General features: G+C 33.8%; 2 protein-coding genes across 2 annotated transcripts; both read left to right on the top strand.

Annotated features, from left to right (window-relative positions):
- The first annotated feature begins 41642 nt into the window (after window positions 1-41642).
- On the top strand, window positions 41643-46109 carry LOC139841710 (uncharacterized). Its single transcript, XM_071831915.1, has 3 exons — window positions 41643-42456; window positions 42597-43692; window positions 44032-46109. The coding sequence occupies exons 1-2, from the start codon at window positions 41643-41645 to the stop codon at window positions 43637-43639; spliced, it is 1857 nt and encodes a 618-aa protein (XP_071688016.1). The 3' UTR covers window positions 43640-43692; window positions 44032-46109.
- A 363-nt stretch (window positions 46110-46472) lies between these two features.
- Window positions 46473-47348, top strand: LOC139841709 (uncharacterized). Its single transcript, XM_071831914.1, has one exon. The coding sequence runs from the start codon at window positions 46473-46475 to the stop codon at window positions 47346-47348; it is 876 nt and encodes a 291-aa protein (XP_071688015.1).
- The last annotated feature ends 24741 nt before the right edge of the window (window positions 47349-72089 follow it).

Here is a 72089-nt window from a genome sequence, read left to right as displayed (position 1 = left end):
GCCCATCTTTCTCTTGCTGATGCTGACTGGAACAACTTGCATTTTCAATTCCTGAGTCAGATAGTGACCTTGATGCCCAGGTTTTCCCTGATCACCCTTCTCCCCCTGGTGATGACAAAAAGGGGGAGAAGAAGTCTAAAAAGAAGTCTAAAAAGAGAAAACAATCTGAGGGGGAGCATGAGCATGATAAGGCTCCTAAACAGCAAAGGAGAGATGGTGATGATGATGGTACTGGTACAGGTCAAGGTACTGGCACTAAGCCCAGCAACGCTCATACTGAAGCTGGTGTACAGGCAGCTGGTGAATCTCAACCCAGTGTGTCTGCTACATCAGTGGATGATATTAGTTCTGGCAGTAAGCCCAGTGATGTTTCTGAGCTGGCTGTTACTGAATCTTTTGTTGTCTCTCGGACGATGGAAAGGAAAATGAAAAGAAAACTAGAGAGACATCAAAAGAGATAGCAAGATTTAAATGATGCCTTTAATGCCAAATGGGATGCTTATGTTGCTCGTAAACAACACAGAATTGAACATAGAAGAAGCCTGGATGTAGAAAAGTTAGATATTAATGATGAACTAATTAGCATTAAAAAGTACAAAAGATATGCTCGTAAAAGAAATGCTAAGTTCATGGTTAAGTATGACAAGAAAAGGGTAAAGCTGAATGCTGAGCGAGCAGACAGGATCAAACGAATGACTCTTAAAGAAATGAAAGATTATCTGCAATCTACTGGGTCAGGAGGAGTAAGAGCTGACGTGTTCATGAAATGGCTAGATGAAATGTTAGAAACTAGCTCATCTTCTCGACCAGCATCTTCTGCTCAGCCAGCTACATAACGACAGCCAGCAGTAATAATAGACCTTGATGTTGATGATGTTAAGGTGGAGGATCTTACTATTGTTCCCTATCTGCCTCCACAAGAACCAGTATCAACACATAAAACATCAGCTGAACCCATGCCAATCGATAAACAAATGGTGAACTCTGCTCCTAGGGACAACCAGCCCCTAAGAAAAGGACCCCTATTTAAGGCAGCTGATGAAGATACTATGGTAGTTGTGCCAGCTGATACTAATTAGTCAGCTGGTACTGAAGACACAGCAAGGAGTGCTGTGATAGAAGACCCAGCCAGTAATGTGATGCTGGGTGAAACAAGTGTTGAAGACCCAGCCAAGGGGGTTGATCTGGGTGTTAAACAAGATACTGATACTGTTGATCCTACTGATTTTACAGTCTGGGGCAGAGGAGATCATCTGTTTGTTCAATCACCTATCTCTCCCTGGACTCTTGCTTATTTTAATAGAACATTGGATGAACCTATTAATCAGTTTTCAGTGAGTTCTTTAGGCATATCAGAATCAATCATGTATCCTCCATCTTCCCCAAAACCACATGATAAACACACAACTTGGGAAGATGATTCAGTTGCCCGTGGTGAGTCAGATCTAAGAAAGATGAATCCAGATGAAAGAGAGACTTACAGGCTGGAGATCACTGTACCTGAATTTCTTGAGCAAAGATAAGCAGCTATTTCTGAAAGGATACGCCAAGTTAGATTGCTGCATCGTCCTCTTGATCAGCCATTCTACATCACTGCTTTAACCTATGGCATTGAAATTGGTGTGTATCTAAATAATAGTGGTCAAAGGCTTCATACTGATGAAGAGAAAGCTCAATTTCAAGAGGCTCAGCAACTAGGTATGGATCTAAGGCAGTATCGTGATGCCCTTAGAACTGATGAGGGAAGAAAAATGATTAAAACAGCAAAGTCCCTGAATATTACTGTCGATGATTATCTTTTGGGCTTAGAAGTTGAAAGGTAAAGAAGGGAGGATGCTGATGCTGAATATGCTGAAAGGGTAAGGCTTCAGGAACAAGAGGCTGAGTCCCTCAAGCTAGCCAAAGCTATTGTTAAGGAACAAGATAAAGCTCTTGATGAACTGGAAGCTGCTGAAAAAAGCACCTGCTACTGCTCCTATAGAAACTGAACGAACAATAGAGCTATCTGATCACTATTATAGGAGCAAGTATGGTGATGTACTGACCAGGAGATCAAATCCCAGCAAGATCATCAAAGTGCACAGAGGCACAAAAAGAGCTTTCAGTATCAGCAGGGAAGATAACATTCAAGAGAGGGTAGACTACATTGATTTGAGAACCTCGAATTCAGTGAATGGATGGAGATATTGGAGTACTTCATTGGTAAAGCTGAAAGTGGTATTAAAAAGTCATTGAAGCCAGAACTCCAAGAGCTCTTCAACAACGCAACAAAATTTAGGAATCTACCAGTAGTAAACGTAGAAGAAGTTCTTTCTCAAAAGCCTAAAAGAAAGAAATCTACTGGTGAAGGCCCACACAGAAGAGATCACATCATTCTACCTCCTCATGTTCCAGTGTATGACCCTGCTGAGCTGCCTTACTTGTTTCCTGAAGCCTGGGCTGCCTTAAAAGAGAAAGAAGAAGAGTTATCTGGTGATGAACTAGAAAAGGATAAAGATAAAGATAGATAGCCTTCTAGTGCTCAAATCGTATCTTTTGTTACTTCATTTTTAATTATGATGTTTTGTAATTACTGTATATACTCTGTTTTAATGAAAATGAAATGAGTTTATCTTTAAAATCATATCAAGTTATAAGATATAGATAACTCAGCAAAAGATCCCAAAAACAAACTTAAAAGGGACAAATTTACTGCCTATTTTTCATTAAGTCCCTCAGTACTGGCTTTAGTGTTTTCTCTAAATGTCATAAGTTTTGTCATCATCAAATAGGGGGAGATTGTTGAGTCCCCAAAATAATTAAGGATTTAATTATGACAAAACTGTAATTTATTTGCACTAAAATGTTATGTGCAGCCAGCACAAGTTTGTTTATGTATAGGCAGCAAATATTGCTATGTCAAGTGTTCAGTATGCTGCCTAGTCTACCAGGACAAGGTAGAGTGTATTCTTCGAATCAGCACAGGATGAGTACTCAGAAATTCAAGAATATTAAGTGACTTAGCATAAGAAGAACCAGTAAACCTGGTGAGCAGCATACAACACAAGACAGTCATGCTCCATTACAAGCATGGTGGTTTCCTGAGTGGTCTACATTAATTGTACTATTCAATAGAAGTCGAAGACAAAGTTGAACAGAAAAGGACACACGTCGGCGACTTACAAGTGACCTTACAAGAGCAGGTGGGAATGCAGAAGTTTAACGCATGTGCAAACATGTGCTATACTTTGTCAATGCCTAGGGAACACAACATTCTATTTGTTTAAACAAATAGTGGTGCCAAACTGAATTGGGGTGTTCCTGCAAATAGCTACCAAATAGGAAAGAGGAGAGCACGCTCTATGATGCAGTTGTCCCCACAAGTACAGACATCCTATGTACCAGTGGACAATAGAACCATTACACGGTTAATAGGACTACTATAAATTGTTGTATCCACTATTGTAACAACTAGTGGTGTGGGTTTATTTTATTTAGAGTCCAAAATGTGTAATAGCTTTAAGTTTATCCTCATAGCTATACTTAGGTAAATCTGTATCAACCAACTATCATTCCGCCAAGGATAGTTGTAATTCTTTGTCATTTAATCAATAAAGAATAACAGTTGAAAAATTACCTTTGACTCTATTTAAATTACATGCTTGAATACTAAACTATATTTAATTGGTTAGTTAATTAAAAGAAATTGTATCCCTCCCCTACAATACTCCTGTTGTTAAACAAGGGACCAACACCACGTCTACTCATCCTAAAGAGAAAACCGTGATTTGAACAAGAGAACCATTAAGATTAAGTATCCATTATCGAGAATAGATGATTTATTCGATCAGTTATAGGGTGTGGCCTACTTTTCAAAAATTGATTTACGTTCAGGGTATCACCAAGTACGTATTGCCGAGACCGATATATTAAAAACAGCGTTTAGAACAAGATATGGTCATTATGAATTTCTAGTTATGCCTTTCGGGTTAACTAACGCGCCAACAGTGTTTATGGATCTAATGAACAGGGTGTGTCAGCAGTATCTCGATAAGTTTGTGATTGTAATCATAGATGATATTTTGATATATTCGAAAATCGAGAAAGACCACACTACACATTTAAGATTAGTGTTAGAACTTTTGAAACATGAACAATTGTATGCTAAGCTCTCGAAGTGTAAATTTTGGTTGCGGGAAGTGTAGTTTCCGGGTTATGTAATTTGTAAACAGGGTATTAAAGTGGATCAGTCTAAGAGAAAGGCTGTAATGAATTGGAACTCCCGAAAACACCGACAGAAATTAAGAGTTTTCTGGGTTTAGCAGGTTATTACCGCCGGTTTATCAAAGACTTCTCTAAAGTAGCATGTCCATTGAATAAGTTAACCAGAAAAGATGTAGCCTTTCGATGGACTGATGAACAAGAAAAGGCTTTTTAGACCCTCAAACAGTTGTTATTCCAAGCGCCGGTTTTAGCTTTACCAGAGGGATCGAAAGATTTTGTGATTTATTGTGATGCGTCACGCGCTGGTCTGGGTTGTATTTTAATGCAGAGAAATAAAGTTATAGCGTATGCTTCACGACGGTTGAAAGATCATGAACGAAACTACCCTACTCATGATTTAGAGTTAGCCGCCGTTTTTTTTTTTTTTTTTTTTTTGCTTTGAAGCTTTGGAGACACTATTTGTATGGTACACATTGTGAAATCTATACCGGTCATAAGAGTGTTCAGTATATCTTTTCACAGAAGGAATTAAATATGCGTCAACGACGATGGTAAGAATTGATTAAAGAATATGATTGTGAGATTAAATACCATCCGGGTAAGGCAAATGTACTCGCAGAAGCTCTGAGTCGTAAGAGAACAGTCGAAAATGTCAGATTTATGAGAATTGAGATAGTTTCAGACTTGATCGATCGATTGAAAACTGTTCAGTTAATAGCTTTGAATGACAAAAACCTAAAGACTGAACTAATGACCAAGAGAAAATTTGACATATGTAATGATTCTAGAGGATTAAAGACCAATAAAGACCGAATTTGGGTGCCTATGCTTGGAGATTTGAGGGATTTAATCCTTACAGAAGCGCATAAATCAAGATTGACAGTGCATCTGGGTAGTACTAATATGTATAGAGATTTAAAAGCATTGTATTGGTTGAAATGTCCCGTTCTTATTGATTAAAAACGTTCCATATTAATTGATTTCGTTGCGAGGTTTTGACCTCTATATGAGACGTTTTTCAAAGACTGCATTCATTTTAAAACAAACCATAACCTTTATTTCATCAATAAAGGTTTAAAAAGCTTTACGTAGATTATCAAATAATGATAATCTAAAATATCCTGTTTACACACGACCATTACATAATGGTTTACAATACAAATATGTTACAACAAAATAAGTTTCTTGAATGCAGTTTTTACACACTATCATACAAGCATGGACTCCAAATCTCGTCCTTATTTAAGTATGCGACAGCGGAAGCTCTTAATAATCACCTGAGAATAAACATGCTTAAAACGTCAACAAAAATGTTGGTGAGTTATAGGTTTAACCTATATATATCAAATCATAATAATAGACCACAAGATTTCATATTTTAATACACATCCCATACATAGAGATAAAAATCATTCATATGGTGAACACCTGGTAACCGACATTAACAAGATGCATATATAAGAATATCCCCATCATTCCGGGACACCCTTCGGATATGATATAAATTTCGAAGTACTAAAGCATCCGGTACTTTGGATGGGGTTTGTTAAGCCCAATAGATCTATCTTTAGGATTCGCGTCAATTAGGGTGTCTGTTCCCTAATTCTTAGATTACCAGACTTAATAAAAAGGGGCATATTCAATTTCGATAATTCAACCATAGAATGTAGTTTCACGTACTTGTGTCTATTTTGTAAATCATTTATAAAACCTGCATGTATTCTCATCCCAAAAATATTAGATTTTAAAAGTGGGACTATAACTCACTTTCACAGATTTTTACTTCGTCGAGAAGTAAGACTTGGCCACTGTTGATTCACAAACCTATAACAATATATACATATATATTAAAGTATGTTCAAAATATATTTACAACACTTTTAATATATTTTGATGTTTTAAGTTTATTAAGTCAGCTGTCCTCGTTAGTAACCTACAACTAGTTGTCCATAGTTAGATGTACAGAAATAAATCGATAAATATTATCTTGAATCAATCCACGACCCAGTGTATACGTATCTCAGTATTGATCACAACTCAAACTATATATATTTTGGAATCAACCTCAACCCTGTATAGCTAACTCCAACATTCACATATAGAGTGTCTATGGTTGTTCCGAAATATATATAGATGTGTCGACATGATAGGTCGAAACATTGTATACGTGTCTATGGTATCTCAAGATTACATAATATACAATACAAGTTGATTAAGTTATGGTTGGAATAGATTTGTTACCAATTTTCACGTAGCTAAAATGAGAAAAATTATCCAATCTTGTTTTACCCATAACTTCTTCATTTTAAATCCGTTTTGAGTGAATCAAATTGCTATGGTTTCATATTGAACTATATTTTATGAATCTAAACAGAAAAAGTATAGGTTTATATTCGGAAAAATAAGTTACAAGTCGTTTTTGTAAAGGTAGTCATTTCAGTCGAAAGAACGACGTCTAGATGACCATTTTAGAAAACATACTTCCACTTTGAGTTTAACCATAATTTTTGGATATAGTTTCATGTTCATAATAAAAATCATTTTCTCAGAATAACAACTTTTAAATCAAAGTTTATCATAGTTTTTAATTAACTAACCCAAAACAGCCCGCGGTGTTACTACGACGGCGTAAATCCAGTTTTACGGTGTTTTTCGTGTTTCCAGGTTTTAAATCATTAAGTTAGCATATCATATAGATATAGAACATGTATTTAGTTGATTTTAAAAGTCAAGTTAGAAGGATTAACTTTTGTTTGCGAACAAGTTTAGAATTAACTAAACTATGTTCTAGTGATTACAAGTTTAAACCTTCGAATAAGATAGCTTTATATGTATGAATTGAATGATGTTATGAACATCATTACTACCTTAAGTTCCTTGGATAAACCTACTGGAAAATAGAAAAATGGATCTAGCTTCAACGGATCCTTGGATGGCTCGAAGTTCTTGAAGCAGAATCATGACACGAAAACAAGTTCAAGTAAGATCATCACTTGAAATAAGATTGTTATAGTTATAGAAATTGAACCAAAGTTTGAATATGATTATTACCTTGTATTAGAATGATAACCTACTGTAAGAAACAAAGATTTCTTGAGGTTGGATGATCACCTTACAAGATTGGAAGTGAGCTAGCAAACTTGAAAGTATTCTTGATTTTATGTAACTAGAACTTGTAGAATATGTGAAGAACACTTAGAACTTGAAGATAGAACTTGAGAGAGATCAATTAGATGAAGAAAATTGAAGAATGAAAGTGTTTGTAGGTGTTTTTGGTCGTTGATGTATGGATTAGATATAAAGGATATGTAATTTTGTTTTCATGTAAATAAGTCATGAATGATTACTCATATTTTTGTAATTTTATGAGATATTTCATGCTAGTTGCCAAATGATGGTTCCCACATGTGTTAGGTGACTCACATGGGCTGCTAAGAGCTGATCATTGGAGTGTATATACCAATAGTACATACATCTAAAAGCTGTGTATTGTACGAGTACGAATACGGGTGCATACGAGTAGAATTGTTGATGAAACTGAACGAGGATGTAATTGTAAGCATTTTTGTTAAGTAGAAGTATTTTGATAAGTGTATTGAAGTCTTTCAAAAGTGTATAAATACATATTAAAACACTACATGTATATACATTTTAACTGAGTCGTTAAGTCATCGTTAGTCGTTACATGTAAGTGTTGTTTTGAAACCTTTAGGTTAACGATCTTGTTAAATGTTGTTAACCCAATGTTTATAATATCAAATGAGATTTTAAATTATTATATTATCATGATATTATCATGTATGAATATCTCTTAATATGATATATATACATTAAATGTCTTTACAACGATAATCGTTACATATATGTCTCGTTTAAAAATCATTAAGTTGGTAGTCTTGTTTTTACATATGTAGTTCATTGTTAATATACTTAATGATATGTTTACTTATCATAGTATCATGTTAACTATATATATATCCATATATATGTCATCATATAGTTTTTACAAGTTTTAACGTTCGTGAATCACCGGTCAACTTGGGTGGTCAATTGTCTATATGAAACATATTTCAATTAATCAAGTCTTAACAAGTTTGATTGCTTAACATGTTGGAAACATTTAATCATGTAAATATCAATCTCAATTAATATATATAAACATGGAAAAGTTCGGGTCACTACAGTACCTACCCGTTAAATAAATTTCGTCCCGAAATTTTAAGCTGTTGGAGGTGTTGACGAATCTTCTGGAAATATATGTGGGTATTTCTTCTTCATCTGATCTTCACGCTCCCAGGTGAACTCGGGTCCTCTACGAGCATTCCATCGAACCTTAACAATTAGTATCTTGTTTTGCTTAAGTCTTTTAACCTCACGATCCATTATTTCGACGGGTTCTTCGATGAATTGAAGTTTTTCGTTGATTTGGATTTCAACTAACGGAATAGTGAGATCTTCTTTAGCAAAACATTTCTTCAAATTCGAGACGTGGAAAGTGTTATGTACAGCCGTGAGTTGTTGAGGTAACTCAAGTCGGTAAGCTACTGGTCCGACACGATCAATAATCTTGAATGGTCCAATATACCTTGGATTTAATTTCCCTCGTTTACCAAATCGAACAACGCCTTTCCAAGGTGCAAATTTAAGCATGACCATCTCTCCAATTTCAAATTCTATATCTTTTCTTTTAATGTCAGCGTAGCTCTTTTGTCGACTTTGGGCGGTTTTCAACTGTTGTTGAATTTGGATGATCTTCTCGGTAGTTTCTTGTATAATCTCCGGACCCGTAATCTGTCTATCCCCCACTTCACTCCAACAAATCGGAGACCTGTACTTTCTACCATAAAGTGCTTCAAACGGCGCCATCTCAATGCTTGAATGGTAGCTGTTGTTGTAGGAAAATTCTGCTAACGGTAGATGTCGATCCCAACTGTTTCCGAAATCAATAACACATGCTCGTAGCATGTCTTCAAGCGTTTGTATCGTCCTTTCACTCTGCCCATCAGTTTGTAGATGATAGGCAGTACTCATGTCTAGACGAGTTCCTAATGCTTGCTGTAATGTCTGCCTGAATCTTGAAATAAATCTGCCATCCCTATCAGAGATAATAGAGATTGGTATTCCATGTCTGGAGACGACTTCCTTCAAATACAGTCGTGCTAACTTCTCCATCTTGTCATCTTCTCTTATTGGCAGGAAGTGTGCTGATTTGGTGAGACGATCAACTATTACCCAAATAGTATCAAAACCACTTGCAGTCCTTGGCAATTTAGTGATGAAATCCATGGTAATGTTTTCCCATTTCCATTCCGGGATTTCGGGTTGTTGAAGTAGACCTGATGGTTTCTGATGCTCAGCTTTGACCTTAGAACACGTCAAACATTCTCCTACGTATTTACCAACATCGGCTTTCATACCCGGCCACCAAAAATGTTTCTTGATATCCTTGTACATCTTCCCAGTTCCAGGATGTATTGAGTATCTGATTTTATGAGCTTCTCTAAGTACCATTTCTCTCATATCTCCAAATTTTGGTACCCAAATCCTTTCAGCCCTATACCGGGTTCCGTCTTCCCGAATATTAAGATGCTTCTCCGATCCTTTGGGTATTTCATCCTTTAAATTTCCCTCTTTTAAAACTCCTTGTTGCGCCTCCTTTATTTGAGTAGTAAGGTTATTATGAATCATTATATTCATAGATTTTACTCGAATGGGTTCTCTGTCCTTCCTGCTCAAGGCATCGGCTACCACATTTGCCTTCCCCGGGTGGTAACGAATCTCAAAGTCGTAATCATTCAACAATTCAATCCACCTACGCTGCCTCATATTCAGTTGTTTCTGATTAAATATGTGTTGAAGACTTTTGTGGTCGGTATATATAATACTTTTGACCCCATATAAGTAGTGCCTCCAAGTCTTTAATGCAAAAACAACCGTGCCTAATTCCAAATCATGCGTCGTATAATTTTGTTTGTGAATCTTCAATTGTCTAGACGCATAAGCAATCACCTTCGTTCGTTGCATTAATACACAACCGAGACCTTGCTTTGATGCGTCACATTAAATCACAAAATCATCATTCCCTTCAGGCAATGACAATATAGGTGACGTAGTTAGCTTTTTCTTCAATAACTGAAACGCTTTCTCTTGTTCATCATTCCATTCAAATTTCTTCCCTTTATGCGTTAATGCAGTCAAGGGTTTTGCTATTCTGGAAAAGTCTTGGATGAACCTTCTGTAGTAACCAGCTAGTCCTAAAAACTGGCGTATGTGTTTCGGAGTTTTCGGGGTTTCCCACTTTTCAACAGTTTCTATCTTTGTCGGATCCACCTTAATACCTTCTTTGTTCACTATGTGACCGAGGAATTGAACTTCTTCCAACCAAAATGCACACTTTGAAAACTTAGCGTACAATTCTTCCTTCCTCAATACTTCTAACACCTTCCTCAAATGTTCACCGTGTTCTTGGTCATTCTTTGAGTAAATAAGTATGTCATCAATGAAAACAATGACAAACTTGTCAAGGTATGGTCCACACACTCGGTTCATAAGGTCCATGAACACAGCTGGTGCATTAGTTAAACCAAACGGCATGACCATAAACTCGTAATGACCGTAACGTGTTCTGAAAGCAGTCTTTGGAATATCATCTTCTTTCACCCGCATTTGATGATACCCGGAACGTAAGTCAATCTTTGAATAAACAGACGAGCCTTGTAGTTGATCAAATAAGTCGTCGATTCTCGGTAGTGGGTAGCGGTTCTTGATGGTAAGTTTGTTCAACTCTCGGTAGTCGATACACAACCTGAATGTACCATCTTTCTTCTTGACAAACAAAACAGGAGCTCCCCACGGTGATGTGCTTGGTCGAATGAAACCACGCTCTAAAAGTTCTTGTAATTGGCTTTGCAGTTCTTTCATCTCGCTGGGTGCGAGTCTGTAAGGAGCACGAGCTATTGGTGCAGCTCCTGGTACAAGATCTATTTGAAATTCAACGGATCGATGTGGGGGTAATCCCGTTAATTCTTTCGGAAATACATCGGGAAATTCTTTTGCAATGGGAACATCATTGATGCTCTTTTCTTCAGTTTGTACTTTCTCGACTTGTGCTAGAACAGCATAGCAACCTTTTCTTATTAGTTTTTGTGCCTTCAAATTACTAATAAGATGTAGCTTCGTGTTGCCCTTTTCTCCGTACACCATTAAGGGTTTTCCTTTTTCTCGTATAATGCGAATTGCATTTTTGTAACAAACGATCTCTGCTTTCACTTCTTTCAACCAGTCCATACCGATTATTACATCAAAACTCCCTAACTCTACTGGTATCAAATCAATCTTAAATGTTTCGCTAACCAGTTTAATTTCTCGATTCCGACATATATTATCTACTGAAATTAATTTACCATTTGCTAATTCGAGTAAAAATTTACTATCCAAAGGCGTCAATGGACAACTTAATTTAGCACAGAAATCTCTACTCATATAGCTTCTATCCGCACCCGAATCAAATAAAACGTAAGCAAATTTATTGTCAATAAGAAACGTACCCGTAACAAGCTCCGGGTCTTCTTGTGCCTCTGCCGCATTAATATTGAAAACTCTTCCGCGGCCTTGTCCATTCATGTTCTCCTGGTTCGGGCAATTTCTAATAATGTGGCCCGGTTTTCCACATTTATAACAAACTACATTGGCATAACTTGCTCCGACACTACTTGCTCCGCCATTACTCGTTCCGACACCATTTGTTCCTTTCGTTCTATTAACCCCTGGTCCGTAGACCTCACACTTCACCGCGCTATGACCATTTCTTTTACACTTGTTGCAAAATTTGGTGCAGAACCCCGAGTGATACTTTTCACACCTTTGGCATAGCTGCTTCTGATTGTTGTTGTTGTTGCGGTTATTATTGTTGTTAGGATGATTGTTGTAGTTGCTGTTGTTGTTGTTGTTGTTGTTGGGCCGTTTGTTGTAGTTGCGATTGATGTTGCGATTGTTGGGATAATTGTTGCGATTATTTTTGTAATTGCTGTGGTTGTTGTATTGGTGATTCTTATCACCATTTTCCTCCCACTTTCTTTTGACTTGCTTCACATTGGCCTCTTCAGCAGTCTGTTCTTTAATTCTTTCTTCAATCTGGTTCACTAGTTTGTGAGCCATTCTACATGCCTGTTGTATGAAGGCGGGCTCGTGTGAACTTATATCTTCTTGGATTCTTTCCGGTAATCCTTTCACAAACGCGTCGATCTTCTCTTCCTCATCTTCGAATGCTCCCGGACACAATAGGCACAATTCTGTGAATCGTCTTTCGTACGTGGTAATATCAAATCCTTGGGTTCGTAACCCTCTCAGTTCTGTCTTGAGCTTATTGACCTCGGTTCTGGGACGGTACTTCTCGTTCATCAAGTGCTTGAATGCTGACCACGGTAGTGCGTACGCATCGTCTTGTCCCACTTGCTCTAGATAGGTATTCCACCATGTTAACGCAGAACCTGTGAAGGTATGCGTAGCGTACTTCACTTTATCCTCTTCAGTACACTTACTTATGGCAAACACCGATTCGACCTTCTCGGTCCACCGTTTCAATCCGATCGGTCCTTCGGTTCCATCAAATTCCAAAGGTTTGCAGGCAGTGAATTCTTTGTAGGTGCATCCTACACGATTTTCTGTACTGCTAGATCCAAGGTTATTTTTGGTATGTAGCGCAGCCTGTACTGCGGCTATGTTTGAAGCTAGAAAGGTACGGAATTCCTCTTCATTCATATTCACAGTGTGTCGAGTAGTCGGTGCCATTTCCTTCAAAATAGTCAAATGGAACATGTTAATCATACAGAATATTAAGAGTAGTTAATAGTATTTCGTAGCATAATATGAACTCATTTATAAAAGCTTTTTCTTCATATTAGCATTTTATAAGTTTAAATTCGGGTAGTACCTACCCGTTAAGTTCATACTTAGTAGCTAATATACAATTCAACTACTACAATTCTATATGAAAAACTGATTATAATAATATTTCGCGTTCAAACTTTTACACAATATATTACAAACTTACAATACCGCTTATTTTACATATAGCATGAAATATAGCACACAATAAATTTGATACAAGATGGTTGTGAAGATAATTCTAGCTAGTACACAAGTCGTTCAGCAAAGGCAATAAAGACACGTAATTCATACGTCCAGAAACAAGTCATGCATTCTGGTTTTACTAGGATTACTTCCCATCCTTGGTCTTGTGGAACATAACCGTTATGGCCGTTGATAAGACATCGTGTTGTAACGTCGTCAAAGGGACGAGGGTTACGTAATGTCCAACAGTCCCGTAACAATCTAAAAACCTCATTTCTTACCCCAATTACCGAATCCGTCACTTGTGGGAACGTTTTGTTTAATAGTTGTAGCCCGATGTTCTTGTTCTCACTTTGGTGAGAAGCGAACATTACTAATCCGTAAGCATAACATGCTTCTTTATGTTGCATGTTAGCTGCTTTTTCTAAATCACGAAGTCCAATATTCGGATATACTGAGTCAAAATAATTTCTTAACCCATTGCGTAAAATAGCGTTTGGGTTCCCCGCAATATATGCGTCAAAGTAAACACATCGTAACTTATGGATTTCCCAATGTGATATCCCCCATCTTTCGAACGAAAGCCTTTTATAAACCAAGGCATTCTTGGAACGTTCTTCGAATGTCTTACAAACTGATCTCGCCTTAAATAGTTGTGCCGAAGAATTCTGACTGACTCTAGACAAGATTTCATCAATCATGTCTCCGGGTAGGTCTCTTAAAATATTGGGTTGTCTATCCATTTTGTGTTTTTATACTGTAAAATAGACAAGAGTTAGATTCATAAAAAAAAATACTTATTAATACAAGCAATTTTTACATATATCATAAAGCATAAGCACACTATATTACTTATAATACACCACACGAATACAACTATCTTATTCCGACTCGCTTGTTTCTTCTTCTTCGGTTTTGGTTCGTTTTGCCAAGTTTCTAGGGATATATGATGTTCCCCTAATACGAGCCGTCGTTATCCACATTGGTTTAGAAAAACCTGGTGGTTTAGAGGTTCCCGGGTCATTGTTACAACTTAAGGACTTCGGGGGTTGACGATACATATAAAGTTCATCGGGGTTGGAATTAGATTTCTCTATTTTTATGCCTTTTCCCTTATTATTTTCTTTTGCCTTTTTAAATTCAGTTGGGGTAATTTCTATAACATCATCGGAATTCTCGTCGGAATCCGATTCATCGGAGAATTGGTAATCCTCCCAATATTTTGCTTCCTTGGCGGAAACACCATTGACCATAATTAACCTTGGTCGGTTGGTTGAGGATTTTCTTTTACTTAACCGTTTTATTATTTCCCCCACCGATTCTATTTCTTCATCCGGTTCCGATTCTTCTTCCGGTTCCGATTCTTCTTCCGGTTCCGACTCTTCTTCCGGTTCCTCTTCGGGAACTTGTGAATCAGTCCACGAATCATTCCAATTTACATTTGACTCTTCATTATTATTAGGTGAGTCAATGGGACTTGTTCTAGAGGTAGACATCTATTACATAATATCAAACGCGTTAAGAGATTAATATATCACATAATATTCACATATTAAAAATATATAGTTTCCAACAAAATTTGTTAAGCAATCATTTTTCAAGTAAACCCGGTCGAAGTCCAGACTCACTAATGCATCCTAACAAACTCGATAAGACACACTAATGCAAAATTCTGGTTCTCTAAGACCAACGCTCGAATACCAACTGAAATGTCCCGTTCTTATTGATTAAAAACGTTCCATATTAATTGATTTCGTTGCGAGGTTTTGACCTCTATATGAGACGTTTTTCAAAGACTGCATTCATTTTAAAACAAACCATAACCTTTATTTCATCAATAAAGGTTTAAAAAGCTTTACGTAGATTATCAAATAATGATAATCTAAAATATCCTGTTTACACACGACCATTACATAATGGTTTACAATACAAATATGTTACAACAAAATAAGTTTCTTGAATGCAGTTTTTACACACTATCATACAAGCATGGACTCCAAATCTCGTCCTTATTTAAGTATGTGACAGCGGAAGCTCTTAATAATCACCTGAGAATAAACATGCTTAAAACGTCAACAAAAATGTTGGTGAGTTATAGGTTTAACCTATATATATCAAATCATAATAATAGACCACAAGATTTCATATTTTAATACACATCCCATACATAGAGATAAAAATCATTCATATGGTGAACACCTGGTAACCGACATTAACAAGATGCATATATAAGAATATCCCCATCATTCCGGGACGCCCTTCGGATATGATATAAATTTTGAAGTACTAAAGCATCCGGTACTTTGGATGGGGTTTGTTAAGCCCAATAGATCTATCTTTAGGATTCGCGTCAATTAGGGTGTCTGTTCCCTAATTCTTAGATTACCAGACTTAATAAAAAGGGGCATATTCAATTTCGATAATTCAACCATAGAATGTAGTTTCACGTACTTGTGTCTATTTTGTAAATCATTTATAAAACCTGCATGTATTCTCATCCCAAAAATATTAGATTTTAAAAGTGGGACTATAACTCACTTTCACAGATTTTTACTTCGTCGAGAAGTAAGACTTGGCCACTGTTGATTCACGAACCTATAACAATATATACATATATATTAAAGTATGTTCAAAATATATTTACAACACTTTTAATATATTTTGATGTTTTAAGTTTATTAAGTCAGCTGTCCTCGTTAGTAACCTACAACTAGTTGTCCATAGTTAGATGTACAGAAATAAATCGATAAATATTATCTTGAATCAATCCACGACCCAGTGTATACGTATCTCAGTATTGATCACAACTCAAACTATATATATTTTGGAATCAACCTCAACCCTGTATAGCTAACTCCAACATTCACATATAGAGTGTCTATGGTTGTTCCGAAATATATATAGATGTGTCGACATGATAGGTCGAAACATTGTATACGTGTCTATGGTATCTCAAGATTACATAATATACAATACAAGTTGATTAAGTTATGGTTGGAATAGATTTGTTACCAATTTTCACGTAGCTAAAATGAGAAAAATTATCCAATCTTGTTTTACCCATAACTTCTTCATTTTAAATCCGTTTTGAGTGAATCAAATTGCTATGGTTTCATATTGAATTATATTTTATGAATCTAAACAGAAAAAGTATAGGTTTATATTCAGAAAAATAAGTTACAAGTCGTTTTTGTAAAGGTAGTCATTTCAGTCGAAAGAACGACGTCTAGATGACCATTTTAGAAAACATACTTCCACTTTGAGTTTAACCATAATTTTTGGATATAGTTTCATGTTCATAATAAAAATCATTTTCTCAGAATAACAACTTTTAAATCAAAGTTTATCATAGTTTTTAATTAACTAACCCAAAACAGCCCGCGGTGTTACTACGACGGCGTAAATCCGGTTTTACGGTGTTTTTCGTGTTTTCAGGTTTTAAATCATTAAGTTAGCATATCATATAGATATAGAACATGTGTTTAGTTGATTTTAAAAGTCAAGTTAGAAGGATTAACTTTTGTTTGCGAACAAGTTTAGAATTAACTAAACTATGTTCTAGTGATTACAAGTTTAAACCTTCGAATAAGATAGCTTTATATGTATGAATTGAATGATGTTATGAACATCATTACTACCTTAAGTTCCTTGGATAAACCTACTGTAAAAGAGAAAAATGGATCTAGCTTCAACGGATCCTTGGATGGCTCGAAGTTCTTGAAGCAGAATCATGACACGAAAACAAGTTCAAGTAAGATCATCACTTGAAATAAGATTGTTATAGTTATAGAAATTGAACCAAAGTTTGAATATGATTATTACCTTGTATTAGAATGATAACCTACTGTAAGAAACAAAGATTTCTTGAGGTTGGATGATCACCTTACAAGATTGGAAGTGAGCTAGCAAACTTGAAAGTATTCTTGATTTTATGTAACTAGAACTTGTAGAATATGTGAAGAACACTTAGAACTTGAAGATAGAACTTGAGAGAGATCAATTAGATGAAGAAAATTGAAGAATGAAAGTGTTTGTAGGTGTTTTTGGTCGTTGATGTATGGATTAGATATAAAGGATATGTAATTTTGTTTTCATGTAAATAAGTCATGAATGATTACTCATATTTTTGTAATTTTATGAGATATTTCATGCTAGTTGCCAAATGATGGTTCCCACATGTGTTAGGTGACTCAAATGGGCTGCTAAGAGCTGATCATTGGAGTGTATATACCAATAGTACATACATCTAAAAGCTGTGTATTGTACGAGTACGAATACGGGTGCATACGAGTAGAATTGTTGATGAAACTGAACGAGGATGTAATTGTAAGCATTTTTGTTAAGTAGAAGTATTTTGATAAGTGTATTGAAGTCTTTCAAAAGTGTATAAATACATATTAAAACACTACATGTATATACATTTTAACTGAGTCGTTAAGTCATTGTTAGTCGTTACATGTAAGTGTTGTTTTGAAACCTTTAGGTTAACGATCTTGTTAAATGTTGTTAACCCAATGTTTATAATATCAAATGAGATTTTAAATTATTATATTATCATGATATTATCATGTATGAATATCTCTTAATATGATATATATACATTAAATGTCTTTACAACGATAATCGTTACATATATGTCTCGTTTAAAAATCATTAAGTTGGTAGTCTTGTTTTTACATATGTAGTTCATTGTTAATATACTTAATGATATGTTTACTTATCATAGTATCATGTTAACTATATATATATCCATATATATGTCATCATATAGTTTTTACAAGTTTTAACGTTCGTGAATCACCGGTCAACTTGGGTGGTCAATTGTCTATATGAAACATATTTCAATTAATCAAGTCTTAACAAGTTTGATTGCTTAACATGTTGGAAACATTTAATCATGTAAATATCAATCTCAATTAATATATATAAACATGGAAAAGTTCGGGTCACTACATTGGTGGCCGACAATGAAGACAGATGTTGCATGTTGTGACGACCCGGAAATTTCCGACCAAATTTAAACTTAATCTGTATATTATCTCAACACGATAAGCAAAGTCTGATATGTTGAGTCACAAAAATTTTGAACTGTTTCATATATTCGTTTGACTTTGGACCATTCGCGACGATTCACGAACAACTATTTGTAAATAGATAACATATATATTTAAATAGGTATTTATAATTGGAAATATAAATTTGGAATATTATATAATTTAATTATTAGAATTTATATTGTAAAATAAATAAAATAAAATGCGATGTAATGGAAACTATATTTATGAATGTATAGATATATATAATTATGTATATAAATATTACTTCTAAATATATAAAGTTATATTAAATCTATTTGTTTAAAAATATATAATATATTTGTTTTAGTAATTAAACTTGCTATTTTAAAACTGTTTATATATAGAAAGGGGAATATACTAAAAATAAATGATTTCGAGCTTAATTAGTAAACGTCTGTAACACTCGGTTGATATTTCATTAGCGTTCATATAGATTTAACATGAGTTTATGAAAATCCAAAATAAAAGTTAAACTGTAAATCAATTACGAAGATTTCAGATTTGTTAAAAATATTCTTACCTTTTTAAATTTAAATATTAGTACTCCGTACATATAATTTGGAACAGAAAATAAATAATGAAACCTATATGAACATCACTAATTTTGAGAATTAGTGCACCCCTAATTGACGCGAATTCTAAAGATAGATCTATTGGGCCCAACAAGCCCCATTCTAGAATTTGAAATGCTTTAGTACTTTGAAATTTATCATGTCCGATGGGGGTCCCGGAATGATGGGGATATTCTATATGCATCTTGTTAAGGTCGGTTACCAGGTGTTCACCATATGAATGATTTTTATCTCTATGCAGTTCGCGAAATGCCTGATATGAGATGTATATTTATGGAAAAATGAAATCTTGTGGTCTATTAAAATAATGGAAATAATTGTTTATGATAAACTAATGAACTCACCAACCTTTTGGTTGACACTTTAAAGCATGTTTATTCTCAGGTATGAAAGAAATCTTCCGCTGTGCATTTGCTCATTTTAGAGATATTACTTGGAGTCATTCATGGCATATTTCAAAAGACGTTGCATTCGAGTCTTAGAGTTCATCAAGATTATTATTAAGTCAATTATAGTTGGATATATTATAAAATGGTATGCATGCCGTCAACTTTCGATGTAATGAAAGTTTGTCTTTTTAAAATAGAATGCAATGTTTGTAAAATGTATCATATAGAGGTCAAGTACCTCGCGATGTAACCAAATGTAATGTATTCGTCCAGATGTATTAGGACGGGGCACATTAGAGTTGGTATCAGAGCGGTGGTCTTAGCGAACCAGGTCTTGCATTAGTGTGTCTAACTGATAGTTGTTTAGATGCATTAGTGAGTCTGGACTTCGACCGTGTCTGCATGTCAAAAGTTTTGCTTATCATCTCGTGTCGAAAATTACCTGCTTATTATCCTTAGAAAATTACCTGCTTATCATTCCTAGTCTAGACACATCTTACTTTACATGAATAGTGTATAGACAAATCCATATCTTAGCGTATATGTTACTGTAGACTTTATCTGACACGTTTTCTTAATTTCCTCCGTAATCTACGGGATCTTCTATATTATATTAGATATTCTATATAATTAGAATATTATCCGATAACTGAAAATCATTTCATATCAAAAATCCTCTAACTGATCATAAGAGATGGATCCTACACCTAGCTTGGATTCCATTAGTTCCGGAAGCAATTTCGAGATGCGTATTGAAGTAGACTCTGAAGTCAATGAACCCGAAGTGTCTCCACCGTTTAGCTATTTTTCTTTCTAGAGGAGATGGGGGTGGGTCCGAGACTTACTCACTCGATGGAGAAATGAAGAAGGCGAGCCCTACCGCGAACCAAACTTACCTTCTAACATCGGAGAAAACGATGTACTCACCGGTGAACCTATGCACAATACTGTATTCACCCTTCTTGCTAAAGTTTTCCACCTCGAAGGTCGCATTACTGTAATCTCAGAAAATATTCAACCTCTACTTCCGAATACCAATGGAAGGGGAATATTAGAAGAAGTTAAGGAACTTCGAATTGATAATCAAGATCTATTGAATCAGATGAGTGGATGGATAGAAAAGATAGAGGGTAGGATAGAAACCCTGACAAGAATGGTGCGTGATCTACAAGCTATACTTACTACACCAACATCATCACTAACCTCAGCACCAACAACACTTGTAGCACCGACAGCAACAGTACCACCATCAGTAGCACCAGCAGCATAACTAGTACCAACAACAACAACATCATCATACGTCTCAAACTCGGAATCTATACCTCAAGCATAATCATCGTTCTACGAATCGTTCTACATAAACTATCTTCGTCCTTCATGGCGATTATGTAATCTCTAATGTTTTAGAGATTATGTACTCTAGTTCTAGTTTGATTACGTCTGAAGAAAATATATATGTATATATGTTTTCATAAACATTGTAATTAAAAAATTTTTTGTACAAACTGTTAATGGTGAAAACATTTTAACGGGTAGGTAATACCCGAGAAATATTTAAATTTCACATTAATAAGTTACACAGTACATTCTTCCAATCTGATTCAACAGTCATTTACTATCCTACTTACATCCACAGATATACGTATCCGTTCACAGCAGAATAATCATTTTTATTCAATTTTATATTTAGATTTTGACCTGTCAGAATTCAACAAGTGGCATAATGAAGAAAATATTGGACAAAAAAAAATTTGTTAGAAACAAACAAATTAATTATGAGAAAAATTTTGTAAAGAATCCACGCTAACTGTTCCTAGCTAACTGTTCCTAGCTAACTGATTACATTTTATTTATCGCAATTTATTTATCACCATTATATTCACGTAATTTTATTTATTGTCATTTAATTTCTGTTATTTATTTTACGCACTTTAAATATCGGGACACGTATACAAGGTTTTGACATATCATATCGACGCATCTATATATATTATTTGGAATAACCATAGACACTCTATATGCAGTAATGCTTGAGTTAGCTATACAGGGTTGAGGTTGATTCTATAATAATATATATACTTTGAGTTGTGATCGAGTCTGATACATGTATACGGGTCACGATACGTATTAATTAATTCGAATATTATATATTAAACTATATATGAATTATTGAATTGCTAACTGTGGACTATCAACTGAGGACTACCAATATTGGACAAATTAAAATGAATTAAAATATTGATTATAACATATGAAACTAAAAAATTCTTTAAGTTTGCCACTTGATTTCATCTTAACCTCATTTGTATCTTGACGATTACAATCCGCGTTTAAATCTTTCATGATTCTTGAAAACATCTCAATCGAGAGGATGAACTAACAGCACTTCATCTATGGAAGAAGAGATTGATGCATGCACCTGAAAACCTCTCAAAAACCTGAGTATACGTTTAACACGTATCTGTGCTAGCCCCTTTGGCATTGTTATTACCGAAAATAACTTTACAATTCTTATTCAAATTAGCCAGTTTTGTCACAGCTCCAGCCAATTCACTTTGACTTTCCATTCGAATAAACTCTATTATAAACCTTGATATATAAGTTTACCTTTCGTCGTCATCACCGGAAAACCGTTTATATCTCACCACAATAGCCGTAAACTTACTAGTAATTCCATCGATCTTTGATTTTTCAAAAAATCATTATATTCATTGAAACCTATTCATATACTCATTGGCATCTTGTAACGATAATTACCATACCAAATACCGGGAGGCATCAATCGATGTTCTCGAATTTATCAGTGATTTTACGACAACAATTATATATATATATATATATATATATATATATATATATATATATATATATATATATATATATATATATATATATATATATATATATATATATATATATATAACTTCTATATCCTGGATTTACGAACTTCAATTTTGAAATTCTAAAAAGCGCTTTAGCCTATGAATCAGTTTTTTGAGTTTGAAAAAAACTGATGAAGCAGTGAAAACTGAAGACTGCCTTAACAGTCAAAAGTTTGATGATAAAGAATGAAGTGTTGAAAAAGCTCAAAGATTTGGATACTGAAAAAAAATGAATTGAGCAAACCATGAAGGAGATTCTGAACAAATTACAAGGATTAAACTTGCCTTCAAGGAATCCAGATGATTTAGTATCTGCTGAAATCATTAACGAATACCTTGTTCCTGACTCTAAACCTTTACGAACAAATCTTCTTCATCATCCATCGATATTGGAAATTCTAAGATATCATCGTATCTTTCATTATAAATATACTCGATGTTTCTGAAGATATTTTCATAACTATTCTTATCTAAAATCATTTATCTCTTCGCTATATCAGTGTTACATCAGAAAGGAAACTATTTAGTTTCTAAATTTCTGAAAAATTCGAACTTAAAATATGAATGTTATTGAAGTAGTGTTGGGAACTGAAGCATGAATTAGTATAATATAATGACACTTGATCAACGTGATTATATTACAGTAAGTCATGCTGAGTTTCTAATGAAACGTGATGATTCACAGATTATAACGTCATCATGTGCCATGTTACATAACTCTTTCATTCTGCTTAACTTCTGAACATATCAAGAAAATATATTCTTAATAGTTCTATTCTCAGTGATTTTGGTAATTTGACAAATCAAATCGTACGATTACGTTCTTTCTTGTTTAGAACATTAAGGTCATTCAAAACTCCATAATTACGAATTCTGGACCGTTACTCGCTTTACTAGAGGTCGAGAAGAAAATAAAAAGGCAAAGAGCTTTGAAATATAAGGGAGAATATAAAGCCCGATAACAACACTTAAACTACAAATCGTGTATATCAATGTTTATCGCAACATAAAGACACAGAGAGAATTAAAAACACAATAACCCCAAGGGCGAACTAGAAGAAAACAGATTCCTCCGGTGAAAGTTGGAAAAGGAGAATGATTGTTGTGATAGTAAGAATAAGGACAAGGATCAGAACTGGATTAAGCATTTTCACAAATCTTTTGAATTTGGGAATTTAATATAGGGATGGTAAAAGTAATGGAATGGAAGAAGTTAATTTATAGTGAAATATCTGATAAAGAAATCAAGGCAGATCTCAGCATTTAATTAAAAAAGATCCTGATTTCCTTAATTACCAAAGAGCCAAATCTTATTACGAAGATTTCCTCTAAATTCCTTGATTTCCGGAAATCAACTGTGACTACGCCAAAAAGTTAAATCTCTATCTCAATATTTTGTGATAACTTCATTCGTACTCTTCGAATATTCGAATTATTTTTATTATTCAAGGGTAATGAAACTCTATTTATCAACTCATATTCGTCATAAAAACATGTTTATAGTTAATTATGACAACCTCATTCAAATTTCGGGACGAAATTTCTTTAACGGTTAGGTACTGTGACGACCCGGAAATTTCCGACCAAATTTAAACTTAATCTGTATATTATCTCGACACGATAGGCAAAGTCTGATATGTTGAGTCACAAAAATTTTGAATTGTTTCATATATTCGTTTGACTTTCGACCATTCCCGACGATTCACGAACAACTATTTATAAATAGATAACATATATATTTAAATAGGTATTTATAATTGGAAATATAAATTTGGAATATCATATAATTTAATTATTAGAATTTATATTGTAAAATAAATAAAATAAAATGCGATGTAATGGAAACTATATTTATGAATGTATAGATATATATAATTATGTATATAAATATTACTTCTAAATATATAAAGTTATATTAAATCTATTTGTTTAAATATATATATATATATATAATATATTTGTTTTAGTAATTAAACTTGTTATTTTAAAACTCTTTATATATAGAAAGGGGAATATACTAAAAATAAATGATTTCGAGCTTAATTAGTAAACTTCTGTAACACTCGGTTGACATTTTGTTAGCGTTCATATAGATTTAACATGAGTTTATGAAAATCTAAAATAAAAGTTGAACTGTAAATCAATTACGAAGATTTCAGATTTGTTAAAAATATTCGTACCTTTTTAAATTTAAATATTAGTACTCCGTACATATAATTTGGAACATAAAATAAATAATGAAACCTATAAGTTATTAATATAAAAGTGTTATCACTAATATATATATATATATATATATATATATATATATATATATATATATATATATATATATAAATTGTTCGATTACAATTATATGTATTAATATACACACCTGATATAGGTTCGTGAATCCGAGGCCAACCCTACACTTGTTCAATATCGTCATATGTATTTTTACTACAAAATACAATATTGTGAGCTTCATTTGCTCCCTTTTTTAATGCTTTTGCAATATATATTTTTGGGACTGAGAATACATGCGCTGCTTTTATAAATGTTTGACGAAATAGACACAAGTACTTAAAACTACATTCTATGGCTGGATTATAAAACCGAATATGCCCCTTTTTACTCTGGTAATCTAAGAATTATGGAACATCACTAATTTTGAGAATTAGTGCACCCCTAATTGACGCGAATCCTAAAGATAGATCTATTGGGCCCAACAAGCCCCATTCTGGAAATTGGAATGCTTTAGTACTTCGAAATTTATCATGTCCGATGGGTGTCCCGGAATGATGGGGATATTCTATATGCATTTTGTTAAGGTCGGTTACCAGGTGTTCACCATATGAATGATTTTTATCTCTATGAAGTTTGCGAAATGCCTGATATGAGATGTATATTTATGGAAAAATGAAATCTTGTGGTCTATTAAAATAATGGAAATGATTGTTTATGATAAACTAATGAACTCACCAACCTTTTGGTTGACACTTTAAAGCATGTTTAATCTCAGGTATGAAAGAAATCTTCCGCTGTGCATTTGCTCATTTTAGAGATATTACTTGGAGTCATTCATGGCATATTTCAAAAGACGTTGCATTCGAGTCTTAGAGTTCATCAAGATTATTATTAAGTCAATTATAGTTGGATATATTATGAAATGGTATGCATGCCGTCAACTTTCGATGTAATGAAAGTTTGTCTTTTTAAAATCGAATGCAATGTTTGTAAAATGTATCATATAGAGGTCAAGTACCTCGCGATGTAACCAAATGTAATGTATTCGTCCAGATGGATTAGGACGGGGCACTTCACATGTTTCGTTGAGAAATGTCATATTTGTGCGCAAGTTAAAGCGGAACATCAGAAGTCGTATGTGTCTCTACGACAGTTAGAAATTCCTCAGTGGAAATGGGATCATATAAGGATGGATTTTGTAACCAAGTTACCCCGAACTTAGAAGGGACATGAAATGATCTAGGTGATAGTGGATCGTTTAATAAAGAGTGCTCACTTCTTAGCTACTCGTGAAACAGATTCGTTGAGTGATTTGGCATAATTGTACTTAAAAGAGATAGTTAGTCGACATGGTGTACTGATGTCAATAGTTTCCGACAGGGATACTAGGTTTGTATCTAACTTCTGGAACAGTTTACAACAAAGTTTGGGTACACGTGTGAATTTAAGTACAGCTTATCATCCACAAACTGACAGTCAGAGTGAATGAATAATTCAGACTTTAGAAGACATGTTGAGAGCGTGTGTCTTAGAATATGGTGGTTCTTGGGATTCGCATCTTCCATTGATAGAGTTTGCTTACAACAATTCATATCATTCGAGTATCGGAATGCCGCCGTATGAAATGTTGTATGGTCGCAAATGCAGAACTCCTACGTGTTGGTTAGAAGCAGGTGAGAAACAATTTGCAGGTCCCGAAATAGTTCAGATAACCGCAGAAAAGGTTGAAATTGCACGTGAGAAGTTAAGAGCAGCTAGAGATCGACAAAAGATGCATGCTGATCCGTGCAGACTGAAATGTCCCGTTCTTATTGATTAAAAACGTTCCATATTAATTGATTTCGTTGCGAGGTTTTGACCTCTATATGAGACGTTTTTCAAAGACTGCATTCATTTTTAAAACAAACCATAACCTTTATTTCATAAATAAAGGTTTAATAAGCTTTACGTAGATTATCAAATAATGATAATCTAAAATATCCTGTTTACACACGACCATTACATAATGGTTTACAATACAAATATGTTACATCGAAATCAGTTTCTTGAATGCAGTTTTTACACAATATCATACAAACATGGACTCCAAATCTTGTCCTTATTTTAGTATGCAACAGCGGAAGCTCTTAATATTCACCTGAGAATAAACATGCTTTAAACGTCAACAAAAATGTTGGTGAGTTATAGGTTTAACCTATATATATCAAATCGTAACAATAGACCACAAGATTTCATATTTCAATACACATCCCATACATAGAGATAAAAATCATTCATATGGTGAACACCTGGTAACCGACAATAACAAGATGCATATATAAGAATATCCCCATCATTCCGGGACACCCTTCGGATATGATATAAATTTCGAAGTACTAAAGCATCCGGTACTTTGGATGGGGTTTGTTAGGCCCAATAGATCTATCTTTAGGATTCGCGTCAATTAGGGTGTCTGTTCCCTAATTCTTAGATTACCAGACTTAATAAAAAGGGGCATATTCGATTTCGATAATTCAACCATAGAATGTAGTTTCACGTACTTGTGTCTATTTTGTAAATCATTTATAAAACCTGCATGTATTCTCATCCCAAAAATATTAGATTTTAAAAGTGGGACTATAACTCACTTTCACAGATTTTTACTTCGTCGGGAAGTAAGACTTGGCCACTGGTTGATTCACGAACCTATAACAATATATACATATATATCAAAGTATGTTCAAAATATATTTACAACACTTTTAATATATTTTGATGTTTTAAGTTTATTAAGTCAGCTGTCCTCGTTAGTAACCTACAACTAGTTGTCCACAGTTAGATGTACAGAAATAAATCGATAAATATTATCTTGAATCAATCCACGACCCAGTGTATACGTATCTCAGTATTGATCACAACTCAAACTATATATATTTTGGAATCAACCTCAACCCTGTATAGCTAACTCCAACATTCACATATAGAGTGTCTATGGTTGTTCCGAAATATATATAGATGTGTCGACATGATAGGTCGAAACATTGTATACGTGTCTATGGTATCTCAAGATTACATAATATATAATACAAGTTGATTAAGTTATGGTTGGAATAGATTTGTTACCAATTTTCACGTAGCTAAAATGAGAAAAATTATCCAATCTTGTTTTACCCATAACTTCTTCATTTTAAATCCGTTTTGAGTGAATCAAATTGCTATGGTTTCATATTGAACTCTATTTTATGAATCTAAACAAAAAAAGTATAGGTTTCTAGTCGGAAAAATAAGTTACAAGTCGTTTTTGTAAAGGTAGTCATTTCAGTCGAAAGAACGACGTCTAGATGACCATTTTAGAAAACATACTTCCACTTTGAGTTTAACCATAATTTTTGGATATAGTTTCATGTTCATAATAAAAATCATTTTCTCAGAATAACAACTTTTAAATCAAAGTTTATCATAGTTTTTAATTAACTAACCCAAAACAGCCCGCGGTGTTACTACGACGGCGTAAATCCGGTTTTACGGTGTTTTTCGTGTTTCCAGGTTTTAAATCATTAAGTTAGCATATCATATAGATATAGAACATGTGTTTAGTTGATTTTAAAAGTCAAGTTAGAAGGATTAACTTTTGTTTGCGAACAAGTTTAGAATTAACTAAACTATGTTCTAGTGATTACAAGTTTAAACCTTCGAATAAGATAGCTTTATATGTATGAATCGAATGATGTTATGAACATCATTACTACCTTAAGTTCCTTGGATGAACCTACTGGAAAAGAGAAAAATGGATCTAGCTTCAATGGATCCTTGGATGGCTCAAAGTTCTTGAAGCAAAATCATGACACGAAAACAAGTTCAAGTAAGATCATCACTTGAAATAAGATTGTTATAGTTATAGAAATTGAACTAAAGTTTGAATATGATTATTACCTTGTATTAGAATGATAACCTACTGTAAGAAACAAAGATTTCTTGAGGTTGGATGATCACCTTACAAGATTGGAAGTGAGCTAGCAAACTTGAAAGTATTCTTGATTTTATGAAACTAGAACTTTTGGAATTTATGAAGAACACTTAGAACTTGAAGATAGAACTTGAGAGAGTTCAATTAGATGAAGAAAATTGAAGAATGAAAGTGTTTGTAGGTGTTTTTGGTCGTTGGTGTATGGATTAGATATAAAGGATATGTAATTTTGTTTTCATGTAAATAAGTCATGAATGATTACTCATATTTTTGTAATCTTATGAGATATTTCATGCTAGTTGCCAAATGATGGTTCCCACATGTGTTAGGTGACTCACATGGGCTGCTAAGAGCTGATCATTGGAGTGTATATACCAATAGTACATACTTCTAAAAGCTGTGTATTGTACGAGTACGAATACGGGTGCATACGAGTAGAATTGTTGATGAAACTGAACGAGAATGTAATTGTAAGCATTTTTGTTAAGTAGAAGTATTTTGATAAGTGTATTGAAGTCTTTCAAAAGTGTATAAATACATATTAAAACACTACATGTATATACATTTTAACTGAGTCGTTAAGTCATCGTTAGTCGTTACATGTAAGTGTTGTTTTGAAACCTTTAGGTTAACGATCTTGTTAAATGTTGTTAACCCAATGTTTATAATATCAAAAGAGATTTTAAATTATTATATTATCAAGATATTATGATGTACGAATATCTCTTAATATGATATATAAACATTAAATGTCGTTACAACGATAATCGTTACATATATGTCTCGTTTCAAAATCATTAAGTTAGTAGTCTTGTTTTTACATATGTAGTTCATTGTTAATATACTTAATGATATGTTTAATTATCATAATATAATGTTAACTATATATATAACCATATATATGTCATCATATAGTTTTTACAAGTTTTAACGTTCGTGAATCACCGGTCAACTTGGGTGGTCAATTGTCTATATGAAACCTATTTCAATTAATCAAGTCTTAACAAGTTTGATTGCTTAACATGTTGGAAACATTTAATCATGTAAACATCAATCTCAATTAATATATATAAACATGGAAAAGTTCGGGTCACTACAGTACCTACCCGTTAAATAAATTTCGTCCCGAAATTTTAAGCTGTTGAAGGTGTTGACGAATCTTCTGGAAATAGATGCGGGTATTTCTTCTTCATCTGATCTTCACGCTCCCAGGTGAACTCGGGTCCTCTACGAGCATTCCATCGAACCTTAACAATTGGTATCTTGTTTTGCTTAAGTCTTTTAACCTCACGATCCATTATTTCGACGGGTTCTTCGATGAATTGGAGTTTTTCGTTGATTTGGATTTCATCTAACGGAATAGTGAGATCTTCTTTAGCAAAACATTTCTTCAAATTCGAGACGTGGAAAGTGTTATGTACAGCCACGAGTTGTTGAGGTAACTCAAGTCGGTAAGCTACTGGTCCGACACGATCAATAATCTTGAATGGTCCAATATACCTTGGATTTAATTTCCCTCGTTTACCAAATCGAACAACGCCTTTCCAAGGTGAAACTTTAAGCATGACCATCTCTCCAATTTCAAATTCTATATCTTTTCTTTTAATGTCAGCGTAGCTCTTTTGTCGACTTTGGGCGGTTTTCAACCGTTGTTGAATTTGGATGATCTTCTCGGTAGTTTCTTGTATAATCTCCGGACCCGTAATCTGTCTATCCCCCACCTCACTCCAACAAATCGGAGACCTGCACTTTCTACCATAAAGTGCTTCAAACGGCGCCATCTCAATGCTTGAATGGTAGCTGTTGTTGTAGGAAAATTCTGCTAACGGTAGATGTCGATCCCAACTGTTTCCGAAATCAATAACACATGCTCGTAGCATGTCTTCAAGCGTTTGTATCGTCCTTTCGCTCTGCCCATCAGTTTGTGGATGATAGGCAGTACTCATGTCTAGACGAGTTCCTAATGCTTGCTGTAATGTCTGCCAGAATCTTGAAATAAATCTGCCATCCCTATCAGAGATAATAGAGATTGGTATTCCATGTCTGGAGACGACTTCCTTCAAATACAGTCGTGCTAACTTCTCCATCTTGTCATCTTCTCTTATTGGTAGGAAGTGTGCTGATTTGGTGAGACGATCAACTATTACCCAAATAGTATCAAAACCACTTGCAGTCCTTGGCAATTTAGTGATGAAATCCATGGTAATGTTTTCCCATTTCCATTCCGGGATTTCGGGTTGTTGAAGTAGACCTGATGGTTTCTGATGCTCAGCTTTGACCTTAGAACACGTCAAACATTCTCCTACGTATTTAGCAACATCGGCTTTCATACCCGGCCACCAAAAATGTTTCTTGAGATCCTTGTACATCTTCCCCGTTCCAGGATGTATTGAGTATCTGGTTTTATGAGCTTCTCTAAGTACCATTTCTCTCATATCTCCAAATTTTGGTACCCAAATCCTTTCAGCCCTATACCGGGTTCCGTCTTCCCGAATATTAAGATGCTTCTCCGATCCTTTGGGTATTTCATCCTTTAAATTTCCCTCTTTTAAAACTCCTTGTTGCGCCTCCTTTATTTGAGTAGTAATGTTATTATGAATCATTATATTCATAGATTTTACTCGAATGGGTTCTCTGTCCTTCCTGCTCAAGGCATCGGCTACCACATTTGCCTTCCCCGGGTGGTAACGAATCTCAAAGTCGTAATCATTCAACAATTCAATCCACCTACGCTGCCTCATATTCAGTTGTTTCTGATTAAATATGTGTTGAAGACTTTTGTGGTCGGTATATATAATACTTTTGACCCCATATAAGTAGTGTCTCCAAGTCTTTAATGCAAAAACAACCGCGCCTAATTCCAAATCATGCGTCGTATAATTTTGTTCGTGAATCTTCAATTGTCTAGACGCATAAGCAATCACCTTCGTTCGTTGCATTAATACACAACCGAGACCTTGCTTTGATGCATCACAATAAATCACAAAATCATCATTCCCTTCAGGCAATGACAATATAGGAGCCGTAGTTAGCTTTTTCTTCAATAACTGAAACGCTTTCTCTTGTTCATCATTCCATTCAAATTTCTTCCCTTTATGCGTTAATGCAGTCAAGGGTTTTGCTATTCTGGAAAAGTCTTGGATGAACCTTCTGTAGTAACCAGCTAGTCCTAAAAACTGGCGTATGTGTTTCGGAGTTTTCGGGGTTTCCCACTTTTCAACAGTTTCTATCTTTGCCGGATCCACCTTAATACCTTCTTTGTTCACTATGTGACCGAGGAATTGAACTTCTTCCAACCAAAATGCACACTTTGAAAACTTAGCGTACAATTCTTCCTTCCTCAATACTTCTAACACCTTTCTCAAATGTTCACCGTGTTCTTGGTCATTCTTTGAGTAAATAAGTATGTCATCAATGAAAACAATGACAAACTTGTCAAGGTATGGTCCACACACTCGGTTCATAAGGTCCATGAACACAGCTGGTGCATTAGTTAAACCAAACGGCATGACCATAAACTCGTAATGACCGTAACGTGTTCTGAAAGCAGTCTTTGGAATATCATCTTCTTTCACCCGCATTTGATGATACCCGGAACGTAAGTCAATCTTTGAATAAACAGACGAGCCTTGTAGTTGATCAAATAAGTCGTCGATTCTCGGTAGTGGGTAGCGGTTCTTGATGGTAAGTTTGTTCAACTCTCGGTAGTCGATACACAACCTGAATGTACCATCTTTCTTCTTGACAAACAAAACAGGAGCTCCCCACGGTGATGTGCTTGGTCGAATGAAACCACGCTCTAAAAGTTCTTGTAATTGGCTTTGCAGTTCTTTCATCTCGCTGGGTGCGAGTCTGTAAGGAGCACGAGCTATTGGTGCAGCTCCTGGTACAAGATCTATTTGAAATTCAACGGATCGATGTGGGGGTAATCCCGGTAATTCTTTCGGAAATACATCGGGAAATTCTTTTGCAATGGGAACATCATTGATGCTCTTTTCTTCAGTTTGTACTTTCTCGACGTGTGCTAGAACAGCATAGCAACCTTTTCTTATTAGTTTTTGTGCCTTCAAATTACTAATAAGATGTAGCTTCGTGTTGCCCTTTTCTCCGTACACCATTAAGGGTTTTCCTTTTTCTCGTATAATGCGAATTGCATTTTTGTAACAAACGATCTCTGCTTTCACTTCTTTCAACCAGTCCATACCGATTATCACATCAAAACTCCCTAACTCTACTGGTATCAAATCAATCTTAAATGTTTCGCTAACCAGTTTAATTTCTCGATTCCGACATATATTATCTGCTGAAATTAATTTACCATTTGCTAATTCGAGTAAAAATTTACTATCCAAAGGCGTCAATGGACAACTTAATTTAGCACAAAAATCTCTACTCATATAGCTTCTATCCGCACCCGAATCAAATAAAACGTAAGCAGATTTATTGTCAATAAGAAACGTACCCGTAACAAGCTCCGGGTCTTCCTGTGCCTCTACCGCATTAATATTGAAAACTCTTCCACGGCCTTGTCCATTCGTGTTCTCCTGGTTCGGGCAATTTCTAATAATGTGGCCTGGTTTTCCACATTTATAACAAACTACATTGGCATAACTTGCTCCGACACTACTTGCTCCGCCATTACTCGTTCCGACACCATTTGTTCCTTTCGTTCTATTAACCCCTGGTCCGTAGACCTCACACTTCGCCGCGCTATGACCATTTCTTTTACACTTGTTGCAAAATTTGGTGCAGAACCCCGAGTGATTCTTTTCACACCTTTGGCATAGTTGCTTCTGATTGTTGTTGTTGTTGCGGTTATTATTGTTGTTGGGATGATTGTTGTAGTTGCTGTTGTTGTTGTTGTTGTTGTTGTTGGGCCGTTTGTTGTAGTTGCGATTGATGTTGCGATTGTTGTTGTTGTTGTATTGGTGATTCTTATCACCATTTTCCTCCCACTTTCTTTTGACTTGCTTCACATTGGCCTCTTCAGCAGTCTGTTCTTTAATTCTTTCTTCAATCTGGTTCACTAGTTTGTGAGCCATTCTACATGCCTGTTGTATGGAGGCGGGCTCGTGTGAACTTATATCTTCTTGGATTCTTTCTGGTAATCCTTTCACAAATGCGTCGATCTTCTCTTCCTCATCTTCGAATGCTCCCGGACACAATAGGCACAATTCTGTGAATCGTCTTTCGTACGTGGTAATATCAAATCCTTGGGTTCGTAACCCTCTAAGTTCTGTCTTGAGCTTATTGACCTCGGTTCTGGGACGGTACTTCTCGTTCATCAAGTGCTTGAATGCTGACCACGGTAGTGCGTACGCATCATCTTGTCCCACTTGCTCTAGATAGGTATTCCACCATGTTAACGCAGAACCTGTGAAGGTATGCGTAGCGTACTTCACTTTGTCCTCTTCAGTACACTTACTTATGGCAAACACCGATTCAACCTTCTCGGTCCACCGTTTCAATCCGATCGGTCCTTCGGTTCCATCAAATTCCAAAGGTTTGCAGGCAGTGAATTCTTTGTAGGTGCATCCTACACGATTTCCTGTACTGCTAGATCCAAGGTTATTGTTGGTATGTAGCGCAGCCTGTACTGCGGCTATGTTTGAAGCTAGAAAAGTACGGAATTCCTCTTCATTCATATTCACGGTGTGTCGAGTAGTCGGTGCCATTTCCTTCAAAATAGTTAAATGGAACAAGTTAATCATACAGAATATTAAGAGTAGTTAATAGTATTTCGTAGCATAATATGAACTCATTTATAAAAGCTTTTTCTTCATATTAGCGTTTTATAAGTTTAAATTCGGGTAGTACCTACCCGTTAAGTTCATACTTAGTAGCTAATATACAATTCAACTACTACAATTCTATATGAAAAACTGATTATAATAATATTTCGCGTTCAAACTTTTATACAATATTTTACAAACTTACAATACCGCTTATTTTACATAAAGCATGAAATATAGCACACAATAACTTTGATACAAGATAGTTGTGAAGACAATTCTAGCTAGTACATAAGTCGTTCAGCAAAGGCAATAAAGACACGTAATTCATACGTCCAGAAACAAGTCATGCATTCTGGTTTTACTAGGACTACTTCCCATCCTTGGTCTTGTGCAACATAACCGTTATGGCCGTTGATAAGACAGCGTGTTGTAACGTCATCAAAGGGACGAGGGTTACGTAATGTCCAACAGTCCCGTAATAATCTAAAAACCTCATTTCTTACCCCAATTACCGACTCCGTCACTTGTGGAAACGTTTTGTTTAATAGTTGTAGCCCGATGTTCTTGTTCTCACTTTGGTGAGAAGCGAACATTACTAATCCGTAAGCATAACATGCTTCTTTATGTTGCATGTTAGCCGCTTTTTCTAAATCACGAAGTCCAATATTCGGATATATTGAGTCAAAATAATTTCTTAACCCGTTGCGTAAAATAGCATTTGGGTTCCCCGCAATATATGCGTCAAAGTAAACACATCGTAACTTATGGGTTTCCCAATGTGATATCCCCCATCTTTCAAACAAAAGTCTCTTATAAACCAAGACATTCTTGGAACGTTCTTCGAATGTCTTACAAACTGATCTCGCCTTAAATAGTTGTGCCGAAGAATTCTGGCCGACTCTAGACAAGATTTCATCAATCATGTCTCCGGGTAGGTCTCTTAAAATATTGGGTTGTCTATCCATTTTGTGTTTTTAAACTGTAAAATAGACAAGAGTTAGATTCATAAAAAAATACTTATTAATACAAGCAATTTTTACATATATCATAAAGCATACGAACACTATATTACATATATTACACCACACGAATACAACTATCTTATTCCGACTCGCTCGTTTCTTCTTCTTCGGTTTTGGTTCGTTTTTCCAAGTTTCTAGGAATATATGATGTTCCCCTAATACGAGCCGTCGTGATCCACATTGGTTTAGAAAAACCTGGTGGTTTAGAGGTTCCCGGGTCATTGTTACAACTTAAGGACTTCGGGCGTTGACGATACATATAAAGTTCATCGGGGTTGGAATTAGATTTCTCTATTTTTATGCCCTTTCCATTATATTTTTCTCTTGCCTTTTTAAATTCAGTTGGGGTAATTTCTATAACATCATCGGAATTCTCATCGGAATCCGATTCATCGGAGAATTGGTAATCCTCCCAATATTTTGCTTCCTTGGCGGAAACACCATTGACCATAATTAACTTTGGTCGGTTGGTTGAGGATTTTCTTTTACTTAACCGTTTTATTATTTCCCCCACCGGTTCTATTTCTTCATCCGGTTCCGATTCTTCTTCCGGTTCCGATTCTTCTTCCGGTTCCGACTCTTCTTCCGGTTCCTCTTCGGGAACTTGTGAATCAGTCCACAAATCATTCCAATTTACATTTGACTCTTCATTATTATTAGGTGAGTCAATGGGACTTGTTCTAGAGATAGACATCTATCACATAATATCAAACACGTTAAGAGATTAATATATCACATAATATTCATATGTTAAAAATATATAGTTTCCAACAAAAATGTTAAGCAATCATTTTTAAAGAAAACACGGTCGAAGTCCAGACTCACTAATGCATCCTAACAAACTCGATAAGACACACTAATGCAAATTTTCTGGTTCTCTAAGACCAACGCTCGGATACCAACTGAAATGTCCCGTTCTTATTGATTAAAAACGTTCCATATTAATTGATTTCGTTGCGAGGTTTTGACCTCTATATGAGACGTTTTTCAAAGACTGCATTCATTTTTAAAACAAACCATAACCTTTATTTCATAAATAAAGGTTTAATAAGCTTTACGTAGATTATCAAATAATGATAATCTAAAATATCCTGTTTACACACGACCATTACATAATGGTTTACAATACAAATATGTTACATCGAAATCAGTTTCTTGAATGCAGTTTTTACACAATATCATACAAACATGGACTCCAAATCTTGTCCTTATTTTAGTATGCAACAGCGGAAGCTCTTAATATTCACCTGAGAATAAACATGCTTTAAACGTCAACAAAAATGTTGGTGAGTTATAGGTTTAACCTATATATATCAAATCGTAACAATAGACCACAAGATTTCATATTTCAATACACATCCCATACATAGAGATAAAAATCATTCATATGGTGAACACCTGGTAACCGACAATAACAAGATGCATATATAAGAATATCCCCATCATTCCGGGACACCCTTCGGATATGATATAAATTTCGAAGTACTAAAGCATCCGGTACTTTGGATGGGGTTTGTTAGGCCCAATAGATCTATCTTTAGGATTCGCGTCAATTAGGGTGTCTGTTCCCTAATTCTTAGATTACCAGACTTAATAAAAAGGGGCATATTCGATTTCGATAATTCAACCATAGAATGTAGTTTCACGTACTTGTGTCTATTTTGTAAATCATTTATAAAACCTGCATGTATTCTCATCCCAAAAATATTAGATTTTAAAAGTGGGACTATAACTCACTTTCACAGATTTTTACTTCGTCGGGAAGTAAGACTTGGCCACTGGTTGATTCACGAACCTATAACAATATATACATATATATCAAAGTATGTTCAAAATATATTTACAACACTTTTAATATATTTTGATGTTTTAAGTTTATTAAGTCAGCTGTCCTCGTTAGTAACCTACAACTAGTTGTCCACAGTTAGATGTACAGAAATAAATCGATAAATATTATCTTGAATCAATCCACGACCCAGTGTATACGTATCTCAGTATTGATCACAACTCAAACTATATATATTTTGGAATCAACCTCAACCCTGTATAGCTAACTCCAACATTCACATATAGAGTGTCTATGGTTGTTCCGAAATATATATAGATGTGTCGACATGATAGGTCGAAACATTGTATACGTGTCTATGGTATCTCAAGATTACATAATATATAATACAAGTTGATTAAGTTATGGTTGGAATAGATTTGTTACCAATTTTCACGTAGCTAAAATGAGAAAAATTATCCAATCTTGTTTTACCCATAACTTCTTCATTTTAAATCCGTTTTGAGTGAATCAAATTGCTATGGTTTCATATTGAACTCTATTTTATGAATCTAAACAAAAAAAGTATAGGTTTCTAGTCGGAAAAATAAGTTACAAGTCGTTTTTGTAAAGGTAGTCATTTCAGTCAAAAGAACGACGTCTAGATGACCATTTTAGAAAACATACTTCCACTTTGAGTTTAACCATAATTTATGGATATAGTTTCATGTTCATAATAAAAATCATTTTCTCAGAATAACAACTTTTAAATCAAAGTTTATCATAGTTTTTAATTAACTAACCCAAAACAGCCCGCGGTGTTACTACGACGGCGTAAATCCGGTTTTACGGTGTTTTTCGTGTTTCCAGGTTTTAAATCATTAAGTTAGCATATCATATAGATATAGAACATGTGTTTAGTTGATTTTAAAAGTCAAGTTAGAAGGATTAACTTTTGTTTGCGAACAAGTTTAGAATTAACTAAACTATGTTCTAGTGATTACAAGTTTAAACCTTCGAATAAGATAGCTTTATATGTATGAATCGAATGATGTTATGAACATCATTACTACCTTAAGTTCCTTGGATGAACCTACTGGAAAAGAGAAAAATGGATCTAGCTTCAATGGATCCTTGGATGGCTCAAAGTTCTTGAAGCAAAATCATGACACGAAAACAAGTTCAAGTAAGATCATCACTTGAAATAAGATTGTTATAGTTATAGAAATTGAACTAAAGTTTGAATATGATTATTACCTTGTATTAGAATGATAACCTACTGTAAGAAACAAAGATTTCTTGAGGTTGGATGATCACCTTACAAGATTGGAAGTGAGCTAGCAAACTTGAAAGTATTCTTGATTTTATGAAACTAGAACTTTTGGAATTTATGAAGAACACTTAGAACTTGAAGATAGAACTTGAGAGAGTTCAATTAGATGAAGAAAATTGAAGAATGAAAGTGTTTGTAGGTGTTTTTGGTCGTTGGTGTATGGATTAGATATAAAGGATATGTAATTTTGTTTTCATGTAAATAAGTCATGAATGATTACTCATATTTTTGTAATCTTATGAGATATTTCATGCTAGTTGCCAAATGATGGTTCCCACATGTGTTAGGTGACTCACATGGGCTGCTAAGAGCTGATCATTGGAGTGTATATACCAATAGTACATACTTCTAAAAGCTGTGTATTGTACGAGTACGAATACGGGTGCATACGAGTAGAATTGTTGATGAAACTGAACGAGAATGTAATTGTAAGCATTTTTGTTAAGTAGAAGTATTTTGATAAGTGTATTGAAGTCTTTCAAAAGTGTATAAATACATATTAAAACACTACATGTATATACATTTTAACTGAGTCGTTAAGTCATCGTTAGTCGTTACATGTAAGTGTTGTTTTGAAACCTTTAGGTTAACGATCTTGTTAAATGTTGTTAACCCAATGTTTATAATATCAAAAGAGATTTTAAATTATTATATTATCAAGATATTATGATGTACGAATATCTCTTAATATGATATATAAACATTAAATGTCGTTACAACGATAATCGTTACATATATGTCTCGTTTCAAAATCATTAAGTTAGTAGTCTTGTTTTTACATATGTAGTTCATTGTTAATATACTTAATGATATGTTTAATTATCATAATATAATGTTAACTATATATATAACCATATATATGTCATCATATAGTTTTTACAAGTTTTAACGTTCGTGAATCACCGGTCAACTTGGGTGGTCAATTGTCTATATGAAACCTATTTCAATTAATCAAGTCTTAACAAGTTTGATTGCTTAACATGTTGGAAACATTTAATCATGTAAACATCAATCTCAATTAATATATATAAACATGGAAAAGTTCGGGTCACTACACAGACGTCCGGTGACATTTAATGTAGGTGAACGCGTATATCTGAAGGTATCACCGTGGAAAGGGGTTATCAGATTTGGTAAACGTGCTAAGCTGGCCCCGAGGTTTATTGGACCATTTCCTATCAAGAAAATTTTGAATGCTCAAACTGTTGTTATAGATATTCCATCAGAATTAGCGGGAATTCACAACACATTTAAGGTGTGTTATTTAAGGAAGTGTAAAGTAGAAAACGAAAGTTTGATTCTTCCATTGAAGGACTTAAAAGTGGATTTTAGAAAGAAATTAGTCGAAGAACCAATTAGAATAGTGGACAAGAAAGTCACAAAGTCAAGGAAGAAGCATATTCCAATGGTATTAGTATAGTCACGGCACAGCTTAGGTTCCAACCTAACATAGGAAACCGAGGAGTTAATGAGGGCGCGCTATCCCCATTTGTTTGACCTTGACCAGATTCCGAGGACGGAATCTTCTTAAGGGGGTAGATGTGTAATGATGATACGCATATTGGATCCGTATCAAATAACTCTTATTCTCATAAGAATTGTATATTTTCAGCAAGACTTGAGCTCCCTCCAGGTTTTGGAGGGGAGATGCTTTTAGGTTTTGGAAGGGAGCTTCCCTCTAGGTTTTGGAAGGGAGCTGTCAGGTTTTGGCCGAGACACTTTCTGGCCGGGACACTTTTGGCCGAGAAGCTTTCTGACCGAGACACTTTTGGCCGAGAAGCTTTCTGGCCGAGACGCTTTTGGCCAAGACACTTTTGGCCGAGACGCTTTCTGACCGAGACACTTTCGACCGAGACGCTTTCTGGCCGAGACGCTTTTGGCCGAGACACTTTTGGCCGAGATGAAATGGGCAAGCACAAAATGTTGTACTACAAATGTACATTTGTACTACACTTTGCACTACTACATTTTGCCTATAAATAAAGACCATCTATTATCAAGAAAAGGGTTCTCAATCCTTTCACTCACTCTCACCACATGAAGCTCGGAGAGATTCACTTTCTCTCTCTTCATCATCCTCATCATCAAGTAGAGATCTACTCTCTCTCTCTGCATCATCTTCATCAAAGAAGAGATCTATTTCTACATTTTAGATACTAATTACTCAATCTAATTGAGTAGATTAGCCCATTCATTGTTTGGCGCCCTCATAATCCAAATTTCGAACAGGGTTTGCACAATTATTGGAGATTAAACAATGGATCGATCATTTTCCCCCAAATCAAGCACTCAAGTCTAATTCTCACAATCCAAAGTTGATTTAGGCTTGATCAAATGGCGCCATCCGTGAGACACGCCAACGAATACGTCATGTTTATTCACACCAGTGTTCTCATCAAAAAATCTGGTCAGACCTGCAAAATCTCATTTACTTTTTACTTTATAGTATAAAATATAAAATATATACATACACAGGGCAGATCTGAAATTTTTAAGAGGTGTGTTCCTATAAGACCCTGAATATCTCAATTTATTAAATCTATGGTTATACAGTTCTCCACAAAAATTTTAAATACATAATTTGCGTTAAAATGTTTGGCAATTTTCCGAATAAATCAAATCGAGATCAGCGATTTTCTGCAAATATCTGGATCTGTAATATTGGATTGGTATGTAAAGGTAAAATCATAGTTGACTGTGTATAGCTATATCCTACAGATAATATAAAAGTATATACAATTGAGTTAAGGTGGATAAACCTCCACCACATGATATCAATTATATACTGTCTTTTGTTTTTATTTAAAAGCAGTGATACACATAACATTACTATGAGTACAACTCATTAAGCCACGAGATAACATGAACTTGTTTAAGATAAGGCATGTCTAAATGCTTCAGATTCGTATTCTCTTACACTGTTACTATGATATTTCAAAATATTCAGATATATTACCCAATTTTCTATAGAATCGTGTCTGTTAATTAAATTTGGGGTACTTAAGAAAATGTCTTTTCCTCTCCCTACTTCCCCTTTCACCCCAATCTTTCCGGCAACCCACCGCCACCGCTCTAATCGACACCGCTCTAATCTCAACCGCCCAAACTTTCTTGCCACTGCATTCCAATCCAATTCCTTCAAAACACAATTTGATGACGATCTTGAGGAGGGTGAATGGATACCAGTTGAAAGAAAAAACAAAAATCGCTCCAATCAGCGACACAAATATGACTTTAATCGATCACTAATTCGCAATTATGGTAACCCTAATAGTTTCAAAAACACATTCAATGGCAAAACTCATCATAGTGCAACATATCCGAATAACATTCCTATCAACCCTAATCCCTAAACCTCAACAATCGACATCGTTTCAATCATGTTCTTCAATTACCCGATGCACTGGAAAGACAACGATATGAGGGTCTTCTTCAAAAGGTATGGCACCGTTAAAGATCTTTATGTTCCTAATAAACTTCTGAAAAATGGTAAACCTTTTGGATTTGTAAGATTTGAAGGTATCAAAGACGTAAATCACCTTCTAATACGACTTAACACAATCTACCTGAACGGCAATTGGCTGAGAGCCTACAAAGCCTTCGATCGAAACAATTCTTCCAATGTCAAGCAAACCAACCAAAGGAATCCACACCCCCAACCACAAAACCCACCAGCAACCCAGGAACAGGAACCGAAAATCAGAACCCAATATGTCCCTAAAACCCAAACCAACAACAATACAAATCCAACCCATAGCAATGCTTTTAGAGACAACAGGAGCTTCAATGAAGTGATTGACTCAAGCAGAAACCTCCCCAATACACTTGACAAACCTAGAGTAATCTGCATTGATGAAGAAGAAACAAACAAAGATGTATTAAAGTATGCTATCATGGGGGAAATAATCGACATAGATTTAATAGAGCAGTTCCCCACTTTGTGTGTAGCAGAAGGGTTAACCAAGTTCAATATCAAATATCTAGGTGGTTTGGATCTTTGTTTGATTTTCGATAATGAAGAAACCGTTACAAACATCTTGAATACACAAGACCATATTTTAAGGAATTGGTTAAAAAATATTCGTAGGATTGAAGACAAATGCTTTCAAACATCAAGATTAACGTGGTTGAACATCAAAGGTGTCCCGATTTCATGTTGGTCCGAGAAAAATTTTAAGAAAATTGCAGGGTGGTACGGTCCCACTTACGACTTCCATAATTGCTCCTTCAATGGTAATCAAAATTTGATTGTTGGTAGAGTTCTTGTAAAACTTTGGGGGGAATTTATGAATAAGATCGTTCAAATAAAAATTGGGAAAAAAATGTTCTACGTTCATATCTATGAAGATGCCAATAGTATAGTGGAGATTGAGATGGAAGAGGCAGATACCTCAGCTCACAATCTGACCCAAATTACAACTCAGATCACCAATTGGAGGATGAATTATCTGAAAACGAATCGGACTATGAAGATGAACCCTTATCACCGCCGGTTGAAGCCCTGCCAAAATTCACCGGTAGCGATGATTCCTCCAGGTATTTTGCCACGTCAGCAGATCACTTCAGCACCAATATTGACCTCGAAAATACACAAAAAATCAATGATAGCAATAATTATGTCAACGATACGGCAGAGTTGATTTCCAACACCGAGTCTAACGGTACTATCCCACAAAAATCCAAAATAGACGATTCCAATATCCTCGAAAGACACCAACACCTTGAAGAAATCTCGTCAATTAATGATTCTGGTAAGCTCCCAAAAACAGATAACCAAAAAATAAGCCCCGAATGTGTTAACCCAACTGGCCCAAACATTAGACTTCCAAGCCCAATCGCCAACCCAGCAAGCTTACCTCAAGACCCAATTAGCCCAACGCATTTAAACCCAATTGACTTGAGTCCATTATCCTCCCCTAAAGCAAACCCAACACCTGTAGTTCATACCGAACCTTCATTCAACCATCCCTCCCTATCTATTCAGATTCCCCAAGTAGAAAAAAATGACGATCCTCTTGGATTATCTAACTCTTGTTTCAACCTTAATTCTCCTTTACCTTCTGAAGGTATGAACAACTCAAATCCAGTTTTTGCTTTCAAGTCCAAACCCTCCAATAATAGATATAATCAGTCTGTAAATAGAAATGTAAAAGTGAGCGCTTGTAAAAAAGTAAAGAAGAATGCAGAGGAAGTTTCACATAAGAAAAGAAAAAGATATGAAGGCCAAACAGCATCTTCATCCTCAAATCTCCTCTGGTCCAATATAAGGAAGTGGAATGGTTCATCTAAACTACGTTACGCTAAAGCTCAAGCTAGATTACCTTCTAAAAAGCGTGACACCAAACCCATATCTAACTCAAATATATGCAGCAAAAAAAGACTTCTGTCTCTTTATCAGATAACTCCCTTAGTGTGAATCAAATTGGAATCACTCTCGGATTATCAAAAAGGAATGCCCAACAGTGACAGGTTTTTTCTATCGTGCTACCATATTTTAATTTTTAAAATGAAGATACTCTCTTTAAACATTAGAGGATTAGGTAAAGATGAAAAAGAAAAATTTAACTGGTTTAAAAAACTTTGCTTTCGTGAAAAACCGAATCTTATTGCTCTTCAAGAAACCAAACGCAAAAATTTTTCTGAAAAATGGATTCAAAGTATATGGGGAAATTCAAACTATAAATATTCTGTAAAAAATCCAAATGGTAAATCGGGCAGGTTAATAACGGTTTGGGATCCTTGTATTTTTTATGCTAACCAAGTTGTCGAACGTGAATCCTTGTATTTTCGATGGTGTAATGTGGCTAGTTCTAGGTGATTTTAATGAGGTGCGATTCTCTTCGGAAAGAAAAAACACCAAGTTCTGCGAACCAGAGCAGCCCGTTTTAACTCATTCATTAAAGATAACAATCTCTTTGATATCCCGTTGGGCGGAAGAATATACACTCGTATCAGCGATAATGGGAGCAAGTTCAGTAAACTAGATAGATTTCTTGTTTTGGAAAACTTCATCAACCAATGGCCGAATTCAAACGCTTTGGTACTTGATAAGAAATACACGGATCATTGTCCTATCTTATTAAAAGATGGCGAGGTCGATTTTGGTCCTAAACCCACGAAAGTGTTTGACGTTTGGCTGAACCAAAAGGAATCTCATGACGTCATTAAAAAAGCGTGGGATTTGGAAGTCAGGAGCACAAAACCTGATTGTATTTTTCGGGAAAAATTGAAAAATGTTAAGACTGGGCTTCGAAAATGGTATTCCACCTCACCTGGTAAAATCATCTCCTAAATCGAGGAGCTTACTAAAGTTGTAAATGAATGGGAAGTAAAAGCAGAACAAGCTGACCTCAACGAAGAACAGAGACTAGCTTGGTTGAAAGATCGTGATTGTCTTTTTCAAAAAGAGAAGACCCACAACGAAATGCTAAAAAAAAAAATCACGTTTCAAATGGGCATTGGAGGGAGACGAGAATAGTAAGTTTTTCCATTCGATAATCCGTAAAAGACAACATAATAATAACATACATGGGATTAATGTGGCGGGTCTATGGTCGTCTAACCCTTCGGAAATAAAAAAGGAAGCCCATAACTTTTTTTAAAAACTTTTCGAAAAAAAAGAAAAAGAAAATAATTTTGAACTAAATGACTGGAATGGACCTAGAATTGATCAAATCAAGGCTGAAAGTCTTGAATCTAGGTTTAGTGAATCTGAGGTTCTCGAAGCAATAAAGGGCTGTGGCAAAAACAAAGCCCCGGGTCCGAACGGGTTTAATTTTCTATTCTTCACAAAGTTTTGGGATATCATCAAAATTGATCTTTTGAAGGCTATTAATTGGTTTTGGGAATCAGGCTCTATTTCTAACGGTTGCAACACGTGCTTTATCACACTTATTTCTAAAGTGCACGACCCTTTAAACTTTTCTAACTTTAGACCCATTAGTCTCATTGGTAGCTATTATAAAATTCTCGCTAAAATACTTTCAAATAGAATTAGGAAAACCGTCCCGTGGCTAATAGGTGAGGAACAAAGCGCTTTTATTAGTGGTAGATATATCCTCGACAGTGTTTTAGTAGCACTTGAAACCATAGATGACTTAAAAGAGAAAAAACAAAAAAGTTTCATTTTTAAAGTTGATTTTGAAAAAGCCTTCGATTGTCTTGATTGGGATTTTCTTAAAAAGATCTTGGGCTTTATGGGTTTTGGAGAAAAATGGATCAAATGGATTAACGCTTGTCTTACTTCCACCTCTATCTCCGTGCTCATCAATGGTTCCCCAACGGAGCAATTTTTTCCGGAAAGAGGTGTAAGACAAGGAGACCCGCTCTCTCCTTTCCTTTTCATTATCGCTAGTGAAGGACTAAACTATCTCCTTAATTTGGCAATAAAGAAAAAACTAATAAGTGGTGTTGAGGTTGGTCGTGATAAAGTGGTAGTTTCCCATTTATAATATGCCGATGATACAATTATTTTTGGTAAATGGAATAAATTGGAAGTGAGAAACACCCTAAAAATTTTAAAATGTTTTGAAGACCTCTCGGGTCTAAAAATCAACCTAAACAAAAGTTGTGCTTACGGGATTGGAACCTCAAAAGATGAATTAAGTTTATTAGCCTCTTGGTTTGGATGCAAGGAGGGTTCCTTTCCTTTTAATTATCTCGGGCTCCCGATAGGTGAAAACCTAAAATCACATAAAAGTTGGAAACCTGTTTTCGATAAATTCAAGAACCGCCTATCGGATTGGAAAGCGAAATCCATCTCTTTTGGAGGAAGACTCACTTTAATCAAATCGGTCTTAAGTGGTCTTCCTCTATATTACTTCTCGCTTTTCAAAGCCCCACTTGGTGTCATCAAAGAATTGGAAGGTTTGCGTCGTGATTTTTTTTGGGGGGGGGGGGGGGGGGGGGGTTCCTTTGACCAAAAGAAAATGGTGTGGGTTAATTGGAACAAAATCTTGCTACCCTATGAATATGGCCGTTTAAATGTCGGATCTCTAAAAATCAAAAATCTCGCTTTACTAATAAAATGGTGGTGGAAGTTTCTTAATTTTAACAACTCTTTTTGGGCTAAAATTATTAAAAGTGTGTATGGAAAAGATGGGGGTTTGGGTTGCATTTCACAACTTCCTAACAACGGGAATAAAACACTCTCCGGAAGAACTTGGTTCAATATTATAAATGTTGAAAACACCCTAACTAAGTTAGGGTGTGATATCTCTAAAGCGTTTGTTAAGGTTATAGGTCAGGGAATGGAGACAAGCTTTTGGAACGAACCATGGTGTGGAGGTGTTTGCTTTCGTACTGCTTTTCCAAGATTATACAGATTGGATCTCAACAAAAATTGTTTGGTCGCTGAAAGAGTCAAATGGACTGAGGATTCCGTCGAATTTAACTGGGAGTGGAGCGGTGACCCGAAATGGAGAGCTGTCAGCGAGTTAACAAATCTCACTGAAAAACTATCAAACTATGTACCTTCGGGAAAAATAAAAGACGAATGGAAATGGATGTATCATAACAGCGGAATTTTTTCTACCAAATTCCTTACGAAAATCATCGGGGAAGTGTCTGTTGCTTCCCGAGCCACTACCGAACCTACCATTCTTAATCCTTTTTTACCCCAAAAGGTTAGTATTTTCATATGGAGAGCATCACAAAATAAACTGCCTGTCCGAACCGAACTTGACAAACGTGGCGTCGATCTTTATTCTACTAGATGTCCGGTATGCGACGATGATATCGAGACACTTCATCATTCTATCATATCTTGTAATGTCGCTAAAGATGTTTGGGAAAAGATTCGAAAGTGGTGGCGTCTTGACCACCTTCTTATTAATGACATCTCTGACTTATCAAAAGCTACTAACCCGAAATTCAAAAACCCACTCGTTGCTTCTATTTGGCAGGCGGTTGTATGGGTTTCGAGTTATTTTCTTTGGAAAAACCGAAACGATCATGTTTTTGGAAATAAGCCTCCTAGCCCTTCAAAGATTCTAGCCGATATACAATCGAGAAGCTTTGAATGGATCAATTGTCGTGCAAAGAAGGTGTGTATTGAATGGCTAAGCTGGTTCACAGATCCATTAGCCTCTGTTTTAAGTGCTAATTCAAGAGAAGGAATTGGTTAAAATGTAGGTTTTTGCTCATATCCTTAATTGTCTATATGGCTATGAATCTAAGTGGGTGGTTTTAATCTTGCTTTGTCGCCGATGTTTTGGCACTGAAATTTCTTTCTCTACCCGGCTTGAATCCTCAAGTTGTATTCTAGTCATGTGGGCTTTTTTGAGTATGAGCATTTTTTTTCCGACTTTGGCACCCCTCGAGTTTCTTATTCGCATTTGTATAGCGTTTTCTCGTTTCTTTTCACGTTTAGTGATTTCGATAGGTTGTAAATGAGGCCTTTAAGGCTACCTGTATGTATCTCTTTATTTAATTTTTTAATAAAAGTTTGGCTTTTCAAAAAAAAAAAAAAAAAAAAAAAAAAAAAAAATGTTGGCGGTTCATAAATTTTTTGACATTTGTGAATTTTTATGATACAATATCTATGATCTTCAATTTACAAGATCTAATGCATAAAGTACAAATAAGAGACAAATTCTCAACTTCTATCAAGTACTCTGTATTTGCTATCATTGCTCACTTTCATTATAACTTACCGAATTGAATATATGCATGTTCGCGAGTTATGCCAAATACTGAGCTCCGGTCACCATAAGCCAGAAGTCAGGTGACGCAAAGTCACAGAGCAGAAAGCATCACGTTTCCATCTCCAAGAGTTTAAAATAAAACAATGGAGAAGCAACACTCATTACACAAATGAGTACAAGATCTTGTTTACAGAGCCATCAATTTTCGTCTTGAACTATGACGCTGTCTACCAAAAATCTGCTACCGCTTACGGATCCACTCCGTGAAAAATAATGCATATAATTGGTTCCGGATACCGGAACCACAAACAGCCGGAGACCTTCTACGTTCAACCGTTCACATTACAAAATTATCTCCCGGCTAATGTTACGACAACATTACCGGCTACCGGCTAATGTTACGAAAACATTACAGAAAACCCCCGGTTGATAATCTTTCAGATACCAGATATAAAAGGCTATCGGATATACACTCACTTCGAGGACACCAAATACCGGTATGAATACAGCATATTGAACTAACGTTTATAACGATATCCGTTTCACGGCTCTATACAAATGGCTGCCGGCACCGGCATGTCACGTTAAAAGCTGAGCTAACAAGTTCAAATGCAAAGTTTTAATCGAAACAAAGACAGGTTGGCGACGTTTTCATATAACTCGCGATATGCCACCAGCACGAATCAATAACAGTAAAAACGTGCTATAGTATAATGGTTAGATTAGTCACGATCTAACTTCCGGATACCCGTATCCGGGTATTAATTTTGGTTGGCATTCTATGATGGGCGAGTTTTGCGCTCTACGAATGGCCCTCCGGCAATCAAGTTATCCGTTACCGATCACCGTTGCAAGGACGCATGATGGACATCAACACAATATAATTCTTAATCAACTTGATCAATGAAAAAGAATTCTGAGCAACAGGGCATGCTCATCACACATATGTTTTCGAACTTGACACATGGTTCCCGAATGAACAATTATTTGCTTGAAAGCTCCAACATAAGAATCATAATCCGGCATGGTGAATCTGCCTCTTCAAAGAAGTATTCAGATTCCCCTATTAATACTTTCATATTCGAACTAGTCAGCTTTCGAGCCCGTCGGTCGTTAAGACAGTCAACAATGAAGACGGAAAGTCTCTGTGGACCGCTTAAGTGCCGGACCTTTGTGGACCGCTTAAGTGGTGTTTCTGAATACAAGAATAAGCTTCAATAGTACATTTTGTGCCGGACTGGATTCAAGTCAGATAAAGTCAATACCCGATAGCTTCCTGCCGGCTAGGCTTCCTGATATAATTTATGACTGGGAACGGATAAAACTTTTGACCAGTCTAGCGTTATGATTCTCCGGCTACTGGATTCAGAACAAATTTTATTTCTGTTATGTCGTACATGGCGGTGATACCGATACTGGGAGACAAATCAAACAATGTAAAACGCTTCTGATCATGCTTAAATGTTTGTAAAAACTAGACGCATGGTCTTATGTTCCGGGTACTATCACATTCACTGACTGGTAATAGCCGTTCAAAGGGACGAAGACCGAAGCTAATTAAAATGCAACATAAATTTCGTGCACCGAATTACCCAAACTGCCAATTCATTGCTCCATCCGACAAAAAGGTTGCAACCAGGACATGTTTACATTCAACAACTGGTTAATAAATCTATGCGTCTAAAGCATGCAACGCCTGACAAACTGGCAACCGGTTAAAGACCTGTTCACGCAATTTGAATATGCCGGATGTAATAGATAAATTATATTTTCGTGCTCAGTGCCTGCCATACTCAAGATAATGTACTCGTGTACCAAACTCATGCACATTTCGGCCACCATCCTTCGTGCTCATCATCTTTACACAACGACATAGCATGTGCTCGTCCTAGAGGTTATATTCTGCGATCAAGGCACATACTTATCTTTTAAATGGAAAAAAACATCATTAAAGTTGGAAACAGGTTCCAGTACCCATTGCCGGTACTCATTTCCGGCATTCGTTGTCGGTATTCATTGCCGGTATCCGTTACCGGTACCCATCACTAGCATCCGTTACCGGTACCCATCGTCGGTATCCTTTGTCGATACCCATCGTTGGCATCAGTTTTCGGTACCCTTTGCCGGTGTCTGTCGATGTTACTCATTTCCGGCATCTATTTCCGATGTTCATTCACCTTTCTATCAGGGTCGATATGCAAGTCATATAGAAGAAGAAGAAGAAGAATGGTGTATCCTATCGTATACACACATAAAAGGCATAATGGTTGCATAAAAGTAGCATCAGGAAGGCTGGAAACAACAGTTCTGTGAAGTTTTCCGTTCAGCGTTCTCCACTGTACAGGCTGCTCCGTTATGCGTAAGCCCTGAAGGCCGCCTAGCGCATAAGCCCTGGCCGGAGAACGCCACCTTCAGCGTAGATTTCGGATCACAAGTAACAGAACGTATCATCATCTGACACGTGTCCCCAAGCAATCTGGTGGATCTGACACTATAAATAGACCCCTTGGGTCGTCATTTTACACAGTTCAGATATTCTGACAACTTTGAGAGCTGAGACTTCACTTCTCTTTCTCTCTCTACTTTCTCTCACTAGAAGTCATTCGGCTAGCACTTTTACGCTCTGCAGACGACAGATTGATTAAGCCACCCCACAAGTTTCTATACTTGTGAACCGGGTCTGCAGGGATTATTTCCCGAGGGTAAAAATCAATCGGCAACACTCCGCCCTCCTAAAGCTAGATTACTTCTAGTATCTTGTTGACACACTAAGCCTTACCTCATAAGGAAATAGGTGTTAACAATGGCGCCATCCACTAATGCAAAGAACACACGAAACGGAAAAGGACCAAAAACAACTGAAGCTACATTTGTACTTGAAGCAGTTAACAATCCATCAACTGATGACATGATAACTGTTGAAGATGTACCCGTTCAGCCACTAGATGGTACGATTGAAGAAACAGTTGCTGAAACTGCAGAAAGGCTTAAACATTTGGCAACTAATTCAGAGAAAAGGCCAGTAATCGAAGAAACGACAGCCAAAAGTGTAGAAAGACTTTCAAATTTTGTTACTAATACAGAGCGACGACCATTGATGCAACCACGGCGATGTCCATCATTTATACCTCTTCGGCGGATGGCGGATGGCAGAGACAAGTAAATGATGAAAAGGCAATCTATATCAAAATACAAGTTATCCAGGCTACTCGACAAGCTGGGCAGTCTTATTGATGATTCTGGGGATGATAACGACCTGAGCTATGATAATAATGACTCTGATGATGAAATTGACAAAGATGAGTTCATGTCAGAGAAGCAGGCAGTGTTGCTATTAAATGACATTCTTAAGCAGACAGCTCCGGCAAAATATAAGCAACGCTTAGCGCAGCCCGCCGTCCGTGTTGTGGCCGTGGACAATTTCTTTACCCTCATTACTGGAGAGCAAGCCACCAAGCCACCAACCATGGCAGAATCTACACAGTGTTTCATTGATCGAATTGCTAATTATCCATTGCCCATAAATCTTGCTATACCAACAATTAGAGTTTATGATGGCACAACGGATCCGGAAGATTTTCTGACTATGTTTGAAGGTGTTATGAGGTTGCAGCATTGGGAGGATGAAACTGCGTGCCATATGTTTCCTATGGTATTGCAGAAAATGGCACGCGAATGGTTTGCTAGTTTGCCACCAAGGAGTATTACTAGTTTTCTTGATTTGAGAGCAAAATTTGTAATACAATACCAAAATCTACGGAGCTGTACTCTGACACATCTTGATGCACACGAGATCACAATGCATCATAACGAATCTTTGAGCAAATTTATGAAGCGTTATACACTTGAAGCACAGAAGATTCCTGATTGTCCAGAATCACAGCTTGTATCTGGTTTCATTTTCTGTTTGGACCAGCGACGTTTTAGTGCACTTGTTCATGCATTACGGTATGACTTGCCAAAACCGTTGCATCAGGCGTTGGAGGTTGCACAGAGGCATGTTCGAGCTGGTGAGCGTGGGTTGAACAAGTTTGATACTGGCAGTAGTAGCAAGCCGCACAACGGAGGACGGTATTTTGACAGAAATCAGAGAAGGAATGACAATTCAAATGGAGGATGGAGAGGAAACAATCACCCTAATGATTTTCACCACAACAGAAGGCCAATAGAAAGGCACCCGTTGATTATGGCGCTTACCAAAACTCCGAAAGAGATCCTCTTCACTGAACCAATTCGGACCACTTTCAATGCTCCAGCACCTATGGAAGAAAGGGAGGGTCCAAAGAGTGAGTTGTGGTGCGATTTTCATGAGGCATGGGGCCATGATACGGACAATTGCAAATCTTTAATGAGGGAAATCATAGCGAAAATCAAGGCAGGAGAACTGAATCATTTGTTGCCTGGAAAACAGTACAGGAGAAATGATCCTCGCAGGAAATTTGCGTGGCAAAAGAATGATGGTAACAGAGGATGCCGTGGAGAGAACAGAAGAGAGCAACATGGTGGAAGAGATAATCGGAACCAACCGCAGTACGGAGACCGGATCACAGAGCGCGAAACAACTCCAGAAGTTGTAATCAGGATGGTTTGGATCAACCATAGTTATTATGCAGAAGGTGAATCATCAAATAGCAATTTGGACAGCTGGAGATATGCTCCAATTATCTTTCAGCCAATTCAGAATTGGGCGTTGTCCATCCAACCAGTGATCATTTCAGCAGAGATAGCAAATAAGTTTGTCAACTGTATCTACACAGATACGGGAAGTGAAGCTGACATCATTTACTGGCATTGCTTGAAGACTTTTCCAAGCCATGTGCAGAGCAGAGCTAGACAAACGAGGTTGAAAGTTTCTAGATTAACGGGAGCACCGGTAAATGCCATGGGGCAGATTCGTTTGGAAGTTGTTATGGGCACATTCCCATTGTTGAGAACAGAAACAATTGATTTCACAATCATAGATGGAAATTCTCGGTTTAACGTCCTTTTTGGAAGGGCAGTGTTGGCTAAATTCGGAGCAATAACATCGACAGCTCATGCAGAGATCAGGTTCCCAACTCCTAATGGAGTAGCCGCCATACATTCACAGTATGTGGCACCAGCTAGGGAGAGATCCACATTTGTGAACTTACTAAAAGGCAACGTAAACTGGAGAAAGCATGATCGGTTGTTTAGTGATGATGAAGTTCAGGAGTTTTTCATTCCATAATCAAGTGTGTAGGCCGGATAGCGCTGGGCGCTCGGCGTGTGAAGAAGCAAATCTCAGCATGTTATCAAGAGCAAAAGTTTATTATCAGAGCAGTTTTTTAGCATTTTTATGAAGACATTGCCTTTTACAATCATTGTATTCATGCCAAAATACACATGTTTGGCATTTGAAGAAAATATTTTCGCATTATATGAAGAGCAACTTTATCAATTTACTGTGAACCATTGTGGTTATTTTACAGTGCATATGTTAGCAATTGCATACATTAAACATTCATGGCGTACTAATTAGGCTTGATCCACCTAAATTCGTCATCAATCGTTTATGTACTGCACAGTACCGAACAATAAATTTTATATTTTTCTTAAACAAAGTGCGGCCCGTGACAAATGTAAAACATTACATTTATAACCTGCCCACAGAAGGAGTGTATTTTTAAAATACCTCCGATGACGGAAGCTTTTGTGCCGGCCAGTAAAGGCACAATGTGACAACCCGGAAAATTCCAACCAAATTTAAACTGTAATCTTTATATGTTTCCGACACAATAAGCAATATTTGTTAAGTTAAATTTCAAGAATTTTAAACTATGTTCATACATTCATTCAACCTCGACCAGGTTCCAATGATTCACGAACCATTAAACGAATATGATTATATATGTATATGTGTATATATATTATAACTTGAAACGTAAACAAAATATTAGATTAAATACTTTATATGATTGTATCTGTTTCAAAATGTTTATCAATGGAATTAGAAGATAAGATCAAATGATTGAATAATCAGATATATTGAATTATGATTACAAGTCTCTGTTGAAAGGCCCACGTTGATTTGAGAAATCTTTCCATTTTAACAATATTCGGAAAATGGTAAAGTGATTTATAAATAAGAACAAATTGTCAATCATTGAGAACTAGACAAAGGATAGTGGAAGATTGAATCTCATAAAGACTCGATTGATCTATTTAGTTTCAAACGTACAGAAACGTTTTCAGTTTAAAAAGAACTGTATTATTAAAATGTATATAACTTTTATAAATATATAGAACCACTTTTGACAACTCATTACTTAACTAGTATGATAAAGATAACGATATTTATATTTTATTTTATTAAATATATATAACGATTTAAATTAATATTATATATATTTATACGCGTATTATACGTACATAGTTTTATACTTTTACTATACTTAAACTTTACCTTTACTTTATTTTTACTTTACTTTAACTTTAATAATTCACTTTAATAATTCATACTTTAATAATTCATACTTTAATAATTCACTTTAATAATTCATACTTTAATAATTCACTTTAATAATTCATACTTTAATAATTCACTTTAATAATTCATACTTTAATAATTCACTTTAATAATTCATACTTTAATAATTCACTTTAATAATTCAAAAATCTATTATAAATAGAATTCAATAGGTTTCATTATTTCACAGAAACTTGAAAATATTTTTCTCTAAACTCTCTCAATCGATTTACATATATATATTTACTCCGTATTATTTCAAGATATTGTTAGTATACATAAAATATTACGACGGAGTGCTGTCCGAGTGATTTCGAAATTGTTTTTCGAGTGGGATAGGATTAAGGAAATTATGGGTTATAGCTATGGAGGTGATTGAGTATGGTTCATGGGTATGCTCGTGAGGTCAATATAGTGTTTATCATTTCTGTTGCGTCTACGTACCTTTCCTGCAATATTGAATCTCAATATTGATACGTGAGTACTCATAATTTAACTTTTACATACTAATAGTGTATCCCTGACTAGTGCTCGAGTATTTAGGATTATGCATGCTTGTACTTTTGATATTGTCCTTAGACAGGTTAGGTTGAATCTTGATTTAGTTACACTTGAGGTTGAGATAAGGTATAAGATATGCATGTCCTTGGAAAGCTAGCGAAAAATTAAGAACTTTTCCTTTAGATATCGAATGGTTTCGATGAACGGATTAGAAGTTATAATCAATTGAATTTTTGATATTTTTATGAAAAATGATTATTATTATCGTCATTTTTATCGTTGTTCTAGTTTTATCTTATTATTATCATTATTATTATCTTTATCAATAAAAGGGATTTATCATTAAAAATTGTTATTTTTTTTATTACTATCGTTATTATCGTTAAAGTTATAATTAGTATTATTATTATTATCTAATTATTATTATTATTATTATTATTATTATTATTATTATTATTGGTATTATTAATATATATATCATTATTTAAAAATGGTTATTGTTATTGTTATTATTATTATTATTATTACTATATTATCATTAAGATAATTATTAGTATTATCGTTAATAATGTTATAGTAACTATCATTATTAATATTAGTGTAATTAAAACAAATATTTGTAACACCTAATTATTTTGATTACTATTATTATCATTATTATGAACACGATATAAAAGGCGATTAAAAGCTATTAAACGAAACGATTAGGAAATAATGGGTAAGAGTATCATGATGAAATTAAAATATTATAAGATATTGATTTAGATAAAATTATCGTTCTTATTATTTTTATCAATACTATTATTATTAAAAGTATCGTTAGTATTAAAACTATCATTTTAACAAAAATTATCATTTTAATAGAAATGTCATTGTTACTATAAAATATCATTGTTATTATTATTATTTTAAATAGAATTATTATTTTAAAGATAATATTAAAAATTATCGTAAATATTAAAGTTATCATAATTAGAATTATCGTTTTATCATAATGTCATCTTAGTAATTATAAATATTGATATTTTTATAATAATAATTATTATTTCAAAATAATACAACTTTTACTTACTATCATTATAGATATTATTTTATCAAATAAATATGTGATACAAACATATTTTACTACGTGTAATAACTTACTTTAATAATACCTATCATATTATCTTTATAATATTAAATGAACCCTATAAAATTTTATTACTTAATATATATAAAAGTATATTTTATTATATAAATTTAATATAAAATTTTATTTATTAATAAATAAATTATATTATTTACTCTAATAAATCTTTTAAAAATATTTAAAAATGTAAAACGACGATATTTAAACTATATATTAATCATGTATAGATTTTTGGAAATTATTTTGAGTCAAATTTACTTTTGTTGACTTTTGCATATTAGTCTCGAACATTAGGATTGTGGTACACTATGACTTAACCTAATTTGTTAGACAAATATTGACCAACACATAAATATATATAATTAATTTAGGTTCGTGAATCCGAGGCCAACCTTGCACTTGTTCAATGACGTTATATGTATTTTTACTACGAAATACAGTATGGTGAGTTTCAATACTCCCTTTTTAAATGCTTTTGCAATATATATTTTTGGGACTGAGAATGCATGCGCTTTTATAAATGTTTTACGAAATAGACACAAGTAATTGAAACTACATTCTATGGTTGAATTATCGAAATTGAATATGTCCCTTTTTATTAAAGTCTGGTAATCTAAGAATTAGGGAACAGACACCCTAATTGACGCGAATCCTAAAGATAGATCTATTGGGCCTAACAAACCCCATCCAAAGTACCGGATGCTTTAGTACTTCGAAATTTATATCATGTCCGAAGGAGGATCCCGGAATGATAGGGGATATTCTTATATGTATCTAGTTAATGTCGGTTACCAGGTGTTCACCATATGAATGATTATTTTTGTCTCTATGCATGGGACGTATATTTATGAGAACTGAAAATGAAATTCTTGTGGTCTATTAAAATGATGGAAATAAATGATTATGATAAACTAATGAACTCACCAACCTTTTGGTTGACACTTTAAAGCATGTTTATTCTCAGGTGTTAAAGAAATCTTTCACTGTGCATTTGCTCATTTTAAAGATATTACTTGGAGTCTTTCATAGCATATTTCGAAGAACGTTGCATTCGAGTCATTGAGTTCATCAAAGATTATTATTAAATCAATTTATAGTTGGATAGTGGATATTATGAAATGGTATGCATGCCTGTCAATTTTCGATGTAAAGAAAGATTGTCTTTTAAAAACGAATGCAATGTTTGTAAAATGTATCATATAGAGGTCAAATACCTCGCAATGTAATCAACTATTGTGAATCATTTATAATGTATATGAACGGGTCCTTTCAGTTGGTATCAGAGCGGTGGTCTTAGCAAACCAGGTCTGCATTAGTGTGTCTAACTGATAAGTCGATAGGATGCATTAGTGAGTCTGGACTTCGACCGTGTCTGCATGTCAAAAGTTATGCTTATCATTTTGTGTCAAAAATTAACCACTTATCATCCTCAGGAAATTACCTGTTTATCATTTTTAGTCTAAGACACGTCTTGCTGCATTGATTGCATGAATAGTGTATAGACAAAAATTCATATCTTAGCATATCTGCTAAATCATATCTTATTGTATCTGTTACTTTAAACTTTGCCTGACATATCCCGCAAAGTCCTCCGTAATCTACGAAATCTTTTGATCTATATATATATATATATATATATATATATATATATACATATATATCTATGTATATGTATACATATATATCTATACACACATATATATACACATATATATATATATGTATATATATATATATACATATATATATATATACATATTATATGTAATTAGAATACCATCCGTTAGCCAAAATCATTTCATATCGGAAAAAAAAATCCTTTATCCAATCGACCGAAATGGAATTCGTCATCAGTTCAAGTCACTCAGATTTCTAAATGGAATCCCATTCAAGCTCCGAAAGCAGTGTGACCGGAATAGATCAACCAATCAGTCATCACCTATTCTGAATGAATTGGGGATGGGTTCGTAGCCTCCTCAATCATTGGAGACAAGAAGAAGGTGATCCCTTCCATCCACCACATTGCCCTCTTGACGAAGAACCTAAAGCACTTACCGGTGAACCTGTTCGAAATACCATATTCTCGCTCATTTTCAGAGTATCTCGTCACGATTATATATTACATCAAATTTTAGATTTTATTTATCCGCTCGTTCGAACTGAAAATCACCCCCGGTGTAATAGAAGAAGTCAACAAGCTTCGCACTCGGGTAGTGGCTTTGGAGAATATGGTGCAGAGATTACAAACACCAGCAACAGCATCAGCAGCATAACCAGTACCACCATCATCAACGCCAATAGTACCATTACCACCTCCAACCACAACCGCGTCGTAAACCTCAACTTCACAATCTGTCCCATGAGCATCAACATCATACGCACCATAGATACCAAGGAGTACCAACAACAATAACTGACGAAGTATTAATTCATAACTTCATTAGAGAAACATTCCGCGGCGATTATGTAATCTCTAAAGTCTTAGAGATTATCTAATCTAGCCCTAACCATAAATCAGTTAAGCGAACCAAAATGATAAAAGGAAGAGTAGAAACCCTGACAAAAATGGTGTGTGATTAACAAGATAAACTTGCTTTACCAACAACATCAATAGTACCGTCAGTGTTACCAGCATCGTCAGTACAGTCAACATCCGAATCAACAACACCGATAACATCACAAACTCCGTCAGTTCAAGAATCACTGTGGACATCATTACAAATCAATAACGTGTATATTGTATCAACGAGTTATGAAGAATTAACTCATTCCCTCTGAAGAAATTATATGTATATTATATATATATATATATATATATATATATATATATATATATATATATATATATATATTGAAATAAATCTTTCCGTGCTAAGCTATTGTGTGTGAATCTTAACTACTAGGTTAATTCATATTACAAATATGCAATAATGTACGTCCTTCGGCCGCAACTTAACCAGCGTTAACTACAATCTCTGTCGCAATTCAACAAATTCCAATTCATAATAAATCAAGTATATATTTGATTTTACACTTTCATCATCGATGTACCCGAAACTTTTCAGATAACATCATTCGTACTTTGCGAAATTCACAAGAATTCCACGAACTGAACATCATACATCAACAAATAACGAAGTATTGATTCATAATTTCAATGTCATTAAAGAAATACTGCGTAAAAGTTATGTACTTTTTAAAGCCTTTAGGGATTATTCAATTCTAGTTTCAACCGTAAATCAAATGAGTTTAATTTAACATTAACTCATTAAATCTATGTTACATCTGAAGAAATATACATATATATATTTTCATAAAGACTGTAATAAAATTCTTTTGTACAAAATATTAATTGTGAAAATTTTTTTTTAACGGGTAGGTAATACCCGAGAGATATATAAATTCACAAATAATATGTTACATTTTTCTAATCTGATTCAGCAAATCATCCATTATACTCCCTACTTTCACAACAATATACATTCTTTTATAGAAATCAAAACAACCATACTCATTCAAAATTTAATTACATATTCTGATTTTGAAATCTCAAAATTCAACTCGAGATATGACCAAAATCATCATTCTTAGATCCTTACATCTTTCACAAGCTATATTTTGACTTCAAAACTGTGTTAGAACATCAAATGTATGTTAACGATTACAATCTGTGTTCAAACCCTTCAAAAATTTCTGAAGACACTTCGAATGATGAGCAATCGAGATGATGATCCAACCACATGTTACCCACAGTTATGTACTCGAAAAACTCTTGAAACCAAAGTAAAAGTTTAAACAACGTATCCTCGTCAGATTCTTTGGCATTTATTAGCAAAAATAACTTTGCGACTTCTATTCAAAGTAGCCAGTTTTGTCACAGCTCCAGCAAGTCAACTTCGACTTTTCAGTCAGACTAACTTTATTATAACCTTGAGATATACACCATCGTTACCAGGGAACCTTTTACATTCCACCACATTATTAGCAGATGTACCAACAACTTCATTACCCTTTGACTTTAGCCTCTCCAAAAAGTCATTATAATTATTTATTGAAACCCCATCATTTACTTATTCGCATCTTGTAATGAGAATTGCCATACGAATCATTGGGAATTAGCAATTAGTATTTTGAAATCTCGCAGCATGTCTACGCCAACAGTTATATGTGTATATATAACGTCTATCTTCTGGACTTAATTTGAATGTGAAGTTTCTGAAAAACACTCCGAACTACGAATTGGTTCTCCGAAAATGGAAAAAATACTGATGAAGCAGCGAAAACTATAAACGACTTTAAACGGTAAAAGCTGGATGATAATGATGAAGTGTGCTGGCAAAGCGCAGAAAAAAAGAAGTTTTGGAACTGGAAAACGGATTGAGCAAAGTAGGAAGGAGGCTGTGGACAAATTACAAAGACTGAACCTGACTTCAAAGGATCCAAATGATTCAGTACCTGCTGAAGTCATTAACGAATACCTTGCTCCTGACTCTAAACCCCTGTGAACAATATTCTTCATCATCTTCTGATATTAGAAATTCTAAAATATCATCATATCTTTCATTATAAATATCCTCTATATTTCTGAAGATATTTTCTTAATTTTTCTTATTTGAAATCATTTACCTCTTCGCGCTATCTGTATTACATCATAAACGAAACTATTTTAGTTTCTAAATTCTGAAACATTCAAGTTTAAAATAGGAATATTTTGAAGTAGTGTTGGGAATTGAAGCATGAATTAGTATAATATAATGACACTTGATCAACGTGATTATATTACAGTAAGTCATGCTGAGTTTCTAAATGGAACGTGATGATTCACAGATCATAACATCATCATGTGCCATGCTATACGACTCTTGTATTCTATTTAACCTTTAAAATATCAAGAAAATATTTCTTGATGATTCGGCCTTTTCCAAGGTATTCTAGTAATTTGACAAGTCAAGATCGTGTCATCACAATTTCCTTCCTAGAACATTTTCGAAATTCATATCTGTGAATTCTGAACCATTACAAGCGGTGCTTAATCACAAGAAGAAGAAACGAAAGGACAAAACTCCAAAATAGAAATTGGGGTATAAATTGCCACAAATAAAAGAGAGCATTAACTGTGAATGATAATGATTATAGAAGACAGAAGCAGAGACTTTGAAATATAAGGGAACATATAAAGCCCAACGATAAACCAGAAATTATAAACCATATATATCGATGCATATAGCAATATAAAGACACGGGAGAACTAGAAACACTATAAACCCAAGAGTATAGTAGAAGTAAATAGATTCTTCTGGCGGTAGATGAAAAAGAAGAATGACCGATATGAAAGTTAGAAGTATATCGAGAATCAGAACTGGATGGAGCATATTGATGAATACTTTAAAATATGAGTTGAGGGGGAAAGATGAAAGGTGATGAAACATGGCTAGGAACTTAGAAATCAACAGATTTAACTCACACAATGGCGGAATAAGTGAATCAAACCCTCTAGTGAATAGATTAAGTTTTTTTTTGATTAATTTAGTCAAACCACAACTAAATCAAGTGTGATTAGATCAACACCTAGAGCTATTATTCACCACCTGGGTGATTTGGACTGAGAGAGAATCGGAGGAGCTCACTAGATCTGAGTGTGTGTAACAAATGAGAGGCTTAACCTAAAATGAAGAACATAAGATTTTATATACCCCTGCTGTTGACTCACCCATACGATTCATTCATCACACGTACGAGTTGGCTTCATCAGCCGTACGGGTGATCACTCACTCGTGTCTTCTCATTTAGATTGTAATTGTGACTTAGCTCAGCATCAACCGTGTATATGAGCCTGTCAGCCGTACTAGTGAGGCTTCACTCGTACGTCTGACTAAGTCTAACATAGTCAAACATCTAAATCTCGTTCCTGCAGTTCCTGTAACCACATACAAACACGGATAGGATAATAACGAGCAATCATGGTGGCCTGTAAACTGTTGTACCTACAATGGACGTGGGTAGATGTCTAGGGACTTGCATAAAATGCATCAACAGAAGGTGTGAGTTTTAAGGAAATGAAGGAGGTGAATTTATAAGAAAATCTCTGACAGAACAATTAAAATGGACGATCGCATTTAAAGCGGATCCTAATTCCCTTGATTACCGGAGAGTCAAATCTTATTAAGAAGATTTTCTTCAAATCCCTTGAAATCTGGGAATCAATCATATCTACGTCAAATGATAAGAAGAATCTACACTTACTCATTTCACTCTTCTATGTTAGCTTCATTCGTACTCTTCATATAAATGGATTGTTTATCCAAATTATTCGCTGATGATAAAACTATAATTTTCAGCCCGTATGCATCATGAAAACATACTTATTATCATTCACGACCTTTCCACTCAAATTTCGGGACGAAATTTCTTTAACGGGTAGGTACTGTGACAACCCGGAAATTTCCAACCAAATTTAAACTTTAATCTTTATATGTTTCCGACATAATAAGCAATATTTGTTAAGTTAAATTTCAAAAATTTTAAACTATGTTCATACATTCATTCAACCTCGACCAAGTTCCAATGATTCACGAACCATTAAACGAATATGATTATATATGTATATGTGTATATATATTATAACTTGAAACGTAAACAAAATATTAGATTAAATACTTTATATGATTGTATCTGTTTCAAAATGTTTATCAATGGAATTAGAAGATAAGATCAAATGATTGAATTATCAGATATATTGAATTATGATTACAAGTCTCTGTTGAAAGGCCCACGTTGATTTGAGAAATCTTTCCATTTTAACAATATTCGGAAAATGGCAAAGTGATTTATAAATAAGAACAAATTATCAATCATTGAGAACTAGACAAAGGATAGTGGAAGATTGAATCTCATAAAGACTCGATTGATCTATTTAGTTTCAAACGTACAAAAACGTTTTTAGTTTAAAAAGAACTGTATTATTTAAACGTATATAACTTTTATAAATATATAGAACCACTTTTGACAACTCATTACTTAACTAGTATGATAAAGATAACGATATTTATATTTTATTTTATTAAATATATATAACGATTTAAATTAATATTATATATATTTATATGCGTATTATACGTACATAGTTTTATACTTTTACTATACTTAAACTTTACCTTTACTTTATTTTTACTTTACTTTAACTGTAATAATTCACTTTAATAATTCATACTTTAATAATTCATACTTTAATAATTCATACTTTAATAATTCACTTTAATAATTCATACTTTAATAATTCACTTTAATAATTCATACTTTAATAATTCACTTTAATAATTCATACTTTAATAATATACTTTAATAATTCACTTTAATAATTCACTTTAATAATTCAAAAATCTATTATAAATAGAATTCAATAGGTTTCATTATTTCATAGAAACTTGAAAATATTTTTCTCTAAACTCTCTCAATCGATTTACATATATATATATTTACTCCGTATTATTTCAAGATATTATTAGTATACATAAAATATTACGACGGAGTGCTGTCCGAGTAATTTCGAAATTGTTTTTCGAGTGGGATAGGATTAATGAAATTATGGGTTATAGCTATGGAGGTGATTGAGTATGGTTCATGGGTATGCTCGTGAGGTCAATATAGTGTTTATCATTTCCGTTGCCTCTACGTACCTTTCCTGCAATATTGAATCTCAATATTGATACGTGAGTACTCATAATTTAACTTTTACATACTAATAGTGTATCCCTGACTAGTGCTCGAGTATTTAGGATTATGCATGCTTGTACTTTTGATATTGCCCTTAGACAGGTTAGGTTGAATCTTGATTTAGTTACACTTGCGGTTGAGATAAGGTATAAGATATGCATGTCCTTGGAAAGCTAGCGAAAAATTAAGAACTTTTCCTTTAGATATCGAATGTTTTCGATGAACGGATTAGAAGTTATAATCAATTGAATTTTCGATATTTTTATTAAAAATGATTATTATTATCGTCGTTTTTATCGTTGTTCTAATTTTATCTTATTATTATCATTATTATTATCTTTATCAATAAAAGGGATTTATCATTAAAAATTGTTATTTTTTTATTACTATCGTTATTATCGTTAAAGTTATAATTAGTATTATTATTATTATCCAATTATTATTATTATTATTATTATTATTATTATTATTATTATTATTATTATTATTATTATTATTATTATTATTATTATTATTATTATTATTATTATTATTATTATTATTATTATTATTATTATTATTATTATTATTATTGGTATTATTAATATATATATCATTATTTAAAAATGGTTATTGTTATTGTTATTATTATTATTACTATATTATCATTAAGATAATTATTAGTATTATCGTTAATAATGTTATAGTAACTATCATTATTAATATTAGTGTAATTAAAACAAATATTTGTAACACCTAATTATTTTGATTACTATTATTATCATTATTATGAACACGATATAAAAGACGATTAAAAGCTATTAAACGAAACGATTAGGAAATAATGGGTAAGAGTATCATGATGAAATTAAAATATTATAAGATATTGATTTAGATAAAATTATCGTTCTTATTATTTTTATCATTACTATTATTATTAAAAGTATCGTTAGTATTAAAACTATCATTTTAACAAAAATTATCATTTTAATAGAAATGTCACTGTTACTATAAAATATCATTATTATTATTATTTTAAATAGAATTATTATTTTAAAGATAATATTAAAAATTATCGTAAATATTAAAGTTATCATAATTAGAATTATCGTTTTATCATAATGTCATCTTAGTAATTATAAATATTGATATTTTTATATTAATAATTATTATTACAAAATAATACAACTTTTACTTACTATCATTATAGATATTATTTTATCAAATAAATATGTGATACAAACATATTTTACTACGTGTAATTACTTACTTTAATAATACCTATCATATTATCTTTATAATATTAAATGAACCCTATAAAATTTTATTACTTAATATATATAAAAGTATATTTTATTATATAAATTTAATATAAAATTTTATTTATTAATAAATAAATTATATTATTTACTCTAATAAATCTTTTAAAAATATTTAAAAATGTAAAACGACGATATTTAAACTATATATTAATCATGTATAGATTTTTGGAAATTATTTTGAGTCAAATTTACTTTTGTTGACTTTTGCATATTAGTCTCGAGCATTAGGATTGTGGTACACTATAACTTGACCTAATTTGTTAGACAAATATTGACCAACACATAAATATATATAATTAATTTAGGTTCGTGAATCCGAGGCCAACCTTGCACTTGTTCAATGACGTTATATGTATTTTTACTACGAAATACAGTATGGTGAGTTTCATTACTCCCTTTTTAAATGCTTTTGCAATATATATTTTTGGGACTGAGAATGCATGCGCTTTTATAAATGTTTTAAGAAATAGACACAAGTAATTGAAACTACATTCTATGGTTGAATTATTGAAATTGAATATGTCCCTTTTTATTAAAGTCTGGTAATCTAAGAATTAGGGAACAGACACCCTAATTGACGCGAATCCTAAAGATAGATCTATTGGGCCTAACAAACCCCATCCAAAGTACCGGATGCTTTAGTACTTCGAAATTTATATCATGTCCGAAGGAGGATCCCGGAATGATAGGGGATATTCTTATATGTATCTAGTTAATGTCGGTTACCAGGTGTTCACCATATGAATGATTATTTTTGTCTCTATGCATGGGACGTATATTTATGAGAACTGGAAATGAAATTCTTGTGGTCTATTAAAATGATGGAAATAAATGATTATGATAAACTAATGAACTCAACAACCTTTTTGTTGACACTTTAAAGCATGTTTATTCTCAGGTGTTAAAGAAATCTTCCGCTGTGCATTTGCTCATTTTAAAGATATTACTTGGAGTCTTTCATAGCATATTTCGAAGAACGTTGCATTCGAGTCATTGAGTTCATCAAAGATTATTATTAAATCAATTTATAGTTGGATAGTAGATATTATGAAATGGTATGCATGCCTGTCAATTTTCGATGTAAAGAAAGATTGTCTTTTAAAAACGAATGCAATGTTTGTAAAATGTATCATATAGAGGTCAAATACCTCGCAATGTAATCAACTATTGTGAATCGTTTATAATGTATATGAACGGGTCCTTTCACACAAGGGATCGGCTAGAAAACGTTTAAGTTTTACTAGAACGCACCGAAGCATGATACAAAACTCAGATACTTGTCATGACAAACATTATAAAAAACTTACTTCACAGAACGAAGTTCTATATTTTATGTATGAAGGTAAAATAATTAGCAATTCTTCCTCATATACTTTATGACGGAAGGCGTAAGACGGAGAGTCTATTGATTTGTAATCATTCTTCTAAAACACTTCATAATTCTTCCTCATTAATTTTATGACGGAAAGCGTGTAACAGAATTCAGACATCATATTCATTTAGCAAAACTTAATATTGCAAGGCGTCTACATATGAATTACTTTATACACTTTTCAAAATGATTTGCTCAATTATACACTGCACAATTGTGTATAGAAATTTTATGCTCAGGTGCATAATCGATTGGTTTTAAAGCATTAAGCATCAAAAAATTTGCAACAAGCATGTAAACACACGTAATCATCACAATAACGTCAGTATGTATATAATGTCAAGATCAGAAGAAAATTTATTACAAAACATTGTTTAACATTTTAAAAAAATAAATCAAACTGCACGCTAAGCACATCTTCAGCAGATGAATCTTCTTTGCTGCATACTTCATCATAAACGTTTATCTTCAAATTTATCAATTTGTCTTTAGTCTCATCAACCTTTTCCTGAGTACCAGGAGGCATAAGTTTGGAAATAGCAGCAGAAGGGGTCTGGTTGGGAGCAAGGCATTTAAACAGCTTGTCGGTCACATCAGCAATAGCATGGGTGCAGGCAGCATCAACATAATCATTGTAGGGATTCCCTACAAGACTGGATCCAAGCACCTTAGCTATCAGACCTGGTATACCCTTCTTAAGCTCAGCAAAATTACATTCGCCTTTCTCCGCCCTCCGGAGAAGCTCAGCAGACCTTTCCCTCTCTGCAATCAGCTGCTTCTCCAGCTCACCCACTTTCACCTGCTCCTCTTCAAGTCTTTTCTTCTCAGCATCACTTTCCCCTTGCAGAACAACAGTAGCATCTTGAACACTTTTTAGCTCAACTTCTTTAGCCTTTATTATTTTCTGCGCATCACTTAAGGCACGCTCAGCATCAGCAGCTCTTTTACGAGCATTTGCACATTCAGTTATGTCTTTACGGGCTATAGCAAGAATAGACTCTTGATGCTTCTGCAGTTGCAGCACAGAGTCCAGATGATTGGTTAGCAGTACATGAGCTGCCATAGTTGATTCCCTGAGTTGATCAGAACGGAGAGCAGTGAATTGTGGTTTCAGCTCAGGGATAACACAACCCTGTACAAGAAAAAAAAATTATGAGTACTTTCAGGCAACTCACATCAATAAATTACAAACATATACATGCAGAAGATCTTATCATTCATACCTGAAGAAGAGTTGCAAATTCTTTATCCTTAGTGGCAGGGTTTGCAATGATGGCCTGCAATGCCCTCACATGAGCAGGAAGAGTTGGCTCTTGAACATTGGAGGATGTAATAGCTGGGTTAGTGATATTAGGAGGAGGAGAATGATAAGCAGAGTTGCCTTCCGGCCTATCTTCATGAAATTCAGACTCATCGAATCGAGTAAAGTTTGGGTCAGGCGTTTTCAGGCCCTTCTCTCCTTCACTTTCAAGATTCTCCTCCGTCCTCCGTTCACCGCCCTCCGCGGCCTTCCCTTGGCTATCATCCGACTCTGCTAAAATTACTAACAAGAACAAATTAGCATTATGAACAAACATAACGATTGTACGCAAAAATATGAGCATTTTCAAGAAATCACAGAATGGGCATACTTCTCCCGCGTTTATGCTTTTTGCCCTCCTCTGTACTCTTCGCCTTTTTAGAGCCTATGCTCTTCTTTCTTGTCTTTTAGGTTGGAGGAGGAGTGGGGTTAGTTTCACCCGTGATGTCAACTGACCCCGATGTTTGTTGATCGGCGGTGGTGGTATCATCCGCTGTCCGCTCAGTGTCTGTATGCTCAGACCCAGATTCATTGTCTGAGCTGCTCACAGTAATTTCTTTCCCCTTTTCAGCAGTAGCAGCAGCATCAGCAGCAGCTTTAGTTTCAGCTGCAATTCTCTCCGCCTCTAGCTCTTCAACAGTTTTGTCACGAGCAGTGACCTCTACATCATCATCGAGATCAGCAGATAAAAGAGCAGAGCGAACCTGCATCACGGAGTTGGCTGCAAAAATTACACATAAAGAGCAATATAAGTAAACATGACAAACAATAGACACAAATCTATATATATATATATATATATATATATATATATATATATATATATATATATATATATAATATGATGATCATATCACATCCTACCCTGATTTTTCTCACGAAGTACTGGCACAGAATTGCTTGGCCATTCTTGACTCACTTTGCACAGCACAAGAATTGTGACGACCCGGGAATTTCTGACTAAATTTAAACTTTATCTTTATATGTTTCCGACACGATAAGCAAAGTCTATAATTTTTAACCTCAAAAGTTTTGGAACTATAGTCACGTAATCAATTACTCTCTGACTAATTCCGATGATTTACGAACCATTGTTTGTAAATAAAATTGTACATATATATATGTAAATATAAATATGTGTAGTAATTTAAAATTATAAAATATAATTTAAACATTGGAATTAGATATGTTAAATAAGATACAAAATAATTAAGTAAAATTTAAAATGAATATATAGACATATGAGATTTATGTATATTATTAAATAATATATATATAGTTAAATGATAAAGATTCAGTAAAAGTTACTATATAATATATTATATGATTATTAAATATTACATAATTAACAATATATTATTAAACAAATTAAATAAGATTTTATTACTTTCATTATTATTATTAATACTAATATTAATATTAATAATTAATATCAGTATTAGTTATACTGTTATAGATAATAGATATAGATAAGAAATCTAATGCAATTAAGTTGTTACCTTTACTAATATTAATATTACTTTCACTACTATTATTAGAATATGTAGTTAATATTAATAACAAAGTTATTATTAATATTTTGTATGTTACATAAATATGAAATTGATACAACTGAATTGTTACATAACTACTATTAATATTAGTGTTATTAGTATTGTTGTTATCATTATTCATATCATAATTAGTAAGTAAGATTATAATTTTAATTACTATAAATGGTTATGTATTATTATTATCTTTATTAAGATTATTAATATCATTAGTATTATAACTAATAATAAAATTTTAATTTTAGTATTTATGATTAATATTAGTATTATTATTGGATATTATTATTACCATTAATAATTAGTATTATTATTATTATAAATTATTATTGATATCATTTTTAGTATTATTTGATAATATTAACATTATTATTATTATTACTATTATTATTATTATTAATTCAATTATTAATAGGATTTTAATTAATTATAATTACTAATAATTAATATATTAATATACATTATATTATAGAACGTACTCATTTGGAATCAGGATCTGTTATCAGTAGCTCTCAATCTGTAGCATTATCTTATTTCTGTCCCCTATTGTGATTCAATCAATAGAAAACATCCAAACTCAGTAGATAACGTAATCTGCTTTTATATATTTTTTTCTTATTTAATTCCTGTTATATTTATACTGGCTGTCGACTGATTCCATTATAAGATCGACTAATTCATTGTAATATTGGATCCATTCGAACTACCTTCCATTTCCAATATCAATTTCAACAACCCAATACTGTTAAATTAGTTAAATTAATAATATTTTTTTTAAACAGACTGCAAAACCCGTTCTTCAACTTTTGAGCCAAATCACGATTCTGTGTCGCATTTAAAAATCTACAAATGGAGGATTGTTAGAAATCCTTCATTTAATCTATATATAAAGTTTCAGTTCTTAATTCATAAAATCAAAGTCGAATTTCGAAGTCAAAGATATATTTTCAAAAGTCAAAATAATAGTTCTTCTCAAAATTCATTTTTAATTCGATGTTTCAGATTCAATTAGGTACACAGATAGTTTCTAAAGGGGTTTTGCAACCTATTTCATGAAGTAAGTTTTTGTTAAAACGATCTCTAATTAAAAATCAAGATTTTTTTTTTCTGTATGCGTCGAGACTGCAGTAGCAGTTTTTATTTTTATTTTTTTATTTTTTATTTTTTTTTCTCGTTTTCCTTTTAATGCTAACATCTGACATCTGATTTCTATTATTTACAAATGTTTTAAAATATCTTAATTGGGACAATTTAAAACTGTCTTGGCCGATTTATATGTTTGAAGAGAAGATGAAAGGGAAACATAAGTTAATAGGTTAAATAATATTTAGAAGAGTTATAATCAGTAAAAATCAAATGGATCAGTTGGTTAAGGTTGTTTGTGTGTATCCGAGAGGTCTCGGGTTCGAGTCCGGGCAAGGGCAATTATATTCTTTTTGGAACCTATTCTTGTGAGGTAGTAGTCTTTTATTGTTATTGTTATTACTTCATTATTATTATAATTATTATTATTATTATCATTATTATTATTATTATTATTATTATTATTATTATTATTATTATTATTATTATTATTATTATTATTATTATTATTATTATTATTATTGATTATGGTTATTATTAAGATAAGTGTTATTAGTTCCTAAGAATTAAAGTATAATTATTATTATTATTATCATTTATCTAATTAATAGTATTATCATTATTATTATTACTAATATTATCATTAAGTATTATTATTATTATTATCACTATATTATTATTATTATTACTAGTATTAGTATTAGTATTATTATTATTATTAATATTATTATGATTATTATTGTAATATTATGATTATCGTCATTAAGATGATTATGAACATATTAACAACATTCATATTACAAAATTAATAATAAAAGGGATACGATAAAAATTATGAAAAATGGTCATAATTATTTGAATATAGGTACAATTATGAATACGATTACAAATTTAAGTTATAGAAACTGTAGTCATAAGTTTAGAAATTATAAGAAACTTAGGATAAATCTGATATGTATTATTAGCACTGATATTATTATCATTTACTAAAAGTATCATTTTAATAAAAATTATCAAAATTAGCATTTTTATTAAGATTACCATATACATTAAAATAGATACTATTACTACTAATATTATTATTACTATTATTATTATTATCATTACTATTATCATTCTTGTCAATACTGGTATTATTACAAATAGATATTTTATACAACAATACATTACAATAATATTAATATTACGTATCATTATATGGTTATTATTAAAATGATTATTACTAAATTATATATATAAAATGTATCAGTTAATACACAAATATATATTGTTATCATATATAAAACCTTACATATATATGTATAATATAAATAATGATAAATATTAACTATATAAAATATATAAATTGAAATATAACAAGTATATTATTAATAATAATATATATAAACTTGCTCGATTACGATTATATGTTTTAATAAATATACAATTGATATAGGTTCGTGAATCCGAGGCCAACCCTGGATTGTTCAATATAGTCATATGTATTTTTACTACAAAATACATTAGGTGAGTTTCATTAATCCCTTTTTAAATGCTTTTGCAATATATATATTTGGGACTGAGAATACATGCGCTGTTTTTATAACTGTTTTACGAAATAGACACAAGTAATTGAAACTACATTATATGGTTGAATGATCGAAACTGAGTATGCCCCTTTTTATTAAGTCTGGTAATCTAAGAATTAGGGAACATACACCCTAATTGACGCGAACTCTAAAGATAGATCTATCGGGCCCAACAAGCCCCATCCAAAGTACCGGATGCTTTAGTACTTCGAAATTTATAT

This window comes from Rutidosis leptorrhynchoides, chromosome 4, assembly GCF_046630445.1.
Source record: "Rutidosis leptorrhynchoides isolate AG116_Rl617_1_P2 chromosome 4, CSIRO_AGI_Rlap_v1, whole genome shotgun sequence".
Taxonomy (NCBI): Eukaryota; Viridiplantae; Streptophyta; class Magnoliopsida; order Asterales; family Asteraceae; genus Rutidosis; species Rutidosis leptorrhynchoides.
This window is presented reverse-complemented; position numbering and strand designations above follow the sequence as displayed.

What these genes read in the sequence shown, in the direction of transcription:
- LOC139841709 (XM_071831914.1), top strand. Translation starts at nt 46,473, where the DNA reads ATGGAGACAAGCTTTTGGAACGAACCATGGTGTGGAGGTGTTTGCTTT.
- LOC139841710 (XM_071831915.1), top strand. Translation starts at nt 41,643, where the DNA reads ATGAGGGTCTTCTTCAAAAGGTATGGCACCGTTAAAGATCTTTATGTT. An exon ending in CCATAATTGCTCCTTCAATG is followed by an intron (nt 42,457 to 42,596) that starts GTAATCAAAATT and finishes GTGGAGATTGAG; the next exon opens with ATGGAAGAGGCAGATACCTC.